We start from the raw sequence: 72,089 nt of genomic DNA on the forward strand, positions 1-72,089 counted from the left end.
TGGATCTCTTGTCCACTAGTCCCTTCCTAACATTTTAGGTCACATTCATACCAGAGAGCTTTGCTGCGATTAAAACGAATCCTGCTGCGCATTTTCAGAAAGTGCACTTCGTTTGGCAGGTGTGAAGGCTCATTCGAATCGTAATGCGTATCAAAGAACCGCATTATACTCGGGGGTTTCGCTTCGCTTCCAATCGCACTTGATTACGATTCGTTGCAGGTGTGAATGCAATCCGCAGTAAATAAAGGAAATGAAGCAAACAATGTGGCGGGTGAGGAGCTGAACACAGTTGGAGACGGAGAAGGCATATTTTATGCAGCGCAAAGATGTCCCGTTACCGTGGATAGACGTGGTCGAATGAGGAGACTGAAGCCCTGATCGAAATGAGGACGAGTACATTAATCAATTGCTTAAGAAAACACATAAACACTGCAGTGCAGTGTAATAGTATTATAGCCTACAGAATATTCTGTCTGTCTGTGCGTGCCGTAAACATGGAGTGTGGGGACTAGTGGGGAGTAGGAACTTTCATCTCAATAAACGTGTAAACATTTTGCGCTGCTGTCTGTTATATCAGTGCGCTCAGCGCTGTGCCTCCATGCCCAAAAGAACAGTGTGTGGCTGCGTGCGTATAGTGAGAGAGCGAGAGAGAGAAAGGGGTCCCATGCACGTTATGAGTATAATTTTATCACCATAGATTTCACTGTGTAGGCTAGTTTATGAATGAAACACATTGATAAAGATCCCCCCTGCTGCGTTTCCAATTGCAGCGGATGACAGCTGTGTGAAGGCAAACCGCAGCAAATGAAATATGCAAGAATCCCAAATTCTCAAATGTATCAAATGGTATAAATTCCAAGTCCAGTGTAGTTGCTGTGGCTGTCATCTTACCAATCAATCATCTCTGATGATTGGCTGTCATCTTACCAATCAATCATCTCTGATGAGAGAGAAATGAGAGCATTCCACACAGACTGCATATTGCATAAAATAAGCAAACATTTGTATGCCTGCAAGTATCTTGCCGCATACGCTAAATTTGAATGCCTGATTTTTTTCCCCCCCTACACATCTGTCTTTCATAATGACCAGATACGACACACAGTGTTTTGACCCAAAGGGGCTTCTGTAGGAAGACCCAGCTCGCATGCTCTGAGCTACGGTGTGTTCTGGATCTATTTTTTTTCTCTCCCAACTCTACTACCGGTTGTTGAATATATTAACATCAGATTACAGTAAGAAATGCGCTGGCCCCCGAATTCACCTTTAACCCATTTTGTCCGGGAAGTTGGGAACCCCTTTTGGTGTTTTAAGCATTGTGTTATACTTTAGCTATTGAAAAATAGCAGATCTACAAGCTCATAGCGCGGCACCGAGTGCCGCACTACGAGCTTGTAGGTCTGCTATTTTTTTAAAATCTTGAAAATGTGGCACAAATCTTTGCTTCTGGGGGTGCCTGGAACGACATATTTTCATTGGGGTCCGCAGCCAATTACATATACTGTAATATTGCGGGTCCTTGACATGAAATTGTTTGAGAACGACAGAAACATGGATTTTTCAAGAAAACTATCAAGATTTAGAAGACATTTGTAGAATCTGTTATCAGGTCTATGGGTTAAATATAGGTTATCACCCTGCTGGGCATTCATTGTTGCCCGAGACTATCTATCTGAGGGCTGCCATATCCATCATTGCCATGCCGGACCATCATTTTGTTCATCACCAAAATAGCATTAGTAGATTAACATTGTTGTTGACAGCTAGCAACTGCCCCGGCAATCAAAATGCTAGTCTAGTCTAGCTGAACATACACATAGCGTGTGCTGCTATAGCACGCTTCACCCTTGTTTTCATTCTTTTTTTTACACTGGCAGGGTTTACAGAGTTATTTCCCAGCAACTCCCTGCCTTATACGGATACAGTTATATACATATTCTCACCTGGGAGCTTCCCAATCTTATATACACTATGCCGGCGTACTGTAAGTGTAAATATACAGTACATCTCACACAGCCACTGAGCATGCCTCGCTGGAGCAGTTGGGGGTTAAGTGCCTTGCCCTTCCAACGGTGGGTATTGCCGGAGGGAGGGCTGACTGTTGCTCATTCATTTCACTGCCCAGTGCCTACTGGGTAAAGCTCAGAAGTGATATGTCTACGTTAATGCATTAGGCAATCTCTGCAATGCTACCCTACGGAAGGTCATCATTCATGAGCTCATCATGCACACTGGAGGGTGGAGCCAAGACAGTGATGGTCCGGACTGAGCACAACTACGGTCGCATTTACTATGAAAACCTGCATCTTCCGTTAGTCACGCCTCCATATATGGTCATGCGAACCGGAATTGGTAGACGGCACACATGTTTCCTGGAGCTGGGGGTATGCAAGGCGTTGCCCAGTAACCGGGCCAGTGTTACGGTTTCAGCTAAACCATTTCATATCGATAAAAGTACCTTAATTGACGGAGAATTCCGACAAAGGCAGACAATGGTTGGATTTTAATTGACAGAGGCAGCTAAATTGTTAAAGTGATTGTGACGCTTGATTAAATAATTATGCTGTAGGTAGGGGACCCCCTGGGGGTCCAGATGACAGTGAAGTGACAATGTAAGCACTTACTGGACGCTGTGAGCATGCAGATCGGCTATGTTCACAATACTTATCTGAGGAACTGAAAATGTAATGCCTCAACAACTCTTACATTCCAAGTGCTTATCAGGTTGGGGGGGGGGGGGTCCCCAGTTATTTTGGGTGGTCATGGCGTGAAAAGGTTGAGAACATCTGCTCTAGGCCACCACTGACGCCGAAGATGGACAGCCACCATTATTGGCAGCCTGTAGTAAAGCAATTTTTGACACACATTAAAAACGTGTATAAGCCGTCTGCCTGTAACGTGAATGTGTGGGCAGCGATAGGACAATTGCATTCCCTCACCTTGTTCGCTTCAAGGCCTCGTTCGACAAGTAGACAAGTACATACTGTACACACAAATCCACCAGTATTTTTAAGCTGATAGATTTTCCCAGGCCAAAGAAAGTTATCAGGACCTCACACAAGAGCTTGTCAATAAGAGAGAGAGAGAGAGAGCGTGGAGGAAAAGTATTTCCTTTTTTTGTGTGAACATTTCACATACATGATGACTATGTGTTGACTGTATCCGAGAGTACAATCATGATACGAAGTTGTGAACATATAGAAAAACATTATCAAGTCAGCCTCCCTTTTACAAATATACGGCACGCGCGTGCATGTGTTGAGCTTAGACACGCCTGTACTCCAGTACAAACAGCACGGAAATTACAACTATGCATGCATGATTGCATGTACATCACTTACTGTACATGGAACCTTTTTCATATACGAATAAAATATATACGCATATACCGGTATATGTATCCATTTAAAAGCAAAACATGTCAACCATTGTAAACAGTGAAAAACAGATGCAAATGCCAATGGCTTTGTTACAAGAAATTATTTGAATAAATCATGAACACATGTAGAGGAACTCATGCTGACAGAAATGTGCTGTGCGTGTTCACACATTTTAAATTGTTTATGCCTTACATAAAGACTAAAGCCTAAATACTCCAAAATAACAATGCCTTTACATACACTAGTGACACATGGACATACATTGACAAATATGTCTAAAGAAGGCTAGACCGGGCTGAGAAGCGACAGGCATTATGGTTTAATAAAAGACAGTCCACCATAATAAAAAATGCATTGTGTATAGTGTTCCTTCATGGAGTGCTCTGAGGCTGGAATAAATGTTTGCAAGACATCATTGTACAACTGAGGAAGGGGAGAGAAAGCTGAACGAACTCTTCCAGAGGCAGATAATAGTGGCAGAAATTGTGCATTTAGTAAAATGTCTCCACTTTCTCACGAGATTAACACAGACGTCATTCTCCTCACTCCACTTCCTCCAGTGACTATGGCAATGAAGGGATTTTCCATAGAAATGCTGTGAACGCCTGTTTGAGTGAGTGTTAGGTTCTTGATCCGACCAGAGCGCTTTAGAGGAATTTCTGGTGTTCTCCTGAATGTGGTGACCTATCGATTTCTGTTTGGCTCACTCACTGGTTGTATGCAGCCTGTCCAGACGAGGTCAGAGGCTATCAATCGGCCAATAATCAAAAGGGTTACACGACTGCATTCCAAAGCCTCCTTCCGACGCATTTCCATTCCGACTGGCCGCATCACTAACCCTTGTCCCTAACCCTAAATGCACGCGGAAGCCACACGCCTGTCGGAACGCCACTAAGTCCCCAATCATAAGGTCACTTTTCCTTTGCGTCTATTTATCACTATCAGCCTCCGGCTGTTTCACAACCAATGTCCACATGCAACGTGTCACAGTTACATAGCCTCAGGCCGAAGGTCTTACACAACTTGAACACAGAGGAAACCACTTGGACAAAGTAATTGGCTGTCTGATTTTTTTTTTTTAAATAGTCACCCCAATCGCACTCAATCCATCATTACCACCACACACATCAGAAACATCAGCTTTGAGTCAACAACCTAATGCACTTGAACCACAGAGCGAATGGATCTCATGTAAGCTAAGAATTGTCCTTGGAGAGCTTTTAGGTTTGTTACAACGTTTCTGAGAGTATACATAGAGTGTAATTGGAATAAAAAAAACAAGGTGACTCTGCAAGTTTTCGTACTATTTGAGTTCAATGATGATTATTACTCATATAATACTTTTCAAAAGCAGTTTACAAAGTGCTGAACAGACATCGGCAACATTATGAAAATTACAAAAATGTAATTGTAGTCGTCGACAGTCTGCTTGCTGTCACCTGGAAACAAGCCTATAGGTGGGTTATGTGTACAGGAACCATAACACCTGCTCTGGTTCACTGAGTTCATCATCTATGTGTCACCCATGAACTTGGCCGTACCGTGTGATATACAATACATACAGTACCACATGCACGCACAAAAGCACATGGCACACAGCTTGCGCGCACACACACACACAGTCACACACACACACACACACACACACACACACACACACACGCACGCACGCAAACAAACATGATTGTCTGCACACATGTGATGTTTCACACACATGCCAAGGACAACATGCATACACCATACAGTTCCAGAGTCATGGAACATCAGAGTGCAGGGGTCTTCTAGCTCTAGCCTGCCAGACTGATAACGCTATGTGTCTGGTCAAGGCCAGGCCAGGGTCAACAGGGGGTCTGGGTCTACAGGTCAGTGGTTGCCAGATTTTGCAAGACAAACAAGAGACCAGGTATACTGTATATGAAAACAAGGCCAAAATAAGCAGCCACACTCGTGCCTTATAATAAGCGGACATGGCAACACTAGTACAGGTTGGAGTATTTAAAGGTTGGTGTTGACGTGAAGCAGACACCTGTTCCTTCTGGAAGCATCGGGGTAAGAACGCTGCTCCTTCACTCCCTTGTTTTTAATTAGAAACAAATAGTATGTATCTTAGACATGGTAAGAACTCTGCTCTTTCACTCCCTTGTTTTTAATTTAATTTAATTGTATGTATCTGAGAGATGTCCTCTTGAACGTGTAAGAAACATTATACAGTAATTCATACGGTTATGTATAGTGGACCCGGGACCCATTTGTGGGAACTTTAATTACTAGTTACTTATTATGACAAAACATACAGAACCACTTCAGCCCTAATAATATAAATTTTGTGCGACTCTTGTCTTCTCGACACTGCAGAAAGAAGACAAGAACGAAAAATAAATACAAATATGTAATACTAGAATTTCGCCGGCCTTCGGCCGGCGAATCCTAGTTACATTGCAGCGCAATATGGGAAGAAGGAAATTCTCAGTAGTGTGCCCTGCACATATGTAGTAACGGATGGGTTATAAAGTATTAATAATAACAGAAAGTGTTTTTTATTTCTCATAAATACGCAAACATGGTGAAACAACTACAGTCACAGAGAGCAGTGCCAAGGTAGCTGCTGCCTGCTAACGATGCAAACAACAGCCTTGCCTGTCGTGTGTGTGTGTGTGTGTGTGTGTGTGTGTGTGTGTGTGGGGGGGGGGGGATAGCACTAATTTTCGACATTTTACTGTGTCATAAATATTTACATCTGTAGCCTATATTGTGATTACATTTGACCGTACATTTGACTCTTGTGTTATATTCTTGTGAAATATTCAGTAAAGTATTGTGGTGAAATATTCACCCCAAGTTGATAAGATATGCAGAGAATATAATACCAAGAACCCCCAGTTTGAAATGCATTAGGCCACAGACCCCCATTTGATACCATTTGCTCTCTGGGAAAATCAGGGTCCATTTGGTTCCATTTGTATGCTCTTGGAGTATGATGACTGCTAACAGTATTATCATAAAATATGTCTCAGTTTGAGGATTCAAAAAAACATATTTCATATGTGTGAGCTTGTAAAGTAGAACGTTCAACCTAGAGACAGTGTTGCCAAGTCTGATCATTATAAGCTACTTTGGACTTGTTTATCTATTGGTAGTCCTTGACATGGAAATGTTTGAGTTCCACTGCTCTGAAACAACATTAGACAACAAAGTTTGACAGTCAACACTATAATTGATTATTTTAAGACTAATTTCCGGACCATTTCTGATTTACCTACTTTGAACTGGCCTATTAACATTTTTATAGACCTGGTTGCTTGTTTCACTCTCACATCCACGATATGTGGCAACCCTGGTTTGTTTTGGTTTGCGTGTGGATGTGTTTTTGTGTTGCTTTAGCATCTTTATCACAGTAGCTATCAGAGGTTGCAGCAGCTGCTGCTGTCATGAAAACGCAAGTTTCTGTCCCAGAAGCTCACGTTAGGTCTGCGCACACTGTATGTTGCTATGGCAACCTGTCATCAAATGCTGCTAACGTTGTGGTCAGCACTGTTAGCATGTGTGCTATCAGGCAAAAGCTGAGATAGATATAAAACTACTGGCCAAAATGTCATACAAAACACAACAACTAAAATCGGAATGTAATTGTGACCTACAGACCATCATGATTTGCTTGCTGGACCTATAATTAATTTATTTGCATTAAATTGCCACTCGCCCATATAAATAAAAAGCAATAGCCTGCATGTGTGTGTGTGTGTGTGTGTGTGTGTGTGTGTATGTGTGTGTGCGCGTGTGCGCAAGACAGACGTGCGTGTGTGTGCAGGCTGAGAGCTGGTGACTGTGATTGACGTGTGAGCTGGATAAATCAGTGAGAGTTGGAAAAAGCGCCCGCAGAGCCAACTCGCAGGCAGTGCCTCAGGCCAGATGCCCGAGAATCGGTACAGGAATCTCTGGGTCACCAGTTTTGGTGTGACACACACGGCTTCCACATTTAGCTTCATACTGGGTGAAAGTGGCGTTCCAAAAATTATTTTTCCCCTCGGAATTCTTATTCACAATGAGATGGAGTTGAGGTGTTTGTGTTTGCTTGCTGGAGCTATAATTAATGTATTTGCATTAAATGTCCACTCGCGCATCGAAGTAAAAAGCAAGATGGCTGCCGATTGCGAGCGGAGAGACGGTGAGAGTAGTGACGTGTGAGCCGGGGGCGGGCCTCTGACAACAGCATGAACACAGGGCAGTGTTGCCAGGTTTGCGAATTGTAAGCGAGTTGTAGTGTGTGCAAGTAGCCTGGTTAAAAGGCCTTGTTTCTGCCCGTGTTGGGGCAACAGAACATGTCGACCAGTTTCTGTCAACCGCTTTTGGTCAGGTGACCAACTCCACAAATGTTAAATTAGATAATACAATAATAATAGGTAATGGGCCAAATACTATATATTGTCGTGAACCCTTGTGCGCATATGTCCATAACGTTTACTTTTCAGGAAATGTATCCGTTTCATAAATAGCAGATCTAAAAGCTCAATGTCGTGTCGTGAAGTCACGCATCGTGGCAAATTGGGAGCTTGTGGATTATTTTCACTACTTCCGTGTAACAGTCTTCTACGACAAGGCAGGGCGTTCATTTAGGAAGTAAATAAAACATAAAAAGTAGAAAAGATTTGAGGTTTATGCCCGACAACTCTGTCTGTCTGTGTGTGTGTGTGTGTGTGTGTGTGTGTGTGTGTGTGTGTGTGTGTGTGTGTGTGTGTGTGTGTGTGTGTTTAGGTCTGTTCCAGTCATGTTTGTGTTGAGGTTCTCCTGGGCCGTGTTGGCCCTCCTACTGGTGTCCTCTGCCAGGGCTGAAGAGGTTAACACCTTAGAGGTTAACACGCACGCACGCACGCACAAAACAAATCTTACAAAATGTCAAGCTGTTATTATATGACGTTACTTGACTTTTTATGACAACATTTCATTCATGTATTTCTCTTTTCCTGTGGCTGTCTACTCACTTCACTGTGGCTGTCTACAGGAAGGTAAGACACATAGGGCTGTATTTTGCGTGTCTTAAGTACCAGGTCTTATTCCCTAACTTGAGTAAACTAAAGACCTGGAGGCGTGATCAATGCCATTTGGCTATTCTGAGTGGCCAAAGAGCATTGACCACGCCTCCAGGTCTTTAGTTTACTCAAGTTAGGGAATAAGACCTGGTACTTAAGACACGCAAAATACAGCCCATAATATGATTTACAATTTGAATTACATAAAACATAATTTAGGTTTCCATGTCAGTAGAATGTTTTATGTTATTCCTATACACAATACACATACACGCACAATCTAGGACACGTGTATTTATGTATGTATGTACACGTTTTAAGTCTTAAGTATAGCTTTTAATAAGTGTTTCCTATTTTTGGAACGTCGTTTTGGCCAGTGTTATTTCGTTTTAGTATGTGTTGCTGGCTTGCACTGTCACTGTCACCGAGATAAATAAAATACCCCAAAATGTTCTGGCGGACCCGTCTAATTTTGTGGAACCTCGTGCCATCGGACTGCATTTTCGCGTTACTCTTTCTTGATTTCTTGTTCTAATTGTGTGACTACTGTGTCTGTTCAGATGTTGCTGAGATGGAAGAGGACACGACAAGGGAGCTGTCTGTAGGAGAGTTACTGACCAGAGCTAACAGAGACCGCAGTATGTACTACACACTGTAACACACAGTAAAAGATCACACACGTGTGAACCGAGTGGTGCAACTCCCCTCTCTCCCCCCCCCCCCGTCCTCTCTCTCTCTCTCTCTCTCTCTCTCTCATTAGCAGCAGGCACAGCATACCGCTCTCTATGTTTCTGGCGCCCCTTACTGGTATTAATAAGTCACATACTCGTGTCGTTCCAATTTCACGCATGCGCACACCACTCGTGCTCATACACACAGGTACACAGACATTGCTGGTTGTAGGAATGGTTGCACCACTCAAAAAAAAAAATTTGAGAAAATGGTGCATTTATATAGCGCCTTTATCCAAGGCGCTTTACATAGATTGTGCATTACATTCACACACCGATGGCGGCGGAAACCACACACCAGGGAGGAGGGCTTGTACAGTACAGTACAGTACAGTACAGTACAGTACAGTACAGTACAGTACAGTACAGTACAGTACAGTACAGTACAGTACAGCACAAGTACAGCACAAGTACAGTACAGCACCACTCAGTTCAGACTGGTCAGACTTTTTCTTTCTTTCACCTAGTCTCACACAGCCAGATGATTGGAGATCACTGAAAGTCTGAGACCCTGAGGCTGATTCTAAACTTGTCTTTCTGTGTCAGTGGTTCTCAAACCTTTATGCCAGGGACTCCTGTCACTGCTCACTGCACTGCAACTTATTTGGCCGCCGACCCCCATCTCAAAATATTTTGTTCCAAGGACCAATTGTTTGTTTGCTTAAATATATTGTATATATTCAATTTCAAACTTAAGATTTGCACATCTTTTCACGATAAAAAAAATTAATAGCAGATCTACAAGCTCATAGATGTGACACGCTATGAGCTTATTTTTTACAAGCATAAAATAATGCTTTCTCACTCAGGGTCCAGTCAACCCAATTCATTGTTATCTCACGCTTGCACCGTCCAATAACGTACGTTCTCCCTCTCACGTGACACAGCCCCCAACTTCTACGAGCCCAGACTTATCGAAGGAGACATTGCCGTCAACGAGGCGGGGAAGAACGCCGATCCCTGCACCTCTTATGGATGTCTGTGGGAGAAATGGAGCGACGGGAAAGTCTACATCCCTTACTACATCGCAAACCACTACTGTATGTATATATACTGTACACTACATACATGACTACATCCAGAACCATTAGTGACCATATTTGACTGAGGGTACATCTATTATTACATACAGAAACACTACTGGATGTAGCATGCATTCATTTCATTACAATCGGTGCCGGGATTTCTTTCATAATAACAGCTCGGGGCCGCGCAGATGCCCGAGAGGCATGTTGAAGTCAGAAATGAAGAGCTTAGTATATCCATCTGATCAAAACCACGGAGAGCGCCCTAGATTAGCAGATACGAGGCGAAGAGCGAAGAGTATGGTGGCCTTGGAGTCCAAAAAAACCAACTCTGAATATTCTTCTCTCGTTTGATATCATTGAAGATGCGCTAGGACGTGTCCACACGTCAAAGCAATCGGTTGGATTGCTTATGACGTGTGGGCACGTCGGATGGACGAACCTGTCAAATATACTTTTTCACTGCCACATTTTTCACAATAACCATTTCACATAAATGTGTGGTGCGACCACTTATGTGAATACATTTTTTTCCCCACTCCTGTCAAAATGATACGGGCACTTGGAGTGAATGCTTTGGAGCGAAATTGTATTTCCTTTCTGTCATTTTTATTCTAATGTATAAAATGTCATGACTAGCAAACAAAGCCAGCAGGCAAAATGGTTCAATGGTTAAAGTTGTTAAATGAAAGCAAATTAAATCTTTACACAATAATACTGATGCCTAACTCCTCTGGATTTAAAGTCAGGGCCTTGTCACACATAGACCCTTTTAAAGTGTGCCAAGACGTGGACAAACAGAAAATGGACTCCGCTCCGCTGTGTCGGGACGGACGGAGCTCGTTACTTCTTATTGATAATGAGCACCTTATTACTATAACATCACCATGTCTCTTCAGCTGTTTCACTTGCACTACATTTTACTAGGGCCTTCAAATACAGTACTTTTCTAACAGACAGGCGAGTGACCTTTTTTTTTACATTTTGAAGATAATATTGAAGAAACTGTTGACTAAGCGTCATTTTGTTTCCCCAAGCAGCGCTACAGTATAGTTGGCAGGTATCAATTCCACTTTTAGACAGACATGTCATGCCAGCCTGGTTGATTAGATTACATTTTTGTCTTGGTTTAAACATGACGTCATGGGCCGCTATGCTCGATAACAGGCTGGACAAGCCCAGAGCATATTGATACCGGGTACTCAATAAATGTGTTATCGACTTTGTAATCCTTAGTTATGTTTTCCATACCTTGTTTTCTTGTTTTCCATTCCTTCTACAGCCGTCTCTAAGCAGGCTGTGGTTCGATGAAGCTCTCCATTGTTACATGTTGAAGCGAACTGGCAGTGTGATTCATGCATGGTGTTCTTTTGCTCATCAGCCTCCAGAGAGAAGGCCATCATCGAGCGCGGTCTGCAGTCCTTCTCCCAGGTGTCCTGCATCCGGTTCAGACCCTACGGAAACGGAGACAGCGAATGGCTCAGCATTGAGTCCGACAGCGGGTAAGGGGGAATGACACCTGTTGCTTCTGGGCTCGGCTGTGTGCTCCTTCGGTTTGGGGTTGGACTGTTGCTCTTCACATAAATGGTACGGTAAATCCACAACCCAACAACAGGGAAAACAGTCTGTCTAAGAACAGTGTTCAAGTGTGGCAGACCAGCCTGGTGACAGGCAGTGTTATAAGGCCTGGTTCAACAGTATAATTGAAAGTTTATCGACAGTTTTACAACATCTCTGCTCTTTTACATGGACCGAAATGAAATGTACTTCCAAGCCTACTACTTTATAGAATCAGTCTGCACTCACACTGAATTTTCTTATGTATATATATATATATATATATATATATATATATATAATTTATTTTATTCACTGCAGCAGGAGTCTCTGACAAACGGACACATTTCGGCTACTCATGCATTCATCAGCATTTATCTATCTGCGCGTACTAACTAGGTCGTGACATCACCGTAGCTAAAAGAATAATGCCACCTGGCTTTTCATCAGTTGTGTTTATAGTGGTTACTCCTATACGTGTAACCTCCTGTATTTGTCTACAGTTGCTACTCCTATGTGGGTCGCCAGGGCGGCGGTCAGACAGTGTCTCTGGCTCGCCAGGGCTGTTTGTACCACAGCACCGTTCAGCACGAGCTGCTCCACGCTCTGGGCTTCAACCACGAGCAGACACGCAGCGACAGAGACAAGCACATCAGAGTGATGTGGGAGAACATCAGCCCTGGTAGGAACACCACCCTACAGCAATACACTAAACACAACATGACACAACACTATGAACTGTCAGAAACGCACAACAGACACACAGTCACATCAGAGTATACTGAGAGAACATTGATCATCCCTGGTAGGAACACGACCCTAACATAATACACTACAGCATAACACTATCTGCAGTGAAATACATACATTATGGTATTTACAATCTGATCCATGCTCAGCACTGAACCAATCAAAGTCACTGGATTCGTTTAAATATTGTCACTCAGTGGAGTTAAGAATTCAGAATCTCAACAACATGAAAGAGACACTGATGTCTCCATGACATGAAAGAGACACTGATGTCTCCATGACATGAAAGAGACACTGATGTCTACATGACATGAAAGAGACACTGATGTCTCCATGACATGAAAGAGACACTGATGTCTACATGACATGAAAGAGACATGACACAGGGCCAAACTGAGGGGCAATGACAGCCATTCGTTGTCTCCCTGAAATTCCTGCCCTGTATGAACACAACATACAACTTATCAAACATATCATACATCATATCATACATCATAAAAACCATGAACAGATAATACACGTCTACTAGGGTAACACCATCAATGGTACCGTAGCCCCCTTTTTGAAACTAGCTCCTTGCCACTCGCCCACACACTTCCACACTGATTAAACATCCTCTTAGCAAACGTTGCAATAAATGGATATCTATCCATCTATCCGTCTCTATTATTTATAACTCTATGCTCATACCGAGTGGAAGTGTAGGGCGAGTGGTGAGGAGCTAGTGCGTGCGTGCGTGCATGCGTGCGTGCGTGCGTAAAAAGCTGGACCTTTACGCAGGCTGTAACTGATGACAACAACAACTCACTGTATCACATCTATGATCTTGTTTCTCATTAGGTTATCTGTAATTCTATGCTGCATCTCACTTTTCCAGAAAATAAATACAACTTCGACAAGATCAACACTCTGAACCAGAACACTGGCTACGACTACGGCTCTGTCATGCAGTATGAGAGGTCTGTCTTTAAACATCTAAACCCTTAGACCTTACTCTGTCTGTGTGTGTACTTGTACTGTTGTAATCCATGTAACTCGAGAACCGTTCGCCCCACCGACTTCAATTGCATTGGTGTGGTTTACCTTAGAAACCGTTTTGTCCCAACCCAACGCTTTGGTGTGGTTTGGTGTGGCTTAAGCATCACAGTGACACTTATTGTCCACTGTGTTGTGGACTGTGGTGATGTTTCATTCGTTCTTCCAGGTATGCCTTCTCTAAGAACGGCCGCGCCACCATGGTGCCCATCCCCAACTCCAACGTTGCCTTCGGAGAGGCTCAACAGATGAGCCAGGCCGACATCGACCGGCTCAACAGACTGTACAAATGCTGTGAGTATCACTGATCTATATGCACTATACAGGGTGTGAGTATCACTGATCTATATATGCACTATACAGGGTGTGAGTATCACTGATCTATATGCACTATACAGGGTGTGAGTATCACTGATCGATATATGCACTATACAGGGTGTCTACAAACAAAATTGTCGTTGGCGATTCACATGAATGAATGAATCCATGCTTTCTGCTGTTCCAGGAACAGGAAGTTCTTCTGACCTTCATGCATGGAGCTTCCATCCATCAGAACACCCTGATGATCCATCTAGAAGTCCACTCACCCAAACATCACCGACTGGAGCTTGGCATGAATAAAGCTAATGAACTTGAAAAGACGCTTCCGACTGATTATTTAACTGTTCTAGACACCCGTCAAGGCTGTGTCCTCGGTCCCTTCCTTTACACCTACTCTAACACTCAAACTTCTCAAACATTTTTGTCCAAATTCTATTTTTGCCACAGACATACAAAATGGATGGAATATTTCTATACCAGAGGTCTGTAACTCAGAGTGTACAAATGGAACCAAATACAGGTCCATTTGGTTCCATTTGTACGCTCAGAGTTAAGGGGGTCCTTTCAAATAAAAACATTGAGAACCACTATTACTAGTTGGACTCCTAATGTGCCATAGTGTCAAAGTAAATAAGTGGCCTACATATTCTGAAGAAAACTCAAGAGACTTGGAATAGACTGGGTATGCACATGCATGAAGTGAATGGCAGATCGAGTGGCAAAGTGAGTGACAAAGTGAATTTAATGTTGTTTAAAGTAATATAATTCAATCAAAAAGGACTTTTCTGTTTGGATGTATGGGCTGTCCAAGGCAGCCAGAAAGTGGTTTTTTGTCACTCAGTAGGCATTCCCGCATAACTTCCTGGTATGATGATGTCACGCGCATAGCCGCATACCCTCTATTCAGTAATTGCGTCTTATGATCACATTTGTACACATTACAGACAACCCCTGATGTCATGTAGGCCAGTGGTTTCCCAAACCATTTCATGTCAAGGACTGCCAAATTGGTCTAGATTTGCCTCTAGAATCGGTATGTACTACGCTGTCATTTCAAAGCGACGGCACATTCCGTGATCACTTAACAATAACATGTATCAATTCAATTGGCTTTATTGGCATGGAAAAAGCCAAAGCAAAAAGCAACAATACAATGTGTGATATAAGCATAAAAAGCCATAAAAGCCATAAAAAATGATATAAGGAAAAAGCCAAAGCAAAAAGCAACAATACAATGTGTCACACAGTTGGATCACTGGAACCAGAGCCGTGGATGAGATAGTGTAGTACAGAATAGAAGAATAGACAATTCATCAATGTGTATGCCTGGCCACATGATTATATCTTTATTGGTAACATGTGCGAGGCTATTTTTCCCTGAAATTGTGAATAAGCGCCAGGATGCGCAAACTTATATTACCGTATATGATTATGAAGGGAATTCCTGACCGGCACGCGGCAGCACGCGTTCCTTTTTGCTCGTATAAATCAAACCCGCTCCTCCCCCTCCGACAGTCCCGCAACAGCTGCTGCTTTGCAAACAACACTATAACAGGAATTTGACTTAAATCATATTACATTTTTTGTTACCGTCATTCAGTCTGGCAGTCTGTGCAGTCTGTGCATCCAGGCATGCACAGAGATAAATTAATTTGCTTTTGAGGCAGATGAAATGCGCACAGTATAGCCTATATGGCCTACTCTTATTATGCTTATATCACACAACGCAATAAAGCCAGTGGCTTGTTGTGGTGACTGTGGTCCTTTCACTTATGTAGGCTAACAGATATGCTACTTTATCATTCTGAAGCTCTATTAATTCAGCTAAAACCTGTCCTCAACTGTATTTCCGAGTATAAATAAAGGTGATGATGAATTGCTGATGCAGACGTCGTTAATTAAAAGGCAGAAATATCAGCCTAAGCCAATATATCGAACTCTAAGACTCCCACACACACACACACACACACACACACACACACACACACACACACAATTGGATAAATGTGCATACTCACACGTGGGCTTACACAAACACTCTCTCTCTCTCTCTCTCTCTGACCCCTCTAATAAAGCTTTGGTCCCGCGGGACATTGTTATTGTCGTTGCTAATTGCCAGCGATAACGTGATGAATCCTGCATTAACGGGAAATGATTATCTGACAAGAAAAAGGGCCACATTTTTTCTTCTCCATAGGATACACGATGCTGACGCAGTGCAGCCTTTGACCGTCTGCCCTGTACACCAGTGGTGGGGAAAAGTACTACATTTTGTTACTTAAGGAAAAGTATCAATACTGCAATATAGAAATACTCCGGAAATCGAAATTGACTTGAGTAAAAGTACAAAGGTATTGGCGTCAAAATGTACTACTAATCGGTATAAGTACTTCCTTATAATATAAGGAGGAAGACATTTTTTTTAGTGTACAGTATTTGTTAAAATGTCGTTTTTATGTGGACGCGCCCACCAGTTCATTAAGTATGCCTGGTTTGAGATAATATCTCGACCGGTCAAGATAATATCGTGACCGGTCAAGATAATCTCGCTCGGTCAAGATAATATTATCTCGACTGGTCAAGAAAATATCTCGACCGGTCAAGATAATATCTCGACTTCACATTTTGGTTGCATTATTCATTTGAAGCTTAACCTATAATCATTCATGATGAGTTCTACACGTTCTGCATGATGAGGCCCGCTTTGGACCGGCAAGCTCTGCCACGATCGCTGCAGGGAAACCAGTGTTCTGATGTTTCTGCTTGTGCTGCATTCCACTTCTTTTACGGCGCGTCGGTTTCTCTCAAAGGTAGACATGCCACCATCGATGGTATGACACACCCACCCCCCCCCCCCCCCCCCCCCCATTACTGGAGGTTGCTGTGTACGTATATCTCGTCTCCAGGGCCCCGCTGACTGACGGAGTGAACAGAAGAGGCCGATAGAGAGAGAGAGAGAGAGATGGCCCATCACTGATAAAAGCCTACGCAATTACTGTAATGTAACGTGTGGCTATGCGGATGAGATGAAAGGAGGCTTAGGAGGGGGTGGCAAACAGGAGAATAAACTGTGAGAGAAAGCACAGATACCATGTGCAGGTGTGACAGGAGAAGGAGGAGATAGCGGGGCTGGGGGGGGGGTGCAGCGAGAGAGAGAGAGAGAGAGAGCGAGAGCTAGAGAGATGAAAGAAGGGGGCTGAAGGAACCAGTGCTAACAGAGATAAATGTAATTTCATATCTCTGAAACACAGGTTTTCAAATAATGCTGATGATGTGACTAATGAGACACTGTCCTCCCCCGTAACATGCAAATATCGCCCTTCACACCGAAATGGTGTGAAGGTGTTTTTTTTTTTAAAGCCCCTTCCACTAACATTGGAAGCCAATTACAGGCAAGCAGTATGGAATAATAATAATATTTGACACTTATTGTCACATGACTCTTGAGATTTTCACCAACAAAGTGTGACATTTAGTGTGATTCTTAGGTATACCTAATTTGGTGAAAAACTAATTTTCACCAACAAAGTGTGACATTCGTATAGCATTTGTTGGCACCCCGCCACAAGTGTTGTTTAGAGGTCCCTCAATAATGCGATTCAAATTTGGAGCTGATCAGACAATGCCACCGTGCGTTGAGGACGGGTGGCCCACCCGGGCATGCTGTTACTACTAGGCTACGTTGTCTGCTTCACTTCAGAGGAAACTAAGGGGAGCTACTCACCGTCACCACCACTGGAAATGGAATCCATTAGAATGATATGGAAATGGAACATTAACAGTCTAACGTGAGCTACATAAACCCTTTATTTCCGTTCTCACTCTCACACAGACACAGACTGAACCACGGCGCGCGTGGCTGCGCTGGCCATTAAAGTGGCGTTTTTCTTTCTTTTTTTTTCAGGCTTTATCGGGCTTCGGGCCTAACATTATGGTCATTTGTAGGGTCGGTACAGTACAGTATGTAGTTAGCTGCATCACTCATGACACAAGAAAACTAGTGAGAATAATATTTTGACTGTATGACCTACGATTCAAGAGTTATAGGCTGGAATAAAATGTAAAATGGGCTGGTATAGCGTCACCATGAGTCCGATGTGAAAACTTTGGGGCGAAGGATCATCCTTAGTGGTGTGCACAAAATGTTTGATCGGTTTAAAAAGCATAAATGAAACAGAATTCAGGCAAGAAAATGATCACCCAGATAAATCATCATGCCCAATTATAACAAGAAGTCGATCAGCAAGTCGACAAAGACGCCAGGATAAAAGCCAAGCTAACATCAAAGGTAGCTGTGAGTAAATAAGGCTATGGGAAATAAAACATTCATGAATCCAGAGCCGTCTTATTAGGAAAGAAAGCGGTAATAGCCGTGTTTCTTTGCTCTGCTCTGCCCTCCTCCTCAGCCTTGATGAAGATTGGATAATAATAAACAAGCACACATCCTTGGTAGTAGTCGTTATGGTCCTCACTTAATTCTGCTCTCTTGGGTCTCGTAGCTTTTGGTCTATTTTGTATTATTTCATTTTTACAGACATAAAACTTTTGCAAATGTGTCATCGTTTTCCCTGCAGGTATAGTATAGACATGCCATTGTTAGTTTGAATGATTATCTTATGTCGTTCTTTTCACGAACTCTTTTTTCCCCAGGTACGTATATATACGCACGTCAACGTAGACTCCGTCTATGTAATGGTTGATGCCGACGGAAGCCTTTAACATTGGTCCGGTTCCCATAGCAACGCCCCACCGTTCCAACTATGGGATTCGAAATATATTCACAGTGCAGAGCAGTGGAAGGGAGGATTTTCAAACAGTCATAACTCAGTTTTCTAAAAAACGCTTCTGACGAGAGGCAAGGAGTGTGTGAGTGTTCCTATGTGGCGGTAGTGTGTGTGACAAGAGTGTGTCTTCTTAAAGTGAGTGCCGTGTATGCTGGCCCCTGGAGCTGGGGTTTATGCTAACAGCTATAGCGGTAGAGATAGAGTTAATAAGCTAGGTTGAATGCGTGCCTCTTCTGTTTTTCATGGCTATAGTACCTACAATGACAACAGTAAAGTAGTAAGAGAAGGATAGATTTTGGTCTTGAGCTGCATTTTAATTAAAAAGTCCTAATAAAATGTGTATAGGTTTTGAGAAATTGCAGTTAAACCCATGTTGATATTGGCTAGAATCATGGTTATATTCATGTATGTTGATAATGTATATGGAAAAGACAAAGTAAAAAAAACAAAATCGTGAATATGAATCATTTTGTGGTGGAAAAGGTCAGACTGAAAGTTCCTCTGTCTAGCGAGTGAGAGAGCAGGAGGGATAGAGTAGAGAGGAGAGAAGAAGAAAGTTTGTTAGTGTACCGTTGTTGCACTGCAGTTTCTGTACACGTTGAATGAACACTCAGAAAGTTGATATTTTCCAAAGACACCTCGTTCTTCCTATAGCACTATAGTGTTTTCACCGAAAACAACAGTTTAACCATAGGGCCGCGCAGTTTCGCGCGATGCGCAACACGGCCGCTGGACAAACTATTATACACAGTGAGGGAGGAGAGGGGAGGGGGGGACTCGCTCCTGCTCCTCGCTGCGTGTAGAAAGACGCAGGCACGCTGGAGAGAAACACACATGTCCGACAAGTGCGAGGCATTGGCCTTAATAGAAAAGTATTTAACACAATTGTTGCTAAAGGACATGTATACACGTCTTTTATATCTACTTCTGCAATGTACTCCTTCTGCAATGGACTTCAGCATGCCTCTCGTTTGGAATATTAAAGACTTTAGTGTGACCAGTGCACTAATGGAAGATTATGCCTCCCAGTTTTTTCGGGGCGGGGCTTTTCAGAGTAAAATCTGTCATACCTGCTGGCACTCTAGCGCCTATACTTTGAAATATGCTGGCACATCGGTTGTGTTAAGTCAAGACATTGTTCAACGTTGTCTCTTGTAAGTTGAGCTATTAGCTGTCAAGGCTGCGGTGTTGTACTACTGCCTGAAAGAGACAGAAAAATAATAGACTTGTTCTTAGATAAATCATGGTGGGACAGAGGAGAGAATCATTACTTTAAACCTCTCGGAGAGCACTGCTCTCTCTCTCTCTCTCTCTCTCTCTCTCTCTCTCATTGATTTCTAAGAGAGAAAAGTCTGAAGTGGGAGTGGGCGACCAGCGACCATAGGAATCAGGTCGAAGCTGACAGAAGAAGATAATCTACACCATTACACTGCCACTCACAGTTGTCAGCCATATAGCACAACACAGAGTGTGTTGTGTGTGTGTGTCAACCTTGTGCCCTGTTACACACACTTACAACTAGGCACCCCTTACCTCTATATGGGTTAGGATTCTATTATATTCACCTCCTGCCTGACTGACATCAAAACATGGATGCAAACACTCAACTGCAATAAATCTGAAATCCTCATCATTGGCCCCGACTCCCTCACCCGCTCCTCCCATGACTTCCCCCTCACCATTGATGGCTCCACTGTCACCCCCTCCACCCGAGTCCGCAACCTTTGTGTCATCCTTGACCCCACCCTCCTTCCAGCCCCATGTCAACCAGATCACCAAAACCGCCTTTTTCCACCTCCGTAACATTGCCCGCCTTCGTCCCATGCTATCCCACACTGCCGCTGAAACACTCATTCATGCCTTCATCACATCCAGACTCGACTACTGCAATAGCCTCCTGTATGGCAAAAAACGACAGTATGTTCAAAACTCCGCCGCCCGCCTGCTCACCAGAACCAGATCCAGGGACCACATCACACCCATCCTCCGTGAACTCCACTAGCTCCCAGTCAAGTCCAGAATTGAATTAAAAATACTCACCATCACCTACAAAACCTAACAAATGGGCAAAACGCACCAATGCAACTGGGGATATAGTTGCAGTTTACAAGGAGGTGCACTGGTGTGGACTGACCTTTACACCTAGTGTGTATTGAGTGAAAGCGGTCATAGTTGTAACACCAGTTCCTGCAAAGAAATGTCACATCAAATGAAAAAAATTATAATCAAAAATCTAAATTATATATGAAGAAGAAAGAAGATCATTAAAAAGCTAATTCCCATAAAAGCCTCAGTCAATTAAGATCTTAATGATCAATTAGTTGAATAATAGACCGGAGAGGCAGCAGCTTGAAACAGGTCACATTACAGTACAACTGCTAGAACTTATTGGATTACTAGATGGAATCATTGATTTTAATAAATTATTGTAAACACCAGGTCAGTCAGTGTTAATGCTTATGGCATTATCTTCCTTTTCATCCAATACACTAATGAGTATAAACTATAACCCTAGCCATCATCACATTACATTCTCAGATGATACATACTTCTGACATCTTAGCTTCAATGAAAAGGATAGTCATCTGTCTAACACAAAGATACAAAGGTTTGTAAAGATGGTGTGTGATGATGACAACCACCTTGTCTTGTTAAAATGTTAAGAAGGCCTGTGATCATTCACAATGAAATCCTCTCATAGATCTCTTCATACGGAGATCTTGGTGGTTTTTCTTTTACTAGCCCTTACCCGTTGTGAGATATTTTCCCCCCGTGGGGGGTACTGCGCCCGGTGCGTTTTTAATTGACTAATAAATTCATTAATAATCATTAATGTGTCAAATAAAAAAAAGGGCTTCGTTACGCCCTCCATATTCATATGGTCAATGCCTGTGTGAGAAGTGGGAGCGATTGGTGCCGGCAATGAGGAGCTATGTCGGTGTTTCTGATACACAGACAGACACTCAGACATTGTTAGAATTATAGTATGATATTGACAATCTAACTATAAATGCACCAAGTCCAGGGACGTAGCTGACCATTTGGTTGCCCTACTCGGATATAGTTGTGCTGCCCCACATCCCGACGAGAGTGCTGCATTTTCTCATGCAGATCAGCTACTTTTGGTGTTTTTGAGGACGCACAGTCACACACACGGGTGCTCGTTATTACGCAGCGGAGCCACGGAGAAAATTGTTATTATGAGGGTCGGCTTGGCACTTTTTCTTGCCCCCCTTGGTATGTTGCCCTACTAGCAGTGCATATTGCAAGAATAGGTAGCGACGGCACTGACAAAGTCTCTGTGTGTGTACGTCTGTAATCCATGTAACTCGAGAACCGTTCTCTCCACCTACTTCAAATTCGACGCACGCGTTTCACACCCCCACAGGGAGTGCAGTGCCCGGTGTCGAGGATACCCCTCGCGGGGACCCACTGGTGCCATCCCGTATAGGTAGGAAGGGGGACCCAGCCGGGCGCACTAAGTGGTCCCCTGAGCTCCGTATACCTGGGCACGCACGCACGGCCCCTGCCCCGGGCTCCAACAGCCACTGGCCCTCCGGGCAACACTCTAGTTTAATTGAATTGATCATTAACCTCATCAGATGCGGTATCACAGCTTTGTTCGGTAACCTCTGGTCCGACTTATGCAGAAGATTATATGAGGGTCAAACTATTTCCATCGTTGCGGTCTATTTATGAACAGGCCACACTTAGGCCAGCAGTGGTGGGAAAAGTACTCACATTATGTACTTGAGCCTGTAGATAGATTTCAAATGGCCAAAATGTATATATTGAAGGGCTGAAGTGTTTAATGTATGTTTTGTAATATATTACAAATTAAATACAAAGTAAGTACAGTAGTAACTAAATCTGTCAAGTGTCAAATACATGTAGTGGAGTAAAAGTACAATATTTGGATGAGAGACGTAGTGGTATTGATGTAGGCTAGTATTTGAAATTGGAAATACTCAAGAAAAGTACAAATACCTCAAAACTGCTTTTTACTTAGTTACTTTCCACCACTGTCTATCTATGAAAAGGGTACGCTTAGGCGAGCCAATAATATGCTTGCTACTGCCCCTGACCCACCTCATGTTGTACACACCGAGTATCAACTACTGCCATCTGGGAGGAGGTCGAGAGTTCCTTCGTACAGAATAAACTGTTTTAAAAACTAATTTATCCCTCTGTCAGTAAAACATCTGCACGGCGGGCGAGATAAGAGAAAGAGAAGGCCAGGATGAACACACTGGAGGACCTTTGTTTGTTAAAGATATCTGTGCAGATCCTAGCCTTGATACCCAGGCTTTCATTTCGTCTGTGCGAAAATTGAAAGCCTGGAGGAACGCATTGGCTGCCTTGGTCTAGAAGTGGGAGTCAACGCTTCTGGGTGGGTGTCGCTCCAAATTATGTGACGTAGCGCTTCACTAGGTGGGAGAGGAGTGGCCAGGGCTGACGGACAGATCGGTGAGATCCAATCAGGGCGTGCGCAAATCTCAGCCGCGACCCACCCCTATAGACCAGAAACTTAACACGTTAGCTCAGGCTATGCAGATCCTTGCTTTAACTGGGGTGTTTTCCTGGTTGTCTATATGTGCTTTTTAGGTAACTCACAATATGTTTTTTATTTATTTACCCATTTAACCCATTTAGGACCGAGACAGGATTCTACAAATGTAGAAAAATAGCAGATCTCCAAGCTCGCTATGAGCTTGTAGATCTGCTATTTTTTCAACAGCTGAAGTTTAAAATAATGGTTAAAGTGATTAAAACGCTGAAAGCGACACAGATGCATTCCCATCCTAAATGGGTTAATGCTGCAGCAATGGGTGAATGCAAAATGTCCCAACATTGTGGGACATTTAAGGTGAATCGTGAAAGTTATTAGGAGTCAAAGAAAAGTTTAAAAACTGCCCCAGAACCCCCAACAATTTAGGAATTTGGCAGACGCTCTTAATCCAGAGGGATTTACAGTAAGCAAGAACAAAAACATTGTAATACATCAAATACATCAGAATAGTCATCATGAATCATAGCTAGAACCTAGTAAGAACCTAACAGTGGAATAAATATATAATGAAACTATACACTATGACTATAGAGTGCTGTCTAAATAAAATGCTATCCAAGTTACTCAAGTTTCGCCTTTGTATACGTCTGTAAGGTCGTCGAGGCTAGGGCAAGTGCTACGTCAAGTGCTACGGGCTAAGATGGAGTCTGAAGAGGTGGGTTTTCAGACTACGGCGGAGGATTGGGAGTGAGTCTGCAGTTCTGATTGCAATGGGAAGTGCATTATCATTACTATAACTTGTTGAGACTGAATGAGTGTGCGTACTAAGTGTTAGAAACATCCTGCCACTCCCAGACACCCAGAGGAGGGAGAATGAGATTGCGGTGGCAGCAGGAGCAGTGATGGGCAAGGTTAACGGAAGGTTAACGGAAACTAAAGAAAATGAAAATGAAAATGAAATTGATAACTAACTGAAACCGTATTGTGTTTACAAAACTAACTTAAACTAACAAAATGCCCTTAGTTTTACTCGTTACTAACAGTAAATGTCAGTTACTATAGAGCCAAAACTACTAGTAATTGTTGTACTGACCATGGTATTACTGTGCTTAACTGACCAGCCAACTGGCCTGACCTGAACCTCACAGAGAATCTAGGTTGTATTGTCAAGAGGAAGGTGTGAGACATAAGACAATACAAATTAATTTACGGTTGTTATCAAAGCAAACCTGGGCTTTCATAAGCACCTCAACAGTGCCACAGGCTGATCACCTCCATGACACGCCCCATTAATGAAATAATTTGTTCAAAAGTAGCCCAGACCAAGTATATTTTATAAAAATATTTTTTATCCCACGATTTTGTAACCCATTTTTCACCCCTGTGTCAATTATCTAATGTGATCCTGGGCTCTACACACCCTTCGCCAACCTGGGGAGAGCAACGGACTTGAACTCATGCTTCCTTCATGCATGAGTGTCCAAGTCGCTCTTTTACACCTGACGGGGGGGGGTTTCCCTGGATGGACGTAGTTCCTTTCCCCTCCATCAGGCGCCCCAGCTGGCCAGTGCCCAGGGAAGCAGTTTAGAGAACAGGATTACTGCTTTTTTGTGAGGGTATCTACCCTAGGGGACACGGGGAGAACATGCAAACTCCACACAGAAAGGTCCTTTCACCAATGACTGATGACACGGAGGAGAGGACACGCCGCCAGATTTTCATGAGCTGTACGCCATAATCATCAAGATTAAAACCAAAAAAAGGTTTTAAATACTTCACTTTATGCACAACGAATTGAGAATATATGAAAGTTTCTCTTTTTGAATTATATTACGGAAGAAAATTAACTTTTACACGATATTCTAAAGATAGATAGAGCTGTATATATTTTATACATCTCTTTTGTTGAGTTTTTATTACACAATAGGCCTACTTACTCTGACCTTTTTGAATCCTGCACCTGACAAATAACCCAACAAATGAAAAAAAACAACAACAACAACAACAAGCAAACCTGCTCTAAAAACCAATTAAGACTAACTGAATTAGAAATGGCTATAATGATGAATCCAAAACGATTATAACCTTGGCGGTGAGGAGAACGACATTGGGGTGGAAAGACGGAATAAAAATGATGGTGAAATAATAAGATTATGATGGAGATTTGGGCTGGAGGACAGGCAGAAAGTGTATTCAATCTTCCTGAAGGGGCTCATTCATTATAAAATGCTTGGGACAATGACGTCTATCTGTCAAGCCTCATTGTAAACACATCAGAATGAATTGTGCCTGCCAAGTGCTGTGACTGATGAAAAGAGCCTTTCTACGGGATGTCAAGAGAATTACTACTCAACCCATGCAGGGGAAAGTTGATATGATTTATTAAAGTAATCCGACGTTAGTATGCATTTGAATCATTCCATTGTGATTATTCTTGGTTTGTCTCCCCACCTTGTTGTATGTTGTTATTGTTGTTTTTTCTATGGAACTTAACAGTTAACATTCCAAGCCTAGTAGAAATGGCTTGGAATAGTTTCATAGAGAGGATGGAAATGAATGATTTGAATGATTGTTTAGGCTTCACTGGGTATAAAGAGGTTTTAAAGGGAAACATTTATATAATACATTTGATTTTAAATTCATGGTGGGGCCCCTTTAATTAAGTAACTTAAACATAGCACTCTAGTTATACATATAGTTTCATTATATACAGTACTGTAGATATCCCACTGTTAGGTGCTTAACTTACATATGATTTATTCATGATGACTATTTTGATGTATTATGTATGTGTTACTGTAAAATCGCTCTGCATTAAGAGCGTCTGCTAAATGCCTAAATTAACATATCTTCATGACACCATGAGGGCCGTTTCCACAAAGAAACAATGCTTTCCACTCCATCTACCAACCTGGGGAGAGCGACGGACTGACCCCATGCTTCCTTCTATGCATGAGGAGTCCAAGCCGGTTCTTTTCCCCTGACAGGGGGGAGTTAGCCGGACGTAGCGTGTGGAAGGAACACGTTATTCCAACCAGTTCCTTTCCCCTCCATCAGGCGCCCCTGCTGGCCAGGGGGAGGCAGTAAAGACACCAGGATTACTGCATGTTTTTTGTGAGGGTGCAAACTCCACAAAGAAACAATACTTTCGTTTCGAATTAAAACGTTGCTTGAACCAATGAGCCAGCTCTCCTCAAATTAGGTGTTTTCTCAGGTCTATTAACTTCTCCTGACAGAGTGAAGTCGCTGACTCGCTGCTTCTCAACCCCCCACCCCAGCCTCCTTACACCCTAATGTCTTTGAATATAGTGTGCTGCAATTTCATTAACACCTCTATTTCTGGTAAATGGAGAAAAAAAAGATAAATGTATTCGGCATGCCATCGATATTGCACAGTTTTAGCGTGGAGAGGTGCCGATTATGGACAGTGAAATCCATTGCTTTTTCTGAGTGTAAAACACAAGAGACTTGAGAGAGAGAGAGAGAGAGAGAGAGAGAGAGAGAGAGAGAGAGAGAGAGAGAGAGAGAGAGTGCATGTGTGCGTGCGCGCATGTACATAAATACCTCTTCAAGATTAAATTATTTTAAGTGTGATGAACCACTGATCAAGGTCAATCATTTTAATTTGCTTCAGTTACCGTTCACTTAATTTTCAAGCATGTCTTTCATAAATTGTTACGTGGAAATTAAGCAGTAAGAAATCCATTAACAGCTTGAAATTGAAGAGCACATGACATCAATGAAAACCTCTATTTGTATCGAATCGCTCTAATTAACATTGGTGCCTAGCATGCAAAATTGGGTGAGCCGACTGCTCACCTTCTGATTCAGCTCATTATTGACATAAACAAAGGACCGCAAAGAAGCCATGGGGCGTGCCATTACTCCAACAACGACGTGTTGGTCCGACTCGCACATTACTAACCCTACTGTAACCCTACTATAACCCTAACCGCACATTACTAACCCTACTGTAACCCTAACCGCACATTACTAACCCTACTGTAACCCTACTGTAACCCTAACCACACGTGAAGCCACCTAACGTCATCTGAGCAATGGAATATCTGAGTTATGGGCAGTCCCCGAAAGAAGCACTGTGTCACCCAACTTAAAAGACAATGACAGAGTTAACCTCTGGATGGAGGAAAGCCTTCCTTCCTGTTCTTTTCCTCCCAATAATTGTCTAACAAATGAAAAAGATGATCAACACGTGATAAAAGTCTGCCTTGAGAAAAGTGGCTGGCAAAGCCAGCCACTTTTCTCAAGGTAAACTCATCTCACATCCTCATCTCACATCTCGAACATCCTCGGCCCGACTGGCACAAATTCCACACAGATTGAACGGTTGATTGAGGGGAGGTCAACGCGATATGTCCAGGGATGTAGACCTGCTTTTCAATTACCCCGCTGCTATGGGGCTGCCATGCTCTGATTGAAACACCAAGTCATTGGAGCAAGCTCATCTGTTCCAACGGTAAACTAGGTTCCTGTCCTGAATGGCTAATCTGGTTTTGGAATAACTATTATGGTATGTAAAACTAAGGTGAGAGAAAATATTACTCCAGTTTTAGCTTCACTGCATTGGTTCTGGTTGTTTTTAGGACTGATTTTAAAATAATTGTACTTGTTTATAAAGCTCTCGATGGTCTCGCACCTTCCTACCTACCTAAAAAACACGGTGAAGTAGCTTTCTGCTTCTACGGGCCGACGGCGTGGAACGAACTCCCACTATACCTTTGACAGGCAGTCTCTGTACTGTAGACATTTTTAAAGCACAGCTCAAGACCTACTTCTACACTCTTGCTTTTAGTTTTTTTTCCTCTATTGCTCTGTAATGCACTTTGAGCTGCATTTAATGTCATGAAAGGTGCTATACAAATAAAGTTTTATTATTATTATTATTATTATTTCGGTGCATAACACTTGGTACATTTGATTGAAAGATATAGCTTGATGGACATTTAACATTCACAATATTTATCTTTAGAGGTCAAAACCAAACCTGAACAAGGTGATTGAACCCTTATTCATGATGACTCAGTCATTCTCATCTTTAGTTCATTTATTTATGACATTTGTGAAAACCTGCACAGTTGCTGACAGGAAATGTCAGTTCTTTAGACTAACAGAATGTAAAATTTGGGGAATGTTGATGTGTTTCGCCATTGATGGAGACAAGTCTGACTTCTGTCAAGGTTAATGCAAATGAGGAGAGCATTTACAATTGTTTACACACAATTTTTTTCTATTTGCAAATTAAGGATTTGACGGTGAAAGTGAAATCACATTTGGCGCTGCCCAAAGGCATTCATGATTTGTTTTTATCACAGCAGCAGGACTAACAAAAAGTGTGTTTTGAAAAAGATTCTAAATGGTGGAAAATATAATTAGTTGAAAGTGAATGAAACTTCCGATAGGATACTATAGCCTACTACAATAAGAAAGGAAAACACTCATTAAAAAGCTAGGGCCTCTGTCATGTTTGTCCATATGGTTTTAATATTTTACTGTATGGCCTGCTTTGATGTGTTTAGCAAATCAAACCAATACGAACATGTAAGGAATATAGCGTATAGTTTACAGTAATGGGGAATCTTTGTGCATTTAGAGATATGCAATGCTGTTTAGATGTACTCGTATCATGGTCCAATATTATGAGCATATAGAGCACATCAATGATGTGCTATGATTTGATGATCATATTGAATATTATCATAGTAATGTAGTATGCAAAAGCTGTGCTTTTTCTGACACACAGAGAGAGCGAGAGTGTGTGTGTGTGTGTGTGTGTGTGTGTGTCTGTGTGTGTGTGTGTGTGTGTGTGTGTGTGTGTGTGTTACTGAGATGTTTCATTTCTGAGTTCTGAGATCCATTACTTCCCTGCATGCATGGCGTGGTCTGAATACATCCGCTATAGTGCGAGTATTGTATTCTGGGCTGTAATATGCTCCTACTTTATATTCATACAGTATAGGCTACAACTTACAAGCCCAAGCGGTTTTCTGTGAATGTAATGTTGTATGTATATGTGAGCGCGCGGCTAAAGGAACGCACATGTAGGCCAGTTAAAAATTATTCGTGGCCTATGCTCTCCGTTATCAAAGTTCCTAAAACAAGACTATTGCCATCACAAACAAAGCACTGAATGATTGATTCCCTCAATAGCTTTGCGAGCATATACTTTTACTTAACCTTTTAAAATAAAAGCTCAATAAAAGCAAACAGGGCCATAGTATTTACACTAAATTATACAGCTCCTTGACCTCCAATGGTCTGGAAACAAACGACTACAGAGAACCATCACTAACAGCTAAAGGGGATAAAGTGCGGCCCTCATCCCTCACTGTACTGTCCGTCCTCAGTCACTGTCCCCCTGCTTAGGTGCCTCTAATGGGCAGTTTAGCCACTGAAGCCTGAGCTAATGCTATGGCTAGACGCCGCGCATCATGATGCCCAACATAAGTAATGGTAATGGTCAGTGTATAGTCATGAGAGGTTGGGCCAGCACTAGCGCGCTGAAGGCTAAATGACTGAGCCGAGTTGGGCCAGCACTAGCGCGCTGAAGGCTAAATGACTGAGCCGAGTTGGGCCAGCACTAGCGAGCTGAAGGCTAAATGACTGAGCCGAGTTGGGCCAGCACTAGCGCGCTGAAGGCTAAATGACTGAGCCGAGTTGGGCCAGCACTAGCGCGCTGAAGGCTAAATGACTGAGGCGAGTTGGGCCAGCACTAGCGCGCTGAAGGCTAAATGACTGAGCCGAGTTGGGCCAGCACTAGCGCACTGAAGGCTAAATGACTGAGCCGAGTTGGGCCAGCACTAGCGCACTGAAGGCTAAATGACTGAGCCGAGTTGGGCGAGCACTAGCGCGCTGAAGGCTAAATGACTGAGCCGAGTTGGGCCAGCACTAGTGCGCTGAAGGCTAAATGACTGAGCCGAGTTGGGCGAGCACTAGCGCGCTGAAGGCTAAATGACTGAGCCGAGTTGGGCCAGCACTAGCGCGCTGAAGGCTAAATGACTGAGCCGAGTTGGGCCAGCACTAGCGCGCTGAAGGCTAAATGACTGATTGATGTGTTTTAACCCATTTTGACCTGGGAACGATTCTGCAAATGTCTTCTAAATCCTTTTCTTGAAAAAGCTATGTTTTTCTATGTCAGTCGTTCTCAAACACTTTCATGTCACGATTCTTCAAAATTAGCAGACCTACAAGCTCGTAGAGCGCCACTCGGTGGCGCGCTATGAGCTTGTAGATCTGCTATTTTTCAATAGCTAAAGCATATAACATAATGCTACTGTAACACCAAAAGGGGTTCCCGCTCAAAATGGGATAATGCCATGCATGAGCAGCTTGGATGGAGAGCCCGTCACCACGTTTTGCGAAAGACGACAAGAGTGTGGAATCCAAGTACATAAAGCAGAGGAAAGGGAAGGCTGAGGTTGTGTAGCGTTATACTGTACATGATTCATGTTAAAATAAGAAATGGCACTGATAACTGTCCGACAACTGTCCGGCTTATTTCCATTGTGGTCCTCTTCAACAAAACACACTAACACTAAACAACATGACGAAGTTCACAACCACAATACAAAATACTATACATAACAGATATCAATACTCAGATCAATACTCAATATCAATACAATATCAGAAGCTTCTGAAGCTATTGTCTAATAAATGTGCAATCAATGCAATTTGTATTATTGTCTCGACCAGAGTATGTTTTGAACTCCATCCGTGTGTGTGTGTGTGTGTGTCCATCCGTCTGTGCAATTTACAGTACGTGAAATCTTTCACACAGAGAGAGAGAGAGAGAGAGAGAGAGAGAAAGAGAGAGAGAGAGAGAGAGAGAGAGGGGGGGGGGGTGCAGTACAGTATGCAACTATGCATACAACCTATTTTACCTAAAGTGCATATGTACCTCCACTGCATATTATAAAATAAAGTTCACAGTTTATCATAAATATGTATATACCAAAGACACAATGGACCCGTTTGATAAATATGCATTATTTCTAGGCACAAAACTGCTTCTGGAATGAGGTGCAAAGTAATGGTAAATGTGCCCTGAATGCAAGTTTTACATTTCTGAATATAAAAACAAAAAAAGTAATAGTTGAATTGTGTTGCCTGCAGCTTCAAAACAGCAACTGTATAGATCAGTGGTTTTCAACCAGTGGTCCGGGCACCATCATTGGTCCTTGAGGCGATTCCAGGTGGTCCCCAGCTAAAGAATAGAGAGTTGGTAACCAAATGGACCCTTATTAGATCTTTAACTATTGAGAGCGTAAACATCAACCACGTGGACCCATAAACAACTGCATTACTTAATCTACAAGAAGTCTACACAATTAGAGAATGTAGATTTTATTTTATTTTGATCAACGTTTGCCCGTTATCTCTCCTATGGTACCACACCACATCAATACAGCATGGAATATGTGGACAAAATCTTATCCAGTGACAACAAAATATTCAAAGTCTTGGGTCTGGGGGCTAAATCTCATCAAATAGTGGTCCGTGGCTCAAATAGAGAATACTGTAAATAATGGACCTGACATGAAAAGGGTTGAAAACCACTGGCTATAGATCCAGAGCCCAGTCTAGTGTCTAGTGTAACATTTGTAAAGGATGTGTACATACAGGTATGTTGTCTGTTCATCCACAAGCATGCTGTATAATCAAATAATTAAAGTTGCCACATAAGTGTATATGATGAGCTATGTTTGAGGGGCGCTAGCCCCTCTATGTCCATCTTTGAGGGTTCGTGTAAACACAAACATTGTCCTAACACAAACATTAGATGCCATTGACAACGAATGGCAAGTTTTGAGTGTAACATTTTCTAAACGCAAACATTGAAGACAAAAGTGAGGATGCAAATTGTGATTGGCCGGAATGAGGCGATGTATGATAACGTATGATCATAGGAGCGCCCCTCACTTCACACGGGTGTTTTAACTGTACCCGGGAATACTATCAGCGATGGCACAATAATTCTGCAGAACTGGTAATCTGGCTGGCTGCCAAAGAAGATCCTTGCTGACTTGGGGTTCAGAGGATTTAAGCAGTAGGAGGAGGGGGGGGGGGGGGGGGGGGGTAAAGGTATCACAGAGATTGGGGAGTGCTCATCTGAGCGTATCCCGGCTGGAACTCAGTTGACAGGCCCAGTGTTGAAGCCAGGAACAAATGCCACTCCAAAGTCTTTGAGCCATGACAACATTATTCGATATAGAAAAGCACGGCCTCGCTCGCTGTCCCAAACCTCCCCTAAAAAACCAACAACAACAACAACAATGACTCCTAAGTTACAGCTTAGTGTAAAATAAATGAATACAATCTCCCACACACACACACACACACACACACCCTCCTCTCCACTCTCCCCCAAAGTGGATGTTATGTTCCTGCAGTGAGTGCACTGAGAGCGACAGGTTTGCTCTGCTGCTGCAGTGACGAAATCACATGAGCTCGCTTCACTGCAGAGGAAATCCTCACTATATTTCTGGCATACTGTGGTGTGTGGACAAAGTACTCAACCAACCACAGTACTTGAGTCAAAGACATGCAATATAGATATGTGGTATAGATAGATACCGCAGGCCTACTCACTCATATGTTACTCCACTAGAAGTACACTAAAGTACTGGAGCGCTTGCTTTTCAAAAATCCTGTACTTATACCTGCTTTTAAAATGAGTATGCCAAAGTAAAAATTACGAAGTAAAATGCCTTTTTAATATCAATGAATTTGCTATATTGAAATTTACAATACAGCAATTTAGCAGGCCCCTTATTAAAAAAAGAAGTAAACAAAGAAAATCAAAGATCTTCCAGAAATGTTCAACAGATAACAATGATCGTAAATATAGCCATGTAGTAACAGTACAAGCTCACAGGGCATTGGATCACACACAAGGCATTGTGATCTTGTAGATCTGCTCATTTCTCTATTTGATCATGCCTGAAGAAGGTCAGTAGACCGAAAGCTTGCTAAATAAATACATTGATTGTGCGCAGATCTGAGTGTGCGGCGCTTCCCTTTATTTTTTCTCTATTTGATCATTGAAATAGGGCTTGAGTGGTCAATTCATTCAGAAAGAATAAAGTACTAGTCTCCTTCCTAGAAAATTTGCTTTGTCAAAAACACATTTGCACAGTAAAGTAAGTACAATACAGTATTCAAGTAAATGTACTAGGTTACTACGTACAGTAGTACATTAATATTGAATATCACGAAATATATGTTTGCCCCCCGATAGGAAAAAAAACAATAATAATGATTATATGTATATCACAATATTTTGGTGGAAATAAATTAGGCCTACATTGTGGATATACAGTACTAGTCTACCACAAGCTATACATACTGCAGGTGCTTAGCAAAGCTCAAGATTACATTAAACAATTATGTTTGACGGTGTTGTGCATACAGTAAGACTGCTGATGGGCTTGTCATTATTGCACTACAACATGAAATCTCTGAGCAAATTATAGAGACTTTACTCACTTCACTGTAATTGTTTCTACACCCAAATTCACGTGAGGCTTAATTATATTAACGGCATACTTGGAAGGGGAATGTTATATGCTCTGCCTCGTTACACTAATGCATGGAACATGTTCACTGATCAAATGATCAGTGAACATGTGTTTGTAAACACTACACACAGCAATATCTTCACTGATCATTTCCCTATTTGTAACAATACACACAGCAATATCTTCACTGATCATTTCTCTATTTGTAACACTACAAACAGCAATATCTTCACTGATCATTTCTCTATTTGTAACACTACACACAGCAATATCTTCACTGATCATTTCCCTATTTGTAACACTACACACAGCAATATCTTCTCTGATCATTTCTCTATTTGTAACAATACACACAGCAATATCTTCACTGATCATTTCTCTATTTGTAACACTACACACAACAATATCTTCACTGATCAATTCTCTATTTGTAACACTACACACAACAATATCTTCACTGATCATTTCTCTATTTGTAACACTACACACAACAATATCTTCACTTATTTAAATTCAAGTCTGAACTCTGAACGCATGTCTCTTGTTTCTGTAGCATGAGGCAGCTTGATGCACTAGTACAGAGGTAGGCAACCTTAGGCAGCAGTGCCAACATTGGCACCAAGGAGGGTGATCACTGGCACACTGGCAAGTGTGTGAGAGAGTATTTTTGGTTTTAAATAAACTATTTTTAAAACTATTTTAAATTAAGTCCCTCACATGTGTGTGTAAATTCTAAAGTCTAATGATCATTATAACAACGTGAAAGAAAATATTTAAAAATAAGGAAAAAATTTGTGGACAATCAAAATATGTTGGAATTTTTCACGTGGTGTCATTAAAATTAATTAATGTTGATATGGCACACTGACAATCTAGAAAATAAAAACATGGCGCTTTTTTTAAATTCACACCCGTGTGAACCGAGTGGTACTGCTAACGTCACATACATAGGTGCATGGGTTAACGTCACATACTGTACATAGGTGAACATCACGGACATTGCTGGTTGTAGGAGTGGTTGCACCACTCAAAAAGGTTGCAGACCCCTGTACTAGTACACGCTTTGGACATGACGCTAGCATGTCACAGGCACGGAGGCACTGGGTCCCTTTCTTATAGTCTTTGGTATGACCCGGCCGGGGATCGAACCCCGACCTCCCAGTTACAGGACGGACACTCTAACGGTCTAACCACAAGGCCACTGAGCTGCCATTTTACATTTTGTACAGTGTGGAAGTCAAACTGAGGATATAAAATGTCTATCCATCCAGCCTCATGAGACCAATACCGTCCTCTTAAAAAGACAAACCTTTTGGCAGGACAGCAGTGGGAGAGAAGGGACTTGGATGCTGTGCATTGTTTGAACACCTGACCCAGGTGCAAAAAAACCCCAAAACATTCTGTTGGGACTCAATGGGACAGAGCCAAGACAATGTTTGGCAGAGGTCTTCACTACAAGCCCTGCACGCACTCACACACACACAGTCACACAAGCCTTTTAAGCGTACACACACACACACACACACACACAGTCACATAAGCCTTTTAAGCGCACACACGCACACGCACACACACACACACACACACACACGTCATTTTCCTAATGGAGATGTGCAGCACTGTTTATCCCTGGCCTAATCTTCTCCTCTTCTCTTTTGTCCTCCACGGGTAATAACCTCATTTGGACACAGACTCAACTCGTTATTAGTTAATCTCCGTTATACACAGGCATTGGTAGCCAACAGAGTTGAAATTTAGTGTTTTCATACGCACTCACCAATGGTGAGTATCAATACTGCAATGTAGAAATACTCCGTTATGTACAAATATTTTGAAAATAGCCGAAATGTACAGTATATACATTTTGGCCATTTGAAAATGGCCAATTTCTGCTATTTTCAAAATAGTTGTACATATTTGGTACTTTAGGTACATTTTGATGCCAATACTTTTGTACTCATTTACGCATTGTACTTTCACTAACTAAAGTTAGTAAAAGTACAATACTTGCTTCTGAGATGTAGTGGAGTAGAAGTATTAGTAGTATTGGAAATCGCCAATCGGAAATACTCAAGTAAAGTAGCCTACAAATACCTCAAAGTAAAAAGGTCAATTGCCTTCCATCTGTTAGAAAATATTGTAGTTGAAGTCAATTCCACGGTGCACTGGGCACTGGGCACGGTGCACTGGGCACTGGGCACAATGCACTGGGCACGGTGCACTGGGCACTGGGGCGCCTGGCCGGATCCAGGCCAACAGCCGCAACGAGTGGCATGCATCGCTCACTCCCGATTCGCCCACGAGGAAGGAGGTGGCTGCGGGCGGGCGGGCAATGGGCATAGGAGGAGAAAAAAAGGATGGGTATTCTTGGCGGATGTTCTCAATTCGACCTGGGTCGAATTACAATTTGAAACGGGCCGAGGGATTTGTTCAATCACGTCTGGCGGAATCAAACCGATTGCCTGCCCCGCCCCCCCCTCCCCCCGAAGGTGCAAAGCTCATCTTACCGGCACTCAGGTGCAAGACTGAATCAACAGTCACCTCGGTGGCCTGGGTTGTGAATAGGTCTATCTGTCAGCTATTAGACCTTAATGACCGGAATCCTGCAGAAGCCCCCCGCCCTCACCTCCCTTTCCTCACATCATCAGTTTGCGTTTCACCCTGGCCTCCCCTCAGCTAAACCCCCTCTGACATTCTACCGCCTGTGTATCCCTCCTCCTCCTCCTCCACCACCTCCTCTCTGATGGTCTCCTCCTCTGTTCTTCTGTAATAATTGGAGGTGTGCTCAGAATCCAGTTCCATATGTGTTTGTGTTAATCAGCTCGCGAACAGTGAAGGTTAGGCCCAAGGTAAAGCATGCACACATCTGTTCTCATTTGCCTTCCTTCTCCAGCACATGCCTCGCATCCCCGGGCTCCCTTCATTATAACACAGAGCTCAGGACCTACCTACCCCCCCCCCCCCTCCCTCTCTCTCTCGCCTCCCTCTTCAGCTTACCTGCAGCTCTTTGTAGACTGCTTTGAGCTCCTTGACAAATAAGATTCCCTTCTTTTTTTATTTACAGATTTTATTGTGTGAAGATTTATTATTTTGTGGGGTTATGGTTGTGTTAGAGAAAAAACTAGACGCAGAGGTTGAAGTGACCTCAGCTATTTTCCAGGTCTATAAAGGCCATTTCAGAGCGAGGGACGTGCCTTAGTAATCAATTTACAATGAGAGGCGGGCGATTCTTCGAGATGCACAGAGAAGTTGAGGGGCGGAGAAGCAAGCAGGCACGAGCTTGTGACATTCTCACGCTCGTGCTCATTTCATGCCAACCTCCCGCGGGCAGCAAGAGCTGGATCCCCGCGGTGCTGATCCAAGCGAGAACGCACACATCAATAGTGAATAAAGGTCTGCTGAGTTGTCAATGACATGTCTCCAAAGGCACAGAGCAAAGAAGTACAGCAAAGCAAAGCAGTCAGAGCTGCAGGCAAATCACAAATACACCAAAACTGAGCAGGAACAAGCAGAGGTGTTTCCAGGAATTAGGCAAGGCAAGATGTGTTGTCGTCCACCATACCGTACACGTATTCCCTGTTGTTGTCCTTTCTTAACGGTCTATATGATGATTTTTATTTTATTTAATTTTTTTGCATAGAAGTGAATATCTGTATGTCTTTAAATGTTCTGATGAATTGAAAATGGAGGACCCTGGTGTAAACAAGTCTTAGTGCTATTTTATCCTCGTAGATTTCTTGTGGATCGGCAAAATGTTGCAATCAACACCATCGTACAACATAGTACGGTATATTAAACAGGCTTTACACTATCATAATTATGTATTATTATGTACATCGCATGATGCGTGAAATGGTTCTGCAATTTCAAGGCCAAAGCGGTAATAATACTGCTAGTTGCTACTAATGAGTACTTGGGAGGTGCACGTGAAGAGCAAATCATATTGTGTGTTGTTCTAAACTAAACAGTCAGGGGTTGATGTTAAGTGTTCACTGGCAGCTTGTAGAGGAACAAAACCTCAGACTGTGAGCCACAGGCTCAGTGTTACGCAGCTCCGGGGAGGAGGGTAGCAGCAGTACAAAAGTTCCAATTTACAAAAACGTTTACCTAAAAAAAAAAGAACATTTAAAATGATTTAAGAGTGCAACACAGTGGCATAAGGCAAGAAGGTAATAGCAACAATGAAGCATAGCATCCAAATTATGAAACCCTTGGCTGCAGGGAAGCAAGTGCACCGTTCCGATGGGGTGGGTGTGTGTGTGTGTGTGTGTGTGTGTGTGTGTGTGTGTGTGTGTGTGTGTGTGTGTGTGTGTGTAATTGCATGTGTGCATGTGTGTTAACACTGCAGTCCGTTTTATTACTAATAGCACTTTCCCTCAGTCCAGGAATCCATCATTCACTAACAGGCTAACCACCATTTTCAATCAATAGAAGCCACCATGTCAATAATGACTGCAGTGCTAATCTATCAGTAATCACACACACAGACACACACAGACACACACACACACACACACACACACACACACACACCTCTAGTAAGTTTTTAAAATAAGTCTTCTGTAGATCGAGTAATTAGAGAACCATTGATTCATCACGTTGTATCACTAAAAGAGAATATACATTGGCTGAATACCTGAGCACGGTAAACTACTCAAAATGTAGGTAAAGCCTTGACTAGGTACAGACTCAGAGAACACAGCCTTGAGAAAGGTGCCCACTATAGCAAGATATCAGAGACACATACGTCCCACAGATTACACACACCTAAAGTGAGTTTTAAACTATGACCAACAACCAAAAACTCCTATTCGGAGAAAAACAACAATGTGCAAACAGAGCAGCAATGAAGGTTTGTGAATGTGCTGCTGTTGAAAGATTTGATGGGCAGACTTACAATACTGAGGAAATCCAGGGACCGTGGCAATCCCACATGTCAATAGGATACCAGCTCATAGTATAGGCTGCTAGGCCGAGGATGAGTGGATCAACCAAATACCACGACTAGAAAAAACCATCCACATATTTTTGGTTGTATGTCATCTTAGTTTATCGCATGATTGTTGAGTAGCACTTTGAAAGTCTATAAGATACATTTGGAATCACCTGTTTTCCCAAGGAGCTTATTGGAAGAAAAACACGTCGGGAATGTGTGCTTCAGTTCCTCCACACTTCCTAGTGAGTTGTTTGTCACAGCCAGTGTTGCCATGTCTGCTTATTATAAGCGACTTTTGGCTTGCTTTTCTGTAAAGTCACTTGTAAATATATTGGTAGTTGCTGGTTGTTTTTTGGGGATCGTTTTTAAAGTGTAGTTTCTTATTTGGGCAGGGGGAGACAAATTATCGCCAAATTATTTTGGGGAGTCCCCAAATTATTATTATTATTATTTTTTCAACTGAATGGCTGGAAAATGGAAATGTGTTTGCTAGTACACATCACACATAGAGTTAGAGTACATGCATAAAATGTCCTTAATTAATGTGGTTCCAGTATTCATTTATGATATAGTGTATGTTATTAAGTTTATTGTACCGGGGGCGTGGCGAGGGTCACGAGCCATGGCCAAAGCATTTCCGGGGGTTAGCCCCCCCCCCAGCCAAAACCGTTGAGAATGGGCTGCTCTAAACCACCACAGGACGTACAACCACCTGTTGTGGCTAATTAGTCAGGTGTTGGTTGTCGACAGGCAAATGACAGACACATGAGGAGTCTAATTTGACAGCATACTCAGCAAACCACTTGAGTTGACAGTGACACATTGGTGTTGTGTGCACTGCATAATCCATAGTGTGTGTGTGTGTGTGTGTGTGTGTGTGTGTGTGGGGGGGGGGGGGGGGGGGGGGTGAGCTGAGAGGTTCCTTTGAAGGAGAATCCGACGATATGCACGGAGTGGACCTACTCTATGTTGTGTGAGAAATGGTGCCAGAGGGAACCAAGACAACACTGGATACCCTGTGCTTCTTTAACCCATTTTGGTGTTAGCATTATGTTATGCTTTAGCTATTGAAAAATAGCAGATCTACAAGCTCATAGCGCTGCACCGAGTGCCGCCCTATGAGCTTGTAGGTCTGCTATTTTTGAAAAATTGAAGAACGACTGACATATAAACATAGATTTTTCAGAAAACTGTCAGGATGTAGAAGACATTTTTAGAATCTGATCTCAGGTCAAAATGGGTTAAAAGGATTACTGGAACGGTCCCAAACTGTTAAGTTGCTCTACGAATTACTGACCCTGCCGTCACAGCTATCGGGGGATATAGCAGTTTCTCAAAGTTAAAACTTATAAATAGCGTCAATGCCAGCGAGCTAAAATATAGCCATCCTTGCTCTAGAAAGCGCCAATGTTTCCATCTAGACCACCAGATAATCAGCAAAGACCTCCGAACATCGCGCGTTTTATCCAAACCGCGGAGAGCTCCGTAGATTTCGAGTTATTCAGCTTTTAGTCAGCCTGTATAATAATAATAACCTGACGGGGGTCACGGTTATTTATTAGTGTCCCCGAAGGGAAATGGTTTTACAGCAGGTCATAAGGCTTGAAACACATTATAACATACATCAATCAAACCAAACGTATTGCTGCTGGTCGCATGGGTGCGCTGCGCCCGGCCTATAGCATCTTCAGAAGAAAAAGAAAGAGGTGGGGGTTGTAAGAAGACATCACATCACATTACTCCGGGGACGAGGTTGCGCAACCCGGTCAAGGATCGCTGAAGAAGGAAAGGCCAAGCCAAAATAATAATTAAAAAATAGAAATCAGCGATCCGGTTTGATATCAATAATAAAGCTTATCAGACGGAGCATTTCACCAGGAGCGGAAGGTAAGGAAGTTAGATTCCTTATGGCGGAGTGTTACATCACAAGCAGTAAGTCTGTAAAGGACTACAGCCATGTCCCAGGAGCGACTGTGTGGTATTCCTTTCAACCGAAAAGGACTTTAATTGTATCCCAACTGGATTACAAAGACATTATTCCTGAGTTTGGTTCAAGGAAAGCCAGGAGGAAAATGTTCACATACAGTAATTGCGCTGCGTACAGTATATGGTGACTGATGACGAGTAACATATATGGATTTGTGTGCCTTCTGGGTACTAGTTTAGTGTCCCGCAGTTTGCGCTGCCTCTACTGTATGTAAATTAATTGTAGAATAATTCTATTGTCTATTAGCTGTGTAGTGTAGGGTACATCATCAGGTGCATGATTACTGCTACAATGTGCCTGTTTGAGAGGGGGGGGGGGTGATGGGAACAACATGCATGCATGTCATGTGGGTAGCGCATCATTATAAAAACCCCATGCTGTTTTACTTCACACAGGGCCTTGCATCTTCCAGACAGCTTCTGATGTGTCTCCAATCACAGCTCATGGTGCTACAGTATGTGCGAGGCGTCATGAAACAAAAGCACCCCCCCCCACCAGCTCTATGAAAACTGGAAAGACCTTAATCTTAACCCATTCTGACCTGAGATCAGATTCTATACGAGGTTTCCACTGGACACACACTGGTTCTGATTAACCCATTCTGACCTGAGATCAGATTCTAAAAATGTCAGTCGTCCTTCGATTTCTTCAAAAATAGCAGACCTACAAGCTCGTAGCACGCCACTCGGTGGCGCGCTATGAGCTTGTAGATCTGCTATTTTTCAATAGCTAAAGCATGACATGACGCCAACACCAAAATGGGTTCCCGTTCAGAATGGGTTAATCTTAAGTTAGAACTTTAAGTTGAGTCAAAGCTGACTGAAGCGTGGCCTTGTTGAAAAACTGCACACATGTACAGTAGTGATAATATGCAATATCAACGGCGTCAACTTCGGGAGTGCTTGAGGGCTCAAGCACCCACTGACACAATAGATAGCCAAATAGCACCCACTGATATGAAGGCTGAAGCTCCCCTCCCCTCTGGTAAATGTGTCACCCACTGCTGTAATATAAGAACCTTCTGCCACTGTATAATATACCATAATAATATTGGACACTATACAGGTAGGCCACATTAGAAGGGCCTATTTCTTTCAATTTAGCCTCAGCTGCTGTATAGCAAAGAAGTTTAGAGTACATCATATACCAGTACAGTCATACCAATTTTGTCTAAAATGACGCATAGGTAGGTGTTTCAGATTTTTCATATTCCATCCTGATTGGCTAAGTTTGGCTTCAGCAGAAGTGCTTCCACTTTGAGCAAAACGCCTCAAATCATGAACGCCTCGAATCATGCGATTTCCATTTTCCACACAGTCCCACTAGGCAGAGGACAAAAATAGCGCTTAACATTTTTCATTGTATGACTGCCGCTGCATGCCTGCCTCTCAATGGTATGATGAATTCCTGTTCTGTTCTGTTCTTTGGCTATATAGAAGTGTCTATTTGTACGTCTCTAAATGTTTTGATGAATTGAACAAGGTGGACCCTCTCTTGTAAACAAGTGTAATGCTTTTTTGGGTCGTCCACTCACATTTAACAGTCTTTTGTATTGAGTTGTGCTTGAAATGTACTGTAATTCTGCAAACTGTTAATACATATTTCAATCAATCAATCAACCAATGCAGTTGCACTCTAGTCTCGACTCTCAATCTCAAATATTGTCCCCCTACCTTTTACGTCACGACGGCGGCGCCGCTGACTGTGGATGTCAAAGGGGCCACTGGACAAGAGAAAAACAACAAGTGCTAGTATAGAATATTACTTTTTCTGGCGGCAGATCAGGAATTTGACACAAAAGGTTACTCGGCCAGTTGGTTGGGGACCCAACATTTAATCGCAAACCGTTATGAGGTGAATGGCAACTTATAACAAGGGTAAACATTGCATTATTGTAGTATCAGGTCATAAGTTTATGGCAAAGGTCGGGTCTCTTGCTACATTAGATGAGAATAATTGTTCTGTGTATTGCCTCAGGGCTTTCCTACTGTTAAAGCTGTATGGAAAACACATATAATACGCAGTAACATGAAAATAACCAGTCTGAATGTTGCTATGGGATTAAATGAATAGGAGAGAATATCCGAGAATAGCACAGTTCTTTACAAAAAAGAAAAGTATGACGCAAAGCACACATGTGTAGTGTATGTACTGGTATCAGTAATGTAACAAAGATAATGACGTGGAAACTTGTTCATACTTTGTTGAAGACTGTATGGATTTGTTTTTACGTCCGGAAACCCCGTCCAGGACAGGCTTCAGATGCGCCTATTGTGCATAATTAGGTTGTAGATATGCTATATTTTAGAAACACTTAAAGTGAAAGTGGCTATGTTGTTGTCTGTGGGTTTTATAAATATTGAACTAATATTTCATATAACATTTTGAAAAAATATTAACAAGAGCAGACAAAATACTAACTATATTGGCTCCATTGGAGCACAGGTTCTGTTTTCCCATTACCTGAAAAGTAAAACTTTCTGCTGACAGCGATGACTCGCAGAATGTGTGCACGGGATTAAACCATTCTGAACGGGAACCCATTTTGGTGCTAGCATGACGTTATGCTTTAGCTATTTAAAAATAGCAGATCTACAAGCTCGTAGCGCGCCACAGAGTGGCGCGCTACGAGCTTGTAGGTCTGCTATTTTTGAAAAATCGAAGAACGACTGACATTTTTAGAATCTGATCTCAGGTCAGAATGGGTTCATCAGACCAGTGTGTGTCCAGTGGAAACCTCGTATGAATCTGATCTCAGGTCAGAATGGGTTAAACACGTATACATGCAAACTCTCTGGAGAGCCCTTGGTAGAATAATCAGAAGCACGTCAGCAGAGAGTGAAGCATGCTGGGGGATCTAAAGGTTCATTACTATACAGTGCATGACACGAGAGAGCTACATGTGCGTGTGCATATATATGATACTGTACGTGTTTGAGAGTCCACCATCACCATGGCCATTGCCTCGAGGCAATGTATTGCATCTCCACCCTGTCCGTGTGCCAAAGTGTTTTGTCGTATTCACTTCCACCCAGTGAGCACTGAGCACCAACACACACACACACACACACACACACACACTCCTGTTGGGAGGTAGAGTTTCCTATAACCTACTGAATACAGATTAAGGATTACATGCCGCCTTACATACCTGGTGGCTTTATACACCCTCTTTGAGCGTAGTTCAACCGGAAGTGACACAGAGACAAAAAGCTTCAGGTGGTGGTGACAGAGCTTCAGTCCAGAGCGTCATCCCAAGATTTAAACAATTGGTTTTCTACTCGCAAGGTCAGATTAAAGTTTTATTAAGCTGTAAACATATAGTCCTTTATCTCAATCTGAGCCCCTAAAGATGCTTTAAATCATGTGAGTGCGCGTGTACGAGGAAATTTGGGATATTCGATGAAGTCACACACCGGAGGCTATAGTCACGGATGCTAAAAACAGTTAACGAACGGTAAATAAAAATACTATTAATTCTGGATTAAATTAGATTACCGTATTTCTGCTCAGAATTGGATAAAGTACCATGTTTCTGTGTTTATAAAACATTAATCCAAGCTATAGCGTTAAGGAAATTAATTGTCCGCGTGTTGCCTAGACTACAGATATAAAGGGGTATCACTTTTGGGTCAGGCGGATGTGGCTCTTTTATTTGCTTATGTCGCGCATTTCACTGGCACTGGCCTCATGATCACCCCCTATGGTAACGGCATGGAATCTGTACATGCAGGACAGTGCGTGTGCGTGTGTGTGTGTGTGTGTGTGTGTGTGTGTGTGTGTGTGTGTGTGTGTGTGTGTGAGACTGTGTGTGTGTGTGTGTGTGTGTGTGTGTGTGTGTGTGTGTGTGTGTGTGTGTGTGTGTGTGTGTGTGTGTGTATACATCTTATGTAATATATATGCCTCGAGGGACTGGACTACCATTGAAAGCTAAAGATTTCATTATTCATAGCTGGGGTATGACAAATTATACAAGTCATTTTATTTTCTTGAACACTTCCCAGACGTACTTGATCTGATCAATATCTGTCAGTGTTAAAAAAAAGTTAAAGACAAGCTCAACTTTTCCTCAGTAGTGTACAGTAGTTCACATTAGTGGACTACTTCCATCAGCGATGGAAAAAGTTCTCAAATTGACTTAAGTAAAAGTATCAATACTGTAATTTAAAAAGTCCGGAATTCAAAATGTAATTGAATGGAGTACAAAAGTATTGGCATCAAAGTGCCTGGGCCGTGGCTCAAAATACACAAAAGCAAGCTGCTTTTGTGTATTTTCTACTTCGCTGTGTATGCTATTCATGCTTTGAAGTCCGATAATACACACTTGTATTAATTATTAAAATGATGACGTCATGAACGGGGCCTCCCGATCCTTAAGGCCGCCCCTGCACACACACACACACAATGACCCTAAAAACAGCATGAAAAAGATATCGTGACAATATCATGTATCGTCCACCCCAACATGGAGGGACTGAAGGATAATAGATGTGCAGAAAGAGTCCAGTCGGGAGAAAATCACAATCAAAAGGTTAGTTTAACACTAAACCACAAGACAGCTGGAAATAAAAACCAGTGCCAACTGGCGCTAACAGAGGTACTTTGACTTGACTTTGGGCAATAGAGGTATAACGGGCCGATTGGATTCACAACGCTGGTCATAAATAACGTGTAAATAAAGTGATTAAAGGAGGTTGTATATTTTCCCTGAGCAAAAACCAACAGGCGATTCATAAAGGGGTGCATAAGTCCCTGAAATGTGCAGATCACAGGTGTATGTCACCGATGGCTGCCAGCTGTCGTAAAATCACAAGCGCTCATTTGCATGTCATTTGCATTGCTCCACACCATAAAAAGGCAACCGGGACGGTGGGAGCTCTAACCTGATGATGTTTAATGGTCTCAATGAATGGACTAAAATGAAGCAAAAGAGAATCCCACACAGAGTCTCTTACGAAAAATATTTCGGTCACTCTGACCTTCATCAGAGATCACGGTGCACCTGCCCTTTTTTTTTTTACTTATTATTTTATGGAGTTTTCCATATCATGGTTCAATACAATTGATCTCTGTTCAATAACATTTAACTGCAAAGTGGTTCCGTTACTGGGCAATCAACCTTTGCAGCGCACACATTGGACCAGCTCACAGGCAGGCAGTGGCTGGAGAAACAATCATGCATTCAACAGAATCAATGACTGATGTCACCTTGGGTGTGTGACGGACTTCTTTTTTTTTTTTCAACAATTTGCTGCTTTCTTTCGTTTTAGGGACTGAATGTGAAGGTAGCCTACTGGGGGAAGCACTGTGTGTCATAGGCTCAATTTGCCACATTCAATATATCCTGTGATCTTTTGTGGCCAAATTAAATTTCTTGAGACTATAGTAAAGAATAAAAGAAAGAAAGAAAACGCTATAAAATTCTGTAAAGAAATACATATTTAGCCCCGTGCTCGAATGCCCCCACCCCCCTGTAAAAAACAAGTTGTCCTTTAAAGCACCTATAATATTTGTGTCCTTGTATGCATATCCTTTGTGTGGACATAAATAAATGGTTAAAATGTGTGTGTGTGTGTGTGTGTGTGTGTGTGTGTGTGTGTGTGTGTGTTCACCTGAGAGCATTTACATTTCTTATGGGACTACAGAGATCACGGACATTTATAGAAGGAAGGAGATATTGAAGAGGTGGAAACAGAGGTGGGACGAAGGGAATTAGGGATATCAGAGACACACAAAGAGGTGTGTGTGTGTGTGTGCGTGCGTGTGTTTTGGGGCTGATTCAGTAGTTTGTGGACCATCTATCATTCTGGAAAAAGTGGAGCAAAATGGACACCTTTGACCCTGCCACGAAGAGGATGATGGGGTCTCCTTGATAGAGGAGAATGCTCCAGAGTGTGTGTGTGTTAGTGCTGTCAGAACGAATTTCATAATATGAAAGAAATTCGAATATTAAAAAATATATGTATATTCGAAAGCTAAAATTGCCATTCGAATGGAGCTTTTATCATTTATTAATTCTATTTAATATATTTATTTTGTTTTATGTTATTTTATCCGCTCACTAAATGTATTGAGTAACGAATCTACCGCTGTGAAATCTCCACGGCCGCTTCCACTGCATGTGAAAAGGTGCACGTCCGGTCACGTCGCAGAAGAGGTCAATGATTGGCTAACGTAGGGCCAGATTTCAGGGTAAGCCAATCAGAGACAGTCTACAGGGTGGGCGGGCTTACTGGCTGTAACTCTTTTAAACACAGACACACAAACCCTTGTAACACATGCATAGATACGTCTAGTATACTACACAGACAGAAATCGCCGGTAGAACGAAAATCATAATACAGTCTCATGACACAACTTTATTGCACATCTGTGCTTGCCTTTCATCCACGCTTCTATAGCCTTTTAAATCTCATTTCCCATCCACGGGCACAAGCAAAGTGGTATCAGCATCTTCCACCCGATCTGTGGTGTTGTTTTTGACGAGGGTAGCAACTAGTTAGCATGGGAGCTAACATTAGTTTAACGCCAAGGAGTCCTCCTTAATAACACTATGGTACACGGGAGGCGGCCTTTTTTCCGACAGCATTCTAGCCGACGGGGCAACGGTCCGCTCCGCAGCGGGGGGACAATGCTGCGTTTACACGGGCAGACACAGACGAATGCTAATATCATTTGGAGCAGCTACTGTACACGTCTGTTTGCATCAACATGTTGCTGGCTTCACAATGAATGATAGACTTTATCGTTGCGTCTGCCCGTGTGTAATGGTCAGGGTTTCAATGTCCACAGCAGGCAGACCTGTCAAAAACCTTGCACTTCCCAAAACTCACAAGACATGCCAGCCACGTGTATTATTATAGGCTAAATATGAGCTAAAATAAACAATGTAAATATTCGAATATATTCGAAAATTACAAATAATGAAGCAATGAAATTCGAATTGGATTATAGAGGTGAACTGACAGCCCTAGTGTGTGTGTGTGTGTGTGTGTGTGTGTGTGGTGAGGATTCTGAACCTGAATATGCATGATATCTTTCCCCCCATGTGCCGCACACGGACAGCCTGCACTGACCCCATAGATTAAACATGCATGGCGAGCCTTACGCATACTATAATATACACAGTACCCAATAATACACTGCAGGGTTACGTTCCAATGCACACAAACCAATTTGATAATGGCGGCACTAATTACATAAAATAATCTTTGCGGCAGAAATTAGTGGGTCAGAGACCAGGATTTGAGTGGGTATCTCATTACCTGCCAAGAATCTAATTAACAATTTGGATGCCGCCAGCATCTTTCAAAATATAAGCGCTAGAGTGCCAGCCGATATGGGAGATTTTACTCTGAAAAGCCCCGCCTTTTCGACTCGAGAGTATAAATCTCGAGATTTATACTGAGGTGTCCCTATATGACCCACCATTGTACCATGTATGATTCCCTCAACTGGCTAACACCAAAAGCTCGAAGACACTCTCAATGACTATTATTATCTTTAAATGCATATACTTTAATTACCCGGAATATCTAAAACAATATCTACGTCCCTTCAGCTCACCATACAACCTGAGGCACACAGACTACCTTATAGTCCCCGCCAACATCAGAAAAGAAGTTGGTCGGCTTGCTTTTAAATTTAAAGCTCCTGTCGACTGGAACAATCTCCCCAGTTCCCTCAGATCCATTAACTCCTTCAATATTTTCAAAGTGTCTATCATTACTCATCTTCAAACACCACGCTCCTGTTTCTAAATGCCTCCGATTGTTCCGATTGTTCTCTCTTCTCTTACATCATGCGGCAAATTTACTATTTAACGACTAAGGTGCACGTGTATGTATGTTTGTGTATTCATCAACAATGCAGGATATTGCATTCACATGTCTGTTATGATGTGCGGCCTGTTGTTTGGCTTCCGGTGTATGTTCATCATCTTTACATACTTGTATCATTACATGACTATATTGATTTATTGATACAATGTGAATAGACGCTGTTCAGAGGCTACTTTGTTTGGGGTTGCTGTGTGTATATATTTACCACATTAGGGAGATTAATAGCATTGGCATCCATGATTAAGCCGGTCTACCCCATTGTCTTCAAGGATTGGACAAGCTACGCAGGACATTTCTGCCATACCAGTATAAGTGATATACGATATACATAATACGACTGAACAGAGCAGAAACATGGGTTCATGTTGATCTGAGGTGGTGCTATTGTGCGGAATGTTGCGCTGGTCAGTGCACCTGAAGGGAGTACCAAGGAAGGCGTACCATGCTGCTGTGGCAGTGGGGCACAGGTTCTATTGCTTTGGAGGGCATTGTGTCTACAACAAGGGTCATATTGGTGTTCACATCTTCAACACAGTGTCTTTGCTCTGGGTGAACTCTCCCCCATTGACAATTGGAAGAGGAGAACGTCGCCTTGAGGTTCCCTTCAAGCGCTCGGGCCACACAGCTGTTCTGATAGAGGATACCATCTACATCTGGGGTGGAGTTAAGTACTACAAAGGGTACTGCAATGTGCTTTATGCTTTTGATGTTGACACCCACAGATGGTTCAAGCCCAGAATTTCTGGGACTGTTCCAGAGGCAAAGTGTGACCACTCAGCCTGTGCACTGGGTAAGAGGATGTATATCTATGGAGGATACCATGTGTTGACTGGATGCACTAATGACATCTACATGTTGGACACCACGGCAATGGTCTGGTCTTTAATTAACACAAGTGGCATTCCTGCACCTGCCTCAGAACAACACTCTGCAACCATTATCGGGACAAAGATGTTTGTATTTGGGGGCTACAACCATGAATGCTACAATAACATCCGAGTGTTTGACACAGAGACCAACATTTGGCTGAGCACACCCTCTGCACAGCTTCTTCCAGAAGGACGCAGGCGTCATTCAGCCTTTGCCTGCAATGGAGAGCTGTACATATTTGGCGGCCACAACTTTGACAGGAGCTTCAATGATCTGTGGAGATTCAGTCCAGAGACCTTCTCTTGGAAAAAGGTTGTGCCCAAGGGGAAAGGCCCACGCCGGAAGTCTAGGATGGCTTGCTGCATGATAGGAGATCATATCATTGTCTTTGGAGGATACACACCCGATGACATGTACATCTTAGACTTAAGTGCTAGTCTGAAGACGTTATGCAAGCTAGCAGTTATACGGTATGGTGTGGATCAGTCGGAACTCCCACACGACATCAAGTGGGAATTGAGAGCCATGACTTCCAACTGCCCATTAAAAAGAGACAGCAAGCCCACTAAAACAAATCGACGACTATTTCAGTGAAGAAGTTCCAGGCAATGAACCAGAAAAGAGGGATAGACGATATGGACACCCTTAAAAAGGACTCATTCATTTAGGGAAGGGAAGCAGAGCACAGGAATGATCAAACTAAGCAACATCATACAAGAGGATACAGAAGAATACTAACTGAAGGAACGGACTGTTATGACGAAACACATAAGGAAACAGATTTTTTTAGAACTCGGGTGGAAGTGTAAAACTGCTGAAAAGGTGGAGATCTTTGTGTTTTTTGTTTGATTATTTTGCTGCTGCTGCTACTCTGTCATGTTGTAAGGCCAGGCCATGTTAAAGCAATCATCAATGATGATTAGAGCGCCCCTCACTTTTTCACACGGGTGTGATTTTGTTCTATAGTGCTATATTGCTGTCTTTTCCAGCAGTGTCCTGTTTGGGGACCGTCCGCTTGATAGATGCCATCGGCGGAGGGAGTGGCCTTCTGGCTGTATCCTCTATTCATGGGGCTGTGCTCAGAGTTGTCTCTCTCACCAGCCACCATGCCTCCCTATGGCCTACTATATTGATTTGTTGGTCTAGCTTTATTTTTGTGTACAACACTTGCATATACACACACTACACTAGTGATCAATGACGCTGACATTCTTATATTTCAGTATATATTGGATTATTTAGTTAAATTTAAAAAACAAATCATACCCGTGTGAAGTGAGGGGCGCTCTTATCATCGTACATCATCATAATATCATCTCATTCCGGCCAATCAGAATTTGCGTCCTCACCTTCGTCTTCAATGTTTGTGTTACGCAATGTTTGTGTTTAACCCATTTTGGGCAGGAACCCCTTTTGATGTTAGCATTATGCTATGCTTTAGCTATTGAAAAATAGTAGATCTACCGAGTGGCGCGCTACGAGCTTGTAGGTCTGCTATTTTTTTTGAAGAAAGGCTGACATAGAAACGTAGCTTTTTCAGAAAACTGTCAGGATGTAGAAGACAATTTTAGACTCTGATCTCAGGTCAGAATGTGTTAAAATTGTCCATTCATTCATTGTCAATGGTATTTAATGTGTGTAGGATAAAGGTTGTGTTTGCACACACACTAGAAGATGGACATAGGAGGGGCAAAAAGCACTCTTCTTCTGTAACCAGTGTTGTGCAAAGTTCCCACATTCCATTAGCAGAGAAATGGGGAAAGACATCAAACTCGTAAAATGAGGGGCTGTAAGCTGCCACTCTGTCTATAAAAAGTGCTCTAAACAAAGTCCATAGACTTGGCTGCCATATGACGTAATTCCAAAAGCCAGACATTGGAGGCCCCTCAAAATTGGAGTAAAAATTGGAATAAGAAACTGTGAAGGAAACGCAAAATTGCAGGAATATATATATATATATATATATATATATATATATACTATAGCCAATGGGGATAATACAATATAGGTGTCGCAACTTCAGCTAGCTAATTCCTTTATGAATGCAGGTGTGCTAAGGCACAAAAGCTGGAAAACCACTATCTCAGCATTAACGCATAAAATACTTCTGGATTCACATAGATGAGCACGCTATGTAACTATCAACTCTCCACCCCTCCCACCTCTGCACCGTTAGAATGATGATCATTATTGTGATAATCATTACTGTAAACATTGCTCTGTCACCCCCTTCTTTCACCCCCAAAAGCGCTGCTATTTTCTATTTTCAGTCCGCTCCCCCTTCATAAATAATGTATCCGGGAACTTTTGATCTTAGCAGCATGGGATTCCCCAGGGGACATCATTGATGTTGCACACCGAGGGAAAGGTTGCCTCCCAATGCTTGGGAGGTCCACAGTAATATGAAGGGGAACGGGGACACGGGTTGGGGACGGGGACAGGGAGGAAAGAGACAGTACATGTGGCAATTATGACTCAGATTGGTAATGGCTCTATATAGAAAGAGGTTTGCACTGTCCTTGCCACCCTTACCAAGGGGTCCCCAGATAAATTAGGAACCGTTCAACTACTTAAGTTCAACCATTTTATTTTCCGGCTATTCCAAAATAGCTGATCTGCAAGCTCACACAACATGTCGCAATGTCGGGCCCTCGTGGGTGCAGGATTCAACTGTGTAGTGCTCTCTTGTGTGAATTAACCTGGAATGTATATGTGGTCGACATTGTTTGTTTGTGTGCACATGCCATGCACAAGTGCACGTTTATGCATGCATGCCTACGCACGCGCATGTACTGTAGCTATGTTGGTGAGTATTGGAGCCATGTCATTTATGTTGTGCTTCTCACGGGGAAAAGGATCAGACTGACTGACTAGTGAGCTGTCAGTCAGTCAGTCTCCCGTTTCGAATGTTATCAACTGATAACTTGTCACTCGAATGCAATCGAGCCAGCGGCCTCGCATGGAGCCTATACTGGCTGCGATTAGGAAACACAGAGGTGAAATTACTACCGCTAAAGCGAAAACTGACTTATGTGGCCAGTTAAGACTGATATGAGTATAGATGACTTACATGGCCGGTTAAGACTGATATGAGGATAGGGGACTTACATGGTCGGGTAGTGTTAGTAATAGTCAGCCAACGTGGCCAACGTCAGACGTGTCCTATATAGCCAGTCGGCTCCAGGCGAGCCTGCTGGCTGGATTGCATTCGAGAGATGAAGTAACCTACTGGTTCAGATTATCGGTTGATTTTCCCTCAAATCCGCTTGGCTAAATGAATGAATCCTTACCCTAATAGCACACGTCAAAACACTTTCTCACGCTTTCTCCTCATCTACATTTCTTTCCCAAATAATCCTCTCTTACACACACACACACACACACACACACACCTTCCCTTTTTCAATTACAGCCTTGGCCACACTCGGGCCACAAAACAATGGAGCCAATTCATCATTCCATTAGCGAGGGGGGCTCACCTGCTGCACCCTACCATTCCTGCAAAGACTTTATAGCCAATGCAGCCACACACAGACAGGTGGCTTGCCCCAGCCGACACAAAACACTGGTTCTGGGCTAAACTGGCTAAACACTGACCTGGGGGATTAGCATCCACCTCAATGGCAATGACGAGGTCTACCAAACACCACAACACAACATACTGTGGTTTGAACAGCGGGGAACACAATGTACTTCTGCAGACTTCAAATCAGTGTCTCCCAAGCTGCTTTTCCTACTGTCTAGATATCAGTTTACCAAACACTGGGTCAGGAAACTGTGACCAACAGTCAAAAAAAAGTCACTATGCCTTTTTGGGGATTTCTCAGCGTTTCTGACAGTCTGGCAAAATAAATTGTTAAAACGACGGAGGTGCGTTGTCTCAGGCAGACCGCCGAGCGAGCTTAGACGAACGCGTCGGACTTCTAGGTTCACTTGTGGTTTGTGTGAGTTGTATAATTGTGTTAGTTTAGTTCTATTCCCTCTCTACTGACTCACAAATTGACTGGTTTTATTGAATGCTGTCCGAGTTTGTCATTTGTTTTTATTGTGACTCTTTTCTCTTTCCTAGGGCTACGCACAGGGCCAGTGTAATGGCTGGTGGCGCGCTAGAAACACAGAACCTATACCTGCCAGGAGAATGAGGCCAGATCTACAGAGGATCGAGATGACTGGAAAAGCCCCTGGAGGGCTCGTCCGACGACGACCTACAGAGAGAGATATCGGTCCCTACGATGGCGAAAGCCAAACATAATGGCCGCCAACCCATATCCCTTTACTCATAAGTTGTTTAATATAAAGTGCATGGCCTGGGCCGTGGCTCAGCGGTCCAGGCATCCTTGGCTGGTAATCCAGTCTGGCAGTGTGCCGCGGGTTCGACGGCCTTTACTGCAGGTCTTCCCCCCATCTCTCTCCCCATTTCCTGTCAGCCTACTGTCTGTCCCTCCATAAAATATATAAAATAAATATGATAACCCCCTCCCGCTCTCTCTCTGTCCGTCTCACACTCTTTTATATAGTCACGTACTGCACATACGGCACGGTTCAGTGTGTGCATGCTCACACACATATGCCCCCACCCCACCATTAGCCTTCCGAGGAATTCACCAGAGGGCTGATTAGCATCTGCGCTGCGCAGTGACACTTTGTCCTCTGTCCTCTCTCTCTCTCTCAAACCAGAGGAGGCAGAGGGAAAAGGAAGGGGGTACTCAGTACCATGGTATCTTCGGAGCATTGGCGAGGGGGTTGGGGGAATGGTATCTCTCTTTCTGGACCAGCCAGGGGGCCTGGTGTAATGGTGGCGTTTACTGCCGACCAGGACGCACCAGATGGCGACAGATGGAGTGCAGAATCGTTCAAGGTGTTCTACACGCACGGACAGTGTTTTGTATCAGCAAGGATTCCATTACAGCCCCATAATTATGATAATTACGCAATGGGGGGGGGGGGGGGGGGCAGAGGGAGAACAAAGTGAGGGGATAGACAGTATACTGTCACTGGTGGTTTGGTGTGGGAGAATGGAGATCAGTGCAACAATGTTCCGCCACGTGGTCGAAGGGCCTCTCCAACTCCCATTTCCCAGGCCCAATTAGATTACCTGATTACTGAAATTGAGTTTATGTGAAAGTAAAGAATTGTGTGTTTGAGGAAATGGTAAAACAAACTCTCCAATTTCCTTTTTGAGGGGCGCAAACACCTGGGTTCCCCCTGTGACGTCATGTGGCAGCCACAGTGGTTAGTGAAATCACGGCAGGGAAATCTGGAAAACGAATGTTTAATCACTGCATTAGAACTGTTAATTTCCCATTGACAATGAATGGAGAATGTACGTCATGTGTCTGAGCAAATCAACATGTTACGTCATGATTATATGATAGGTTGAATAAGGCATACAGGTCTAATGATCAATGCGTTTGCCATATCTTGCGAGCACTACAAAGATGGGTTGAGCCTCTCTGTCCTTGTTTTGAGAATCCCTCAACATTGCCATTGCCTTAACCCATTCTGACCTGAGATCAGATTCATACGAGGTTTCCACGGGACACACACTGGTCTGATGAACCCATTCTGACCTGAGATCAGATTCTAAAAATGTCAGTCGTTCTTCGAATTTTTCAAAAATAGCAGACCTACAAGCTCGTATCGCGCCACTCGGTGGCGCGATATGAGCTTGTAGATCTGCTATTTTTCAATACATAAAGCGTAACATGATGCTAACACCAAAATGGGTGCCCGGTCAGAATGGGTTAAAGACATCATTATAAAGGCATGAGAGGCAGTGATGGAGAGCCAAGGTTCATCAATAACGATCCTCTGACAAATTAATAGGCTCTTTGAAACTATAATCCTGAACCTAACATGGTGGACTGGCACTAGAATTACCGGTGCAGCTCAAACAGTAATGCCCTTGGATTTATACGTCCCTCGGGACAGAGGAGCAGTCCTTCCTGCAGTGAAACTGTCCTGGTCAATTTGGTTCAGATTTTGTGATAATTAATTGTTTTTTAGAATTTTTTTTTTTTTTAATTTTAGCAGAATGCAGATGTTTGCCAATACAAATCCACCTCTCTCGCTCAAATCATTTGGCAGGGAATTTAATCACTTTCTACAAGGCCTGGAGGTAGCAGCTGTCAGCATGTTGGTTTATCAATTCTTTGGCAATGTGCATGCACTCAGGCGCTGTCTAGACGAGGACATATTCTGCGTTACCCGGGCATGTATTTAGCCGATTTTCCAATTTTGTCACACGGAGACGGCGTTTTGGGGGACTTGAAACCACCTTCCAGAGTGGGAAAGTTTGGAGACGCGACTTTGTCGCCTATTTGAGAATGCCTATTTGAGAATGCCGCCTATTTGCTGAAACGGTGACGCAAAAGTTCCCTCGCCCCCTCCAAACTAACCTCACGTCACCAGGCTTTCCACCTCCAGCATCACTCACAGCTATTTTATATTTGCAAATAGGCCTAATGTCTATGAGCTTGTAGAGCTATTTTCGGAGAACAGATATAGCCTAAATTATGGTGATTACCAATCTGGAAAGACAAGAAAAAAACGGATGATCTTCTACATTATTGTTACTATTAAATGGTGTAGTGTAGAATAGATTAGTATATAGGCTATACAAGATAGCTGGCAGCACCACAGCCACTGCGCTGTCTGTCCGTCCATTCCTCTCAGGCAGGTCTGACTGCAGTGCACACTGCACAGCACCATGGACTTCATCAAAGTGCTTCTGACTGCAGTGCACACTGCACAGCACCATGGACCTCATCAAAGTGCTTCTGACTGCAGTGCACACTGCACAGCACCATGGACCTCATCAAAGTGCACACTGCACAGCACCATGGACCTCATCAAAGTGCTTCTGACTGCAGTGCACACTGCACAGCACCATGGACCTCATCAAAGTGCTTCTCTTCTTGCACTGCACACTGCACAGCACCATGGACCTCATCAAAGTGCTTCTGACTGCAGTGCACACTGCACAGCACCATGGACCTCATCAAAGTGCACACTGCACAGCACCATGGACCTCATCACACTGCACAGCACCATGGACCTCATCAAAGTGCTTCTGACTGCAGTGCACACTGCACAGCACCATGGACCTCATCAAAGTGCTTCTCTTCTTGGGTGGAAATTAAACATTCTTTGTGTAACTTCAAAACGGCTTTGCATTGAGAGACCCCAGGTAGGATAAACACATTACTGGCGGCCATATTCCTCTATAAACGGGCTGTTTTCACCGTTTCTAATTGGTCTTTTTTTTATACTTTTGTATAGCCTATGTGCAATCAATGTTTAGCGCTGTGCTGCGCAGCAGGTGGAATCAATCTAAACAAGCATTCAGAGGTGTTGCGCACCAGCGAATATATATTCAATCTTCAAAGTCAAACTCATAAATTCACAATGCATCATGCCGCACCTCGTTGTGAGTTTTAAGACCGGCAAACAATTAATCTCATGCTCATGTATACTTTGTAGCCTACTTCTGGCAGAAGAGGATATGAGAATATTAGTAGGCCTATGTAAAATCATTAAAATTGTAATGATTTGTAATGAAAAGAAAGAAAAACATCAGCTACAGTTGATTATGCCCATGCATGCCTACTGAATGATTATGCCACAATGACACATAATTTAGCCTACAATACATGCAGCTTTCTCTGGGTGTCCGGAGCTCTACCGCTCTCGTCTGGACTACATGCATAATTAACATAACCACAATATGGACGCTGGAAAGTTTACCAACTTGTGCGGCCCGAGCCGCTCTTGTGTGGCAAGGGCCTCAGTCAGCACCCTGGGACCCAAGTGTCATGGAACAGGTATCCTCAAACACACCAGGTATGAAAAACCTGAATAGCCGTCGTTATAATCATGATCGCCCATGTCTGTGTATTTGAACATGTATTGTGTACTGCCTGTGCCTGAACTGTAGCATGCTTTACTTCGGTGACAGCAAGGTCAGCCTTGCTGCAGTAGGCACGTTATTATGTCTGATATCTTGTTGTCACATCATTATGATCCAGCACTATATGTTCCTGTTTGTGTAATAAACTTTGTGAACCTTTAGCGTGATACTGTCTCGTGTCGCGTTATTGTTCTCTCGGGCCCGTCGCTGCAGTCGAAGGAATCATTCAACCGGATTATCACACACCACCCAGCCTGCACACACTACCTGTCTGTCAAACCAGACGAGGGTACTTAAGAGTTTACAACAGCCTTAAAGGCTCATATTAGGATTGAGATACTGTTAAGATGCTGTTCAAATGTATAGGATGTTAGGAACTCCCTAGTGTAATGGGTAAGGGTTCCTGGTTTGATTCCATGTCAGGTACCCATGTTGCAGGTCAGCAACCTCTTTCCCCATAGCCATCTGACTCTCACTACATCTATGATGGGATGGGATATACTGTAGCATGCTACAGTATGTCCCACACACAGAGTTAACACTGTTAATGCTTTGGTATCTTTGAGCAAGATAGGGAGGGGGGTATCACACACACCAATACATTAGCTTCTCTGTGGAGTCTGTGAAACTGACCCTGCCATGCCATCCTCGCTGACCATCTAACTGTTAGACAATTAAGTTACTGTAGGTTTTCCTACAGGAAAACCTACAGTCCTAGGAAAACCTACAGTAACATAATTGTCTTTGACAAATTATGATGCTGCTCCTCCTTTGGTCATAAAATGCTGTATATTCTCCAGGAAAATCAGGTACCTTTGAGATCTTTCACAACATTAAGTCAAACAAGTTTGTCGTCGTCGTCTTTGTCGTCCGTCCGTCCATCCGTCCGTCCCCCCCCCCCCCGTCACGTGATCATGTTCACAGTTGTTTCCAGAATTATAATCCGTGGCTATTTTGTGGTTTTGGACCAGTCACATACACTTCCCTGCGGTGAAGTGGGTTTGCTACTCTATCCACCTGAAAGCATTAAAAAGAAATCTATTAACATAATTACAAAGGAAAGTGCAATAAAGCAGAAATAGTGGGAGAGGGAAATGGCTTCTGTCTAAACAAAAGGTGTGCGTGCAAGAAATAAAACCTAATCAAATCTCACAGCATTTGTGCTGGAAAATAAGATTGATGCCTTTAAAAACGCTCCTCTGTGTTTCATTGTACAAGTCTCTCCTTTTATTCATAACATAAACGAGGTCTGTGAACGCCAACGCAGAAACTACTTTTTCATATTTCCTCCAATTAACCACAGTTACTCCAGAACACCTCACTGCTCCGTTCCTCCAGTTAAGGTCGGAAACTGGCCTCCCGCTGTGATAAACACTCACCCACCTCCCATGCCTCTACCGAATGCTAATGGTGGCTATAAAACAGGGTTATTGTTGTTTTTCCTTTTCCGGTATTTCCACCCCCCGACCCCCCCCCCCCCCCCCTCCGCGCACACACACGCACGCACGCACAATGAATCTAAAAAATATCGACAACTATATGCAATCTCATTTCTGAATTTGAGCAAGAATCGTGCAGCACTAGTTGGCTGTCAAATATTTTTTTGTTACTACTGTAGATTCACATTTGAGCAAGAATTGCACAATTAATCGAAAAAATATCAACACCTACTGTATATGCGATCTCATTTCTGAATTTGCGCAAGAATCGTGCAGCACTAGTTGGCTGTCAAATTAATTTTAGTTACTCGAGATTCACATTTGATTCACATTTCAGCAAGAATTGTGCAGCGCTATAACCACACACACACACACACACACACACACACTTGGGTTTCACTCAGAATGCTTGACCCGTGGAGTGAGGGGGGGTGGCGTTTGCAAAAAGGAGATTCTCTGTGCAGGATGATAGCAGCCGTATGCTAATTCCAGGGCTGTGTGGCTAACAGTGATAGGGTGAGGGGCCACTCTGTTGAATTATTCATTTGAGAGAGAGAGAGAGAGAGAGAGAGAGAGAGAACCCATCAAGTAGCAACCGCTGCTCTCAGATGTGCTGCTGGTTTAATCAATTCTGTACGGGAACCCCTTTTGGTGTTTTAACTAAGCATTATGTTATAATTTAGCTATTGAAAAATAGCAGATCTACAAGCTCATAGCGCGAGTGGCGCACTACGAGCTTGTAGGTCTGCTATTTTTGAAAAATCGTAAAAATGTGGCACAAATCTTTGAATATATATTCTTTCAGAGCGAAAGGTTTTGGTTTTTTTCGACGTCAGGCCTAAATTGGTTAACTGCCCCTGTCTGACCTGCATGTGTCATCACCAACACAGAGACACACACACACACATGTACTACACACACACACACACACACACACGCAGTATCTACTTCACTTCAAGGAAAGCAGCATGCACACAAATGATTGATGATGATTCATAATACAAATGTTAAGGCACACCTGTTAGTAATCATCACACACACACACACGCACACACACACACACACAGGCAATTCTCGCTCACCGGAGATGCTCTGATGCTCTGCAGAGATGCATTAGCAAGCAGGCATGGTAACTGGAAGCTCTGGAAGATTAACTGACTGTACCCCACATGTGTACGGTGGAACATGTTCTACATGTATACATGCTGTGTACTGTGTATATATACAATGGACACATGTGTCTCGCACACACACGCACACACCCCCCCCCCCCCCCCCCCCCCACACACACACACACACACACACACAACTGCAAAAAAAATCATGAATCAAATGTTCATGCCGTTTCATGCCTGCACAAAAAAATAAAAGAATAATGAATGGGTATTAAAAGGGACTTTCCTGATGTTTACACCTGGGCACACAGCTCCTTATACTTAATTGTATTTTCCTGCCGTTTGCTCTTTTTTTTACGTTTAATATCCGTATAAAACTAGCAATATGTTTTGTACCATTGTTTAACTTTCTTTTTTTTAATATATCCCGTCTGGGTTGCAAATGGTTTCATATAAACCATTTCACTTTCAAAACAGGCAACCGTTGGGGTTATTATGACCACCCATAACTAGGATATAAATATATGTTTTTAATAGAGGCTACTTTAGAGTAATGTACGTCTTGCGTAACAGTCAGCATAAGTTGATTGCAGGCCGTTTTGTTTCCTTCCAAGGCAGGAAAGTGTTTTCTAAATCATTTCCAGATCACAGATGTTCCAAAACAAATTGGGGTTATTTTGTGCACTGCATGCAATAACTTGCTTTCTAGGTGATTGGATTGTTATCAGAATCAGATACTGCTAAAATGCTTAATTAAGGTGTAAATGAATTGGCTTCACGCCACACACAAAGTTACAGTATGGTACAAGTTTGAAAAGGCGGGTGAAATTTACAAGCTCCAAATCATTTGCATTTTCCAGAAATGGTAAAGAACAGAGGAACATTTTGAAAAATATATGAAATGTTAACAGGTCAGATACAGTATATTCTAATCCTGATAGAATAAAAGCAATGTCAAATAAGGTGCATGGATGAAGTTATGAAGTTGGAACGTCACAAGGTTTCAGTGCACCGTGGCATACATTTTATTCTACACATCTTGGGAACTCTACTGGAGGGATGGAACACTGTTCTACTAGAAGCTAGAGTCTAGCGCCACGGAAAAAAGACATTGAGGGCGGAATAATAAGGCTAGAACCTTGGCAGAGTACTTTACTTATGAGTAGTCTGTGGAAGTGTGGAGGCAAGTGGAGTGTTGGTAAGCTTGGCCCTAGCAGTGGCCTTGTGGTTAGAGTGTCCGCCCTGAAACTGGGTTCGATCCCCAGCCGGGTCATACCAAAGACTGTAAAAATGGGACCCAATGCCTCCCTGCTTGGCACTCAAAGGGTTGGATTGGGGGGGCAAATCTACTAATCAAATGATTCCCGTGTGCTCACCGCTTCTTGGCTGCGGCTCACTGCTCCAAGAGATGGGTCAAATGGGGGGAACAAATTAGACTGCGGTAACGTGTGTGACAAATTGTATGACTTTGACTTTGACTAGCAACCAGCCACCACGTCGACCCTGTTCTGATGCTGGTAGTGGGATATCAACATCCTAATACAAATTCAAATTCTGACAGGCAATTCCTCCTGTCAAAATATGCCCCCCCAGTCAAAAAACACTTTGTTTGAAACAGACACTCATGCTTTCCAACAAATACTTAAACGGCATCGGCGGTTAATGCAGTTTCGTACACATTGCGGCGGACATCTCACCAACACTCAAGCGGCGCCGCCACTCTCCGTGAACAGAGAGTATGTACTTTACATCTGCATCCTATGGAGGGTGGAATAAGCTGTCAGGGAACCTAGGGTAGCGCGTCCAAAATTCAGAAAAGCTAAGGGGCTAATCATGGGGTAAAGGTGATCACTCAGAAGAACAACTTTGTATTGATTTACGGTGACACTTCCCTCTGTGGAGACAAGTTGACTGAAACACGTACAAGGCAAATGCCCACAACAGCAGAGCCACCAGATCCCCTCACTGTAGAGGTCGAGCATTCAGGAAGTTATGTTTGTTTGGTGTATGCCTGGCCAGTGGCCACACATCCACTCTCCAACTTGTGGAGCACACACATGTAACGCCCGGGATTCGAACTCGGGCCTCCCGCGTGAAAGTCCAACATCTTAACCACTAGACCAAAGGACTGGGGGAGATATTAGACTTTTGAGGCCATCAGGCAGAGGCTGTGAGCCACTCTTGCTACACACACACACACACACACACACACGATACTTGAGAAACAACAAGCCAGCGCCAGCTACGCTGAATTCACAGCAGCAGTGTTATTTGACAAAGTGGTCATCCAATTATCACTATATGGTATGGAGAGGTCTATGCTGTCTTAGACAATGAGTTACATAATGATATAGACAATTATGTCACCAACAATGACTATATGAACAACAGACAACAGACAACCAACCATAATGTCTATGATTGCATTTCATATTAAATAAAGACATTGCATCACCAAAAGGCACAGCAAGCCTGTGCCAAAACAAACGCACAATCAGACATACTCAAACAGACTTGTCACTGTCAGACCTCCTCAAGTAGCTAGTACAATAGTGGGAAGTTTAGGGAACCAAATAGACCCTTAAATTGGTTCCAATTGTAGGCCTACAGCACTCTCAAGAAAGAGTTAGTGGTTGAAATGTAAAGAACCATGTTTGTCTACTCTAATGTAAACAGTAGCCTGCCCTGCACAATAAAGACGTTCCATTTAAAAGTAATCTGGACACCTGCCATCACTTTGGCTCTGCGATTTCATCAATAAACTGCCTTGAAAAAGGTCCACTATATCCTTATAAGCAAAACCAGCAAAGAAAGCTTAAGGTTCCATTTCTTACCTTTTCTCTTCCTCCTTATTGTGTCCAGGTGTAACGGACTTCTTTTAGTAGTCAAATACACGAACAGGAACTTCAGGAGACAGTTTATTCTGTAAGAACAGACAAATAAATCACTATTTGTTGTTGGAACTGGTCCACTGCTTAGCCTCAGACAGTTTTTTAGCCTGACCAATAACAGTAGCTCATCTGTCTAATTATTTTTGCCTGACCAATAACATTAACCACTGTCAAATACATGTTTTCATTTTATTATATAGATCTTAAATCCAAATACAATATTGAAATGAGAATACCATAGCAGCATACTGGGCTCAACATTGAGTTTGCAATTAGGCTAGCTCTGGTCCATAGCATTAATGCTTCGATTCTGCGAATTTCTTTCCTGCATTACAATTAGGCTACAGAAGAACTACCATCAAAACATTAAATTATAACAAGTTATAGTTGGTACATTATATATAGCACATACCTGTAAGAACAGACAAATAAATCACTATTTGTTGTTGGAACTGGTCCACTGCTTAGCCTCAGACTGTCTGTGGGCAACACAACAAAAAAAGTAAACACTCACTTTATTTTCGCGCAAAAAGACTAACACTGCATGACGTCATCATTATAGTCCCGTGATAAACCAAAAGCTGTTTACAAAAAGATTCATTGCACTCATTCATTGATAAGATTAATATTATCATAATGATAACACCTGGCGCAGAGACTTGGAGGCAGATACAAAAGCTATGGGCCAACAGCTGGAAGTGTTGGCGAACTCTTGTCGACGGCCTAAACCCCAGAAGGGGTAATAGGCGTAAGTAAGTAAGTAATTCATTGATAAGATTAATATTATCATAATGACCCAACGTCATATGTATATTAGACACTGTATGCTTCAATTTACAGCTGAAATGAACACTATTTCATAACAAAAACATAAAATACCATCACAGTGTTTTCAAAGAGCCCTCTCACCTCATAGGAACACAGAATCCACTGAGGTAGCTACGGTAACACCACTAGGACAAACAGTGTGATATGCAGTGAACCAAAACTAGTCTGGTACTGCTCAATAGTGGGCAAATGAACAACTCAATTTAACTAACTATTTAACTCTGTTACACAGGCAATAATACTTCCTATAGTTGAGCAGCTGTTTCGATGTCTGGTGCTTAGAAAATGGCTTCTTAATTTTAATAATTTATGTAGGCCTACATACAATTTAGCCCTAGAACGGCTCTTGTTACATACAGTATGTACAGTATTTCACATACAGTATAATTAAATGATCACAGGCATTCTAGGTCTACATACAATTATGCATCAACACGTTGTTTTGTTATCATTGCTGCGACGTTGAATAATTGTGGCGTTTTGTGAGGCATCCAATATTTTGGAAGAAAAAGTTGAACCGAAAGACTTGTTTTTTATTATTATTAAATTCACCTCCAGTTCTTCATCCATGACAGGTTTATATCCGCGGCGTCTCTGAGCCAAACAACAACACGACTGAAGCTAGGTTTATAGTTCGTCGCATGACGGTGTTGCTGTATAGAGCACTGTTTCCCAAACAGTGGTCGGGACCCATTTGTGGGTCGCGGACACATTTATATGGGTCCCTTGATTCTTATAATTTTTTTCCTAGCCTACATTTGTTTTTAATTAATATAATTTCAATTTCAAAACATTTAAAAAAATCATTCCCCAAAATAACATCATGAATCAAAAACAAAATAATGTGATGCTTTTTTTGTTTGAAGACAAAAAAAACTGGTCCTTTCCACTCTGTCTGCTATAGTCATTATGACATTCACTTCACTGGGGTGTATGCTAATCTCAGATGAATATTAGGGGACAAGCACTGTGCAGTTACTGTGTTTCAAATCATATGTCATACTGTTTAATAGGATGCAAGCTTGTGTTACATATAGGTCGATACGTGGGGGGTACTATAACTAAGCAAACATATTCACTGTTAATGTAGCCTGGAGGCAGGAATACAGACAGGAGCTGAGATAAATGGACACACATTTACCGTACGTGCACACAACATGCAAATGTGCACGTATACATGCATGGCACACTTAACAGACACACTTTGGTACTCTGAAGTACTGAATCATGCACAAGGGTGCAATGCAATCACACGCAAGCACATACTCTAGTATGCTGGTACACACGCACGCACACACACACACACACACACACACACACAGTCACACACACACACACACACACACACACACACACACACACACACACACACACACACACACACAGTATTGATTTGTTCCCAGCCAGTTTAATATCCTCAGGGATTCTCAACTTCTTGCAGTGAGGTGTTTGCTCAGAGTGGTCTTCACCTTTGTGGTTTCGTTTGTGCCGATATCCCTCTGAAAAGAGACAGAGAGAGAAGGCGAGTAGACAGACTGGCAGGTGAAACCAGAGATAGAGAGACCTCTGGCTATCTCTATCGAGAGATGTGGTGTTTGACCAAGACAGAATAACAATGGAGTCTTGCCCCTTTTTCCGTGCAGCCACTACAGAATCTTGAACGTACGTGTTTCATTAAATGTTCTCAGGAGGGAGTGTGCAGGAAAACTGACAGAAGTACTCTGTACATCATCTGATAAGAAGGAAGGTAGTGGGAGGTAACGAGCAGCCGCAGCCCATGTTGTCATGGAGGGGAGGGAAGGGAAAGGACAGGACGGGGTGGAAGGCTGGAAGCCAGAACGGAAAAGATTCTAGATTGATGATGTAAAAACACCCCTGGTTCATCCCACGGTTTCATCACAGCCAGCAGTGGTGGAAGCAATGTAAAAGTGAAATGAAAGCCTGGGTATCGAGGCTAATGTAAAAGTATCAATGTCACAGTATTCTCTAGTACAAGTATTACAATATACTAGGCCTGGGCGGCTGGCGTAGCCGTCTGGGCCGCTATCCCCATTTCCTGTCATCCGACTTTCATCTATCCCTCTATCAATAAAAAGATAAAAAGGCGAAAGCAAAAAATATTTATCTAAAATATACTATACTATTTTTACACTATAAATTTAAATCTGCCAAGTAACGAGTAACTAATGCTGTCTTGATGTAGTGGAGTAGAAGTACAACGTTTTAAATGATGTATTTAAAAGAATGTATTTAGTTATACTTTCCCCTACTGACAAGCAGGCTGGCAGTATCAGTGGTGTAGTGGTTACGGTGCTTGCAGCATGATGCAAGTGACATATATATAGCGTGAACTGGCCTGGGATTGAATCCCATTTGAGGCCCCAACAATGCCTCTCTCTCAGCTTTCCATCTACTTGCCCTGAAGGGACATCCCAAAGCATTATGCCGATTGGGCTGCAGTGATTTTGAATGTCATGATGGCCTATATATAACCGATAATATGAAAAAGAGGGTTGATCCTCGCTGCTATTAAATGTGTCCTTTTCAAAGCCTGAGACACTTAGACGTGCAAGGTTAATACATGTCCATCACACTCAACAGAGTGACCTACACTTCCTCACAACAAGCAAGGCATAATAAAGCATTTTCTACCAGCAAGAGACTTGGCTGAGAATCAAATTAGTTCTCAGCTGCCCTGGTGTCTATATTGGAATCAAACAGGCATACCTCCTTGGCTTCACATTCTCATCTCGTCTCTGATCACTGCGGGAGCGCAAACAGCACTCCCACCAGTCCAAATCTAATTTACACGTTCATTTAATAACCCTTGTGTAAACTCCCTCTGCTTTGTGCAGACACACGCCAACCTCCAATCCATATTATAGATTCATGCCAAGATTGGGCCTCAAATACTTTTTCTCAAGCTTAAATTGTGATTTAAGTCTGCGGGATTTGGGAATAATATGATAATATTCGTTTGTGAAGAAGATCCGACCAGATCGAAAACGTTTAAGCAATAAACCAGTGGAGCTGAGTATACCAGGGTTGTGGACTCTCTTTTTTCTTCTAGTATAATATATGCACTGATCCACTGTAGCCCATGTGCTGGCCCTCATACACTACTGGCCTGTAATGGATTTATACTTTGGGATTTGTGTACTCTGGCTGCAATAGTAGTACTCTGTAATCTGGAACAGATTTGTTAGCAAACAGACAGACAGATTGCAGCCTACAGACATGATGATGATGATGATGAAGCTATATGAAAACAAGGAAATGTTGAGGATCTCTAGGGATCCAGAGATCTAGGCTACGGGATCTCAGACTTCATGTGGCCTTCATCAGTAATTTAGTATGTCAATCTTAAATTCTATATGACATATCTATGACATGTGACTCCACATTAAGGGCCACGATTCAGCGTGGTCAGGCCGACATGCATTGACATCAATTATACATTTTGAAAGTGTAAATAATAAAACGTGTGGAAAAACATTTGTGGAGTTACTGGTAAAGGCTCATTCATACTTATAGGTGAGAAGCAACTCACCGTGGTGTACATTTCTAGAGTTAGAGGTCACTCACCACGGTAACTCACTGGAGTCACTGCTCACCCTGACCTATATGGACTGATCCTTTAGTTTACATGCACACGTTTGGCGTTGATCCACCTGCGGGCGGTCACCCCGTGGCTGATCAGTCTATCGCTTTGAGAGATTATCTATGGACACACACACACAGACGCACACACAGACGCACACGCACACACCCTGTCATAGACAGCTAGCTTCTTGCAGAGCCGCGGTGTAAACATGGACAGGACGACCTATCAAAGAGCAGCTTGTGGCTGCTGTGTTTGTCAGCCTGAGGCCTGCATTAGTCCCTGATGACAGAGCAACAGGAGACATGACAGGCTGTTTGTGTGGTAAATGGAAATCACATGCACGCCGAAGCATGTTTGTTGCGTGTACTTTTTAACTCTGAGTGTGCGTGTGGTGTGTGTGCATGTGTGCATGTGCGCGAGCATGTGCGCGAGCATGTGCATGATATGTGTGGTTTATGCCAGCATGTGTTTGCAGATGTACGGCTACAGAAACATCTGGACTCAACCATCTGATCTTTAAAAAAAAGAACAAAAACAACAGTAACACTTGGACAGTTTCTTGACAGCCCAGGATTCTCTCTCTCTCTCTCCCTGTCTCTCTCTCTCTCTCTCTCTCTCTATCTTTATTTCAATCACATCCGCAGAAGCCTGCCTTGTGACAAGGTCATGAACACCAGCTGGGTGTAGGACACAGGCAGGTGCAGTGGTGGAAAAAGTATCAATACTGCAGTATTCAGTGTAGAAGTACTCTGTACAAGTCGAAAAATAAAGTACAAAATACGGAATTCAAAATTTACTTGAGTAAAAGTACAAAAGTATCAGTATCAAAATCTATCTATCTAAAAATTTACCAAGTCTCCGTACACGAAACTCGAGAACTCTTCGCTCCGCCGATTTCAAATTCGACACACGTGTTCCACATCGATCTCCAACTTCCATCGTTACTCACGATGTGTGTAGAGCACCAGGTGTACAGCACTGGTACTTTACAGGTACTAAAAGAACCAAAAGTAGAAAGCGTTCATTGTGCAGAATGCCATTTCAAGTTTTCAAATATTTTGAAAATAGCCAATCTCAAGCTCAGTGTGTATTCATGCGTTTATTGATCTCCGCCAGGCCATCATGTTCCTCAAAACACACCTTTTTGCTACTTCTACTCCTGCCGATTCTGTCCAAACCTCACACAAATCAGTCATCATGAACACATATCATCATAGCGACTTTTGATATTCCACACACCGACTGGCTATATTTGCATTCCATAGCTTGCAGGAGGGGCCATTTTGCAAAAAAGATTGCCCAAATCTTTAATTAATTGTCTGATCAAACCCAAATCCAAATCTCATGATGGGCCAATTTAGAATGAACCTCCAAAAGCGCTTTCACTTGGCACCACAAGCTACAAATATGTGAAAAGATGAATATTTCAATTTCTCCCCACAGCTTGCTCCGGGTCATGATGACTCAACAATTTAAAGAGCCATGGGCCACCCGGCGTTGCTTATAGCCTACACCTGTACTGTATGTGCGTGGGTGCGTGCGTGTGTGTGTGCTCTTTATCAGGGTTCTGTTGTGATAGCTGTCAGACTGGGAGCGGGCCGGCTGGAACCAAACGGATGGGCGTGTGTGTGTGGTTGAACGGTCAGATAGAAAGATGGATAGAAAGGGTATTGAAGCGGTGAGGTGTAACGAAGCACGGCAGGGCCGCGCGACAGCCCCAAAAATGTGTCCAGCCAGCCCTGCATGTGTAAATGTGTCCACCCTGGATAAGAAGGGATGCTATAGCAAACACACAGATTAGAGAGTGAGAGCGTCCATATCTGCCTACACCAGTCCAATCCGGCCAAGTCCAAAGCATCGACCAGAACTGATATCTGGAGGACTTTGGGGGGCATATGTTGGACCCATTTGGATTTTTGGTTGTGTGTTTAGTTCTGTCAACCTGGGATGGGTTTGAGTGGCATGGGGCATGTGTGTTACTGTTCAGCTGTATTCTGCATGTTCTGGAGTACTCTGTTATAGGTTCCTTCTGTCTTCTCTTCTTTTCTCCTCTCCTTTCCTCTCCTCTCTTTTCCTATCTCTTCCCATCTCCCCTCCTCTCCTCTCCTCTCCTCTTTCATCATAGTGACATTCTTTCACACAGAGCACAACATGTCAGAATGTTGTGATAATAGCACTCTGTCAACTATAGATCTGAAAAAAGTAACATGAACACACGCACGCACGCACGCACGCACGCACACACACACACACACACACACACACACACACACACACACACACACACACACACACACACACACACACACACACACACACACACACACACACACACACACACACACACACACACACACACACACACACACACACACACACACACACACACTAGCAGCAGCCGTATTAGCAAGACATGGAGTGAGTGAGTGATCTGTCAGAGCAGACAGACAGAGAATAAGGGAATATCCACCGTACCACAGTACAATTTTGAGGTATTTGTACTTTACTTGAGTATTTCCAATTTCCAATAGGCTACTTTCACTTTATACTACATCTCGGATGCAAATATTGTACTTTTACTCCATTATACATGTATTTGAAACGTTACAGTTATTGTAGATTTTGCAAAACATACATTTTGTAGATTTTACAAAGCATACATTAACCACTTTCAGGCCTATATCAGTTCGTCTATTTGAAAATAGCCGATCTACAAGCTGTGTGCCGATGCATTGCATCGGCTATTTTCGGCTATTTTCAAAGATTTTTTATGTTATGTGAAAACTAATAGATAGAGACAAATGGGGACAATGCACCTTAGCAAAGCACACACACACTCATCTGAATAAGCAATTGCTTCTAATTAATGATCGCTGGCCAGCTTGGAAGTGACTGTGGAGAGTGTTGTGTTTCATATCTCTCAACTATATCTTAATGAATTCCTGAGCATGGACATTTCAAATTATTTTAAACACCAGTCCATCACTGTGAATAATTATTGCACTGCCTGGTTGATGTTTGGAGACTTTGGGGTAAATAAAATCCAACAAAATGCATTCTTTGACAGTTGTCTGATTCTTGGAGCCTTGGCCGTCTGGTCAACCTTTACAGGGACATTCTTCATAATGAGTACTTTTACTTTTAGTACTTGTGGGAGCTATATTCAGTCATTTTCTATTTCAGTATTTCTGTTATATATGTAATGCATTTCTTATTTTTTGTTTAAGTTGCTTTGTTTAATTGGATTGTTTACAGCCATTATGTCTGTTGAAGCTAATGCTTTTGTTTTGAAGGTGATGGGCAGTTCTGGGGGCACAGCTGAGGCTATTTAATTAAGTGAGCACACAGGTAGTCAGAGAGAGCACTGGGAAGGTCCATGTTTTTTTACCAGCAGGTTAGGGAGAGCACTGTGACATGATGACATCTTGTACTGTGTCTGGAGAAGCAAAATAAACACATCAAATGTTGCTGCCTTGACTGGACAATGGTCTTATTCCCTACCAACTGCGTACGATTCGCTGCCCGGTGCTTTTAGTGGCTTTTAAGTTTTATTGTTCATATGTGTTGATTAGCCACTACAGTACTTTAAGTACATTTTGATGCAAACACTTTTGTACTTTTACTCAAGCAAATTTAGAATTCCGGGAGTTTTACTTTCAACAGAGTATTTCTACATTGCAGTATTGAGACCTTTAGTCAGGTAAAAAAAATTGAGTACTTTTTCCCACCACTGCAAATGAGTGGATCGACGCAACCATGCCTGACCTTGGTACAACCTCCAATCTCTGCTCTGCTCCTTTCAGCAGCATAGCAGAAACCCCACAGCGTTAAGGACCTCTCCCATAACGCTGTGGACCAGAGCTATAGGAAGAAACCTTGCATCTAATTACTATCTCTGTATTCAACCTTTTCTTTTTGTTGGCATGATGTTGTGCAAAAGTGGCGAAAATATAATCTACAACCTCACAGAACGCGTGCGCACGCTATTTTCATAATGCGCACATTTATTTTTATTTTTTGGCAGTGCTATAATGGCATGCCCAAAGTATGGACACTATGATGAAAGTGTTTTTATTTTTTTTATTTAGTTTATTTTAAGTAACTACTAAATCAAGTTTCAGAAATAAATATACTGTATAGTGGAGTAAGAGTAGCCTACAATATTTGGATCCAAGATGTAGTGGAGTAGAAAAGTATTAGAAATTGGACTTACTCAAGTAAAGCACAAAGACCTTAAAATTGTACTTAAGTAGGCTACAACAGTACTTAAGTAAATGTACTTACTTTTAATATGCCACTGAAGAAGATCAAAGAGGAACACATACTGTACAAACACAAGTGTGAGAAATGGAGTTGCTGCTTATCACAATGTGAAAATGAAAGCTTTAGCGTACAATGTACGTATAATGCAACCATGCAGAAGCTTCAAAGTTGGAAAGTTGTGTCAGAACCATACATACGGTACAGTAAGTAGCGCGTCGTCATATAGACAATGTTCCTGTGAACCTCAGATAAGAAGAAGCTAAATCATTTGCGCTCAGAGCTGAAGCCCATATAGAACCCTCACCAATGATTCACACGATGCAAGTCCTTACATGCAACAATATGTGCAACCGTTATCACCCCGATGGCAGTTACAAGCCAAATGACATCATGAAGGATGACGTGACGTCCTCCGACTCCTCCGGTGACGTTCAGAACTAGGCCAGATCACAGCCCATAACGGGATGATCTTTACGCCATTTCCAATTAAGACTTCTTCACCAGTTGAAGTAATCACACCCGTGTGAAGTCCCTTTATATTGGCCAAGGGTGGCCACTGACATATCAGCCGATTTGCTCAGACACATATGACGTAAATTCTCCATTCATTGTCATTGGCATTTAATGTTTGTGTTCAGACAGAATCTACACTATAGCTGTTTATAGGAGGGGCTGGCGCCCCTCAATAATATAGCATATTCTGGGCCAGATCTGACTAGTTATGATTATGACTTAATTGATCTGGCCC

At 42.7% G+C, this 72,089-nt stretch overlaps 1 protein-coding gene across 1 annotated transcript; it reads left to right on the forward strand.

Annotated features, from left to right (window-relative positions):
- Window positions 1-5,191: 5,191 nt before the first annotated feature.
- On the forward strand, window positions 5,192-13,813 carry LOC308321322 (hatching enzyme 1.2-like; the record flags this gene model as incomplete). The annotated part of the gene is made up of 8 exons (XM_080772163.1): window positions 5,192-5,242; window positions 8,380-8,383; window positions 8,968-9,045; window positions 10,026-10,178; window positions 11,545-11,665; window positions 12,224-12,402; window positions 13,348-13,429; window positions 13,675-13,813. 8 exons carry the CDS (start codon window positions 5,192-5,194, stop codon window positions 13,811-13,813), a joined length of 807 nt encoding a protein of 268 aa, XP_080628289.1.
- Window positions 13,814-72,089: the final 58,276 nt, after the last annotated feature.

The sequence above is a fragment of the Protomyctophum bolini genome (assembly GCF_963924005.1).
Source record: "Protomyctophum bolini genome assembly, chromosome: 9".
Lineage (NCBI taxonomy): Eukaryota > Metazoa > Chordata > Actinopteri > Myctophiformes > Myctophidae > Protomyctophum > Protomyctophum bolini.